This window comes from Brachypodium distachyon, chromosome 3, assembly GCF_000005505.3.
Source record: "Brachypodium distachyon strain Bd21 chromosome 3, Brachypodium_distachyon_v3.0, whole genome shotgun sequence".
NCBI lineage: Eukaryota > Viridiplantae > Streptophyta > Magnoliopsida > Poales > Poaceae > Brachypodium > Brachypodium distachyon.
Window position 1 is genome coordinate 27,505,201 of NC_016133.3, and position 68,990 is coordinate 27,574,190.

The window sequence follows — 68,990 nt, forward strand, 5'->3', positions numbered from 1 at the left end:
GGCGGAGCCTTGTTGGACAGAAGTTTGATATTCTTCCACGCGGCTTTGCCGTTGCCACTCAATGTCGCTTAACACATGGGTCGTAGGGTCATTGCCTCCCAACGATTGAAAAAAAACCATAACAACCACATCTGCACTATAAAATTCAACCACGGAAAACAGAGAGAGCAGAGTGGAGCTGTTACAGAGTTGCTAAACTCGGCAAGACAGTAGCTAGGATGGGCTTTACGTGTAATCTAGACCTGAGGAACTAGCCTTGGCCTGCCATTAGGCTGACACATTTTATGCATTGAATCATTCTTAATTTAGTTTAATGCCCTACATGAGCCCCCAATTAGAGTACTATACCACTAGACTAAGCATGAACATGTACTAGCACTTTTGCAGATTCTTTGACCTTGGTCAAAGTCTCCCAGCAGGAAAAGGAATGTTTTGGCTTTGTCTTGGGGAAGGGAGCAACGCAATTAAATTAGCCGTAGCCAAAGCTGTACTTTGTGGTTTAGTTAATCAACAACGACTCCTAACAACTTAGACCCTTTGGGGGTCTAATCCTAGATTGCGTGAGGCTTTAGAGAGACCTTAGTTAATGCTAATCTTTATCACCCACTCGTGGAGTTCCCCACACCGTTAAGCTCGTGAGTTTACTACTAGCTAGTATTAGAGCATGCCTGATGATCTATCATGAACTGATGAACGTTTGCTCCAACTAGAGGGTATATCTTTGTTATCATGAACCAGTTTGTGTTAGTTCGGGGTGATATTTGGCTATTCTATTAGCAACAGTTATTGCTTCCATTGTCCATTAGTTACACCTGCAGGTAACCGGACAAGTTTAGTCCAGAGCAAATTTTGCCAAAACAGCAGTAGGGTCAGTAATGACAGAGCGCGCGGGCGGCAAGGCTGCGCAGATCGGGCAGAACGGAATTTGACTGCACGACCGTTTCTGTTTCTCTATTAAGTGAGCCTTGATTGCAGCAGCATTGACCCTGACCGGCCCGTCGTATTATTGTCTTTTTTCGTAGTACAAGCTGGTGATGCTCTTGGTCGCTTTGGCCCCGTTTGAAATAGAGATGGGTAGGAATATTTTTCTGGGCAAAAGATAGAACGTAGTAGGAATTTTGTAGGATTTCCTACAATTGTGTTTTGACTTTGAGTGAGAACAAATACTAGAGTGCTCAAAACTTCCCCATTTTTGCCGAGATTATGGGAATCAAGAAACCACAGTTTCTATGATGCAACTTTTAAAATTCGTTCCGATCCGAACCCTGAAAGGTTTGTATATCGTGCAAAAGGGAAAGGAAAACAAGAAGAATACGCTACGCATGCACACGCACGCGTACTTGGGAGTGATTTCAGCTACAGAGACCCATTTCAACTTTGAACACACACACACTCGCTTTATACTCTTTCCCTCTTCTCTGTGAATACAGAGAGGGACCTACCCTTTAGGCCTTTACCTCCTAGAAGTAGCAGACAGTGGTAGCATCACAACTCACGTTCTGCTCATCCCCACCCCACTTTGCTTCCGAGGCCAGCCACAATCAAATTCTGATTCTTCCTCATCCCGACCCTGCCTCCAACTGCGGTCTTCTTCTTCCCCAAACAATTTCTCGGCTCAAACAAATCCCCCCTCCACCCCTTTCCGTCAAATCACAATCTCTGTGCGCGGAAAGACAAACACAGTGCCCTACTACTTGTACCTTAGCCTCACCTGGCACGCCGTCTTGCAGGGAAAGAGACTGCCCATTTTTCTTGCATATATGGACTCGCCTGCTGCATGAGCGTGCTCCTCCTACTCGGCCAGGAACGATGAGAGATGGCACCAAGAAGAGCAAGGTGAGTTAATCTGAGGGATTTGGTTCTAATCTAATCTTGTTCTTCCTACCGTTGAATGATGTGCTGTGGTTGATTGCATTGCAGCTGTCATGGTCCAAGAGCCTCGTGAGGAAGTGGTTCAACATCAGGGGCAAGTCCCACGACTTCCACGCAGACGACGCCGCCGCAACCATTGGCAGGAGAGGTGAGCTCCGTGCTGGTCAATGCCTCCAAATCGCCTTGACTCTTTTCTCTCATTCTTACTGCCAGTGAATAACTGACTGAGTGGGGTCCTCACACCCACACACTGCCACCCGTTGTGGGCCGGTGGGGAGATTACTGTCTGTCTCGTTTCTTGTACTGTTCACATTTCTTTCTCTGCTGCCGTTTCTAGTCAAAGCTCCCAGTCAGTAGCTGCTTTTCAGGTCCCCATTGGTTTCCAATCCGATGTTTCATTTTTATTTCCAATCTGAATTTGTGGAGACAGTGGTTGTGTTCAACATTCTGCTCTGCTGTGGTTGCAGGAGGAGCAGGGGACGACGACTGGTCCAGCGGCAGCTTTTCCAGGAGGGAATCCTGCACGGCAAAGAAGAGCAGGACAGGTATATAACAAAACAAATCGAAATTGTTAAAAGAAGAGAATGTCACATTCATGTTTTTTTTTACCTATGGTGTGGTGCCAATCAAATCTCAGACAAGGCGTCGAGAAGGAGCTCGCACGAGCGGTCGCGGCGGAGCAAGATCGACCTGGACGCCGCCGAGGCCACCGTCACCATGGACTACAGGTACACTATTTTGCTTGGCTGCATCCATTGCTTTCTTCCACGTACGGCGGCGGATTGCCATAGCCGTACGACAAGGGCGAGAAGACGGCCGTGAATGATGTCTTGTTTGGTGGTGTTGAGGTAGGATCTTTGTTGCGACGTGGAATGTAGGTGGCCGCGCGCCGCCGTGCTCCCTCAGCCTCGACGACTGGCTCCACACCTCGCCGCCCGCCGACATCTACGTCCTCGGGTACGCCCATCTCCCCCGCTTGCTTAATTACCATCTATTTCCATCCAATCCAATATAGAAGCCATTGGAATTGATCGGCATTATGAGTGACGCAGGTTCCAGGAGATCGTGCCGCTGAACGCGGGCAACGTGCTGGGCGCGGAGGACAACGGCCCAGCGAGGAAGTGGGTGTCGCTGGTGCGGCGGACGCTCAACGCCCCGCCAGAGAACGCCGGCAGCTGCAGCGGGGCCCTGCACCACCACACGGCCTCGTCCCCGGCGCCGGACCTGGTGGCGGAGGTGGACGACGACTTCGAGGGGTCGGCGTCGCGGCGGCGGCAATGGGACAACCCGTCGCTCTTCCACCGGCGGTCGTTCCAGTCCTCCGGGCTCAGCCGGAGCATGAGGATGGACGGCGACGTCCTCCTCGGCCAAGGGCAGCCCAGGCTGGAGCGCCGGTACAGCGTCAACGACCGCGTCATGTGCGGCGGCGGCAGCAGGCCCAGCGATTACGAGGCCAGCTACCACCGCTGGGGCTCTGACGATGAGAATAACGACGGCGGTGAGTCGCCGAGCAGCACCGTCTTCTCGCCCTTGTCGTACGGCTATGGCAATGCGCCGCCGTACGTGGAAGAAAGCAATGGATCGGCTGGTGGCCACACTAGGTATAACTCAGTTTCTTCCTTCCCCCCTTAATTAAACTACAGTATATTGATCCTCATTTTTTTATGAATTACATTTTTTTTACTTGTCTTCATGGAATTTAGAGAGTCTTATTTGTTGAAACAAAACAAAATCTGGTGATTAGGTACTGCCTTGTTGCAAGCAAGCAAATGGTTGGGTTGTTCCTGATGATTTGGGCGAGGAGAGAAATAAAAAGCGACATAAGAAACCTCAAGGTCTCTTGCGTTGGCAGAGGACTGATGGGGTACCTCGGAAATAAGGCAAGCTATTTTTGTTCCTGAATCACATGCTTGCATTTGAAGGGGAAACAAATTATTATTCCAGTATAATAGTTTGGAATCCAATGAGAAATTGAAGGGTTTGTTTTCCAGGGCTCAATTTCGATTAGCATGCTCTTGCACCAAACGAGCTTCTGCTTCGTCTGCAGTCACCTGACATCAGGGCAGAAGGATGGCGACGAGCACCGCCGGAACTCGGATGTGATGGAAATCCTGCGGAAAACCAGGTTCCCCTTGGTTTATGGGCAGTATGAGAGATCACCGGAAACCATCTTAGAGCATGAGTAAGCAGAGTGTACCTTATATTGGATCCATAATTCCTTCTTCTTATGCAATACTACTATCCATACCCATGCATTAATCTACGGTTCCATTCCATGGTGCAGTCGAGTCGTTTGGCTTGGAGACCTGAATTACCGGATAGCGCTTTCTTACCGGGCAGTGAAGGCCCTTGTGGAGATGCGCAACTGGAAAGCGCTGCTGGAGAAAGATCAGGTCAGATCTTAGCAACAGCTCCTGAGCAATTGGTGCTTACTGTCATCCTTTTGCTTTGGCCATGTCACAAGCCTTCAAATACTTTTGCAAAACCAAAGGCCAAATTAATAAACTTCTGATGAGACATTCTTGTGCCTTTTCAGCTGAGGAGTGAGCAAAGAGGCGGCCGCGTGTTCCTCGGCTGGAATGAGGGGAGGATATACTTCCCTCCCACATACAAATACTCGAATAACTCTGACAGATATGCGGGGGAAGACATGAACCAGAAGGAGAAGAAGAGAACTCCAGCATGGTAAGATAAAGTACATCGCCCGACTTTTTGCAAGCTTGCATGCAGTTCAGCAAAACCAGTGATGTTGTTTGAACAGGTGTGATCGCATTTTGTGGCACGGGAGGGGTCTTAGCCAACTGTCATATGTCCGAGGAGAGTCTCGCTTCTCGGATCACAGACCTGTGTACAGCATGTTCAGTGCAGAAGTAGAATCAATCAACCACAGCCGGATTCAGAAGATGAGTTCCTCAAGCTCGCAACTGGACATCGAGGAATTGCTGCCCTATTCATATGGGTACACCGACATCAACCCGTATGGATATACTGACCTCAATTTCTACTGAAATGGATTTCAGAGTAAGCACTTCTGCCTAGAAGCAAAGCCATGGGAGGCAGACTTCAGAGACAGTCCAGGCCTGAGCAGAAAAGCCTTCAGTTATTGCAGTGCCAGTTCTTTGCCAGCAACAGAGGTACCAGGACCAGGGATACACCAAGTTCATGTTGAACATCTGGGTTTGCCTTGAATCCCATGGATAATCTCTTTTGCAGGTTACCATCTAGTAGTAAACAATGTTAGAGATTCCACGTAGTAGGAAGAGAGATGTTTCATTGACTCCATTAAGAAAAATGAGAACAGACAATAACATACCTAACATCAACAGCAGTGCTCATATTATGAGCAGATAGTACTGGCCGTTCAATCTGAAGCCCAGGTGACTTCGGCCAAAGCAGAGATATGGATGTTAGAAAACAACGGCAAACGTTCGCCAGATTTTTTTTTTCTGTACATTGTAGAGAAACTTCATTCTCTTTGGTTGCTGTGAGAAAAAGACCAGTGCCGATTTGTAAAATCTTTGTTTTTCTTGGCCTTTTGAATGCAGTAAAAAGGGTCATCAATGCTTGCAATATCTATACTCATTTCCCTGCATGGAAAAAGAAGAGTGCAAGCCATCATCGCCATGCATGTGTTGCTGTAGCCTGTAGGAGCACTGCATGATCGGTACTGAGCTGACAGAAAGGATACTAGTCAAATTCAGCCTTCAGTCTGCAGCAAAATGTGTTCTGCTCTTGCTTCTCTTCCCTCCTTTTGCTGTTCTTTGCAGGTGGCAGGAATTGTGAACAGAAGCCTCAAAAGGGGCTCTATTGCTTGCAATATTCCTGTTTCCTGTATATGAGATAATTCTTTTCCAATCCTTCATGGAACCATTTGCTACCACTTCTGAATTCTGCAACTATTCATATCGAGTGCAACTTGAGAGGCAAATAGTCTAGCAGTTATGGAACCTTTTATCATGGGATCTTGATGTGTCTAGATCCAAACATCAATTAACCTCACCAGAAGATAAATATATAAATATAAATATGAAACTAAGTAGTAAACAGAAATCATGTATGTTGAAGTTGCTGACATTACACAGAGACAAGTAACACGTGCACACGAGTGACAGACTAATATCCAGATTTTTAAAACAGACACATAAATACCTTGGCATTGGAGCGAACAGTGATTAGTTGTGTGTTCCTCCTCTTGTTCCTTTTTTTTGACTCTTTTTGCACATGGAATGTTTGTTCCACGCATAGTTGAGCAAAAAATAAAACAGTGACACAAAAAATACATGAATCTTTTTAACTAAAAAAAGGCTGCTAAATCAAAGAAACATGAATTCCTAGTCACGGGAAGGCCAAAACTATCACATCAATGTTCCAACAAAGCTCCTAGAGCACTTTAACCATGCACAATGTCAGCCTTACAAACTCTACTTCTTTTCGCGAATAGTGTTTGGTAACTCTTAAGCTAAAGATGGCCCTTGCTGCTTGAAAAGAAGTGTATTGCTTGCTCTATAGCTGTAGGTATACATCACGCTTGTCACTGACATGGAAGATCCATGCACCTCAGGACACAAGCCATTTTCTAGCACATATAGCAGTCTTCTTTAACCTCTTCTGGGGAAAATGAAACTGAAAATTCTATTGAACCTACCAAACTTTAGTTTGTCTTTATGAACTTAAGATGCACACTCCACTAATGTCTTTTGCATGATACAATCACAAGTTCACAACAGTGATCTTATTGCAGTAATGATAGCATCAAGTTTTTTCCTCCCAGTCAAGTGGAGCATCCATCATCTCTCCAGAAAGAAAAAGAAAAGTGGAGCATCCATCACTCAATCGGCATGGGGGCAAACATGGCTGTGTTATGACATTGCATCGTTTGGGTATGGAAGTGACTGGAGCAAAGCAAAGGGAGGACATGACCCTTGATATGATAGAGAGGGGAGATGTATTCATGTAAACCTAGCTAGGGATTGTAGATCCCTAAAGCCATCCATGGCCGCAACAGCTACTAGCCGAAAGCAGCAGCAGTACACTTTGCATCTCATGGACAGTGTGTAGCAAGCAAATGATAGTAGGTTGGTGATCATGCATGGAGGCAAGAACTCAGAATCCATCAACCATATACCTAGCTACTCAGATTTAGCATGCATATCTGAGTTGATTGTGTCTTCCTGCTAATTGATTATTGTGGGGTGCCCCAAACTGTTATGACTCATCAGAAGGGGGCTGCTGCTCTTTCCACAGCATCCTGCCCTGCAGCTCTGTGATCATCTCTCCCAGGTCAGAAAATTCACTCATTCTGGTCTCTGACCATGCACGACGTAGGCTCGTATATCTGAAATAGCAACCAATGACACTATTACATTGTGTGCCATTTCAAAGTCCCGTGGTTGTTACTATTTTCAATGAAGAAATCAGTGACACGGGAAAAAGGAAAAGATAAGTCAGATCTTGCATGCATGCATGCCACCCTGGGTTTGTGACATGTGTACGTGCAAGAACACCATCAATTGGCTCACAAGTACGCATGCAGGAGAAGAAGAAAGAGTAAAGTGCCTATCATTCGACTTGGCCCGAATCTCGAGGCATGAAAAGTTGTGATATCAGCACCTTCACCTTCCAGGAAAAAGAATGCCATATGAGCATATCCCATGGTCACTGCCATCATAAGGAGGCCTGACAACTCCACTAATCCACATGCTACAACTCTGCATTTAGCAAATGATGACAATTAATAGAAATGATTAACATGAAGACTTGTATCTAAGTAGAAATGAAAGATAATTTCTCCATAATGGTTGGACACAGATTCCGTATCCTCGGCGGCAGGTTCAAATTATGTGAGCATGTTTTTCCAGACTTTAGAACTTGCAAATCCACAACTGTCAACTATCAATTAAGCAATACAAAATACCATTTGAAGTACACACAATAGGGAAACACAAAAACAAGCTTCAGTTGGTACCCGTAAGCAGCGGACATTTTGCAGAAACCCAGAAGAGGCAACAGGCACATCAACCTTTTGGATTGAAAGAACTCGGAATCAGAATCAGATATGATCTTCGGAAGTGAACTGAAGCCTACTTTTGTCTTTGCGAATGAGATTTTACTTAGGGGGAGAGAGAAGCAGCCAGCAGAAGCAACTGCAACTGTTGTGTCTTCTTTCATGTATGGAACTTGAAGCATGCACTCTGCTATTCATGAAATTAAGAAAATGGATATCACTGTTTATAATCCACTGACATGTATGATGTGTCCAAGATATTTGATTAACAGGCCTAACTCCCTTGCTTCTTGAAGTTGCAGCAACAATCTTTTCCAGGGTTTTACCGACAGTGAGTTCAGGCCAACTGATAGATTTATCACACAGGAGAGATGTTTATCCAGCAGTGAACATTTATCGGAGAGTAAACAAGCACACATTTGAAAATGAAACTGATTCGAGTGTTGCAGATGCTGTCAATGTTTACAGATTGGAACTTTAGCAGAGTTTTTTTATATGGGAATGAACTCTGATCTTGATCCATGCATTTGATACCTGATCTAAGCTACAGAACAGTTCCATGCCTTTTTACAGCTAAACTAGCTAACTGCATCAATTTAACTTAAACAAACATGATGGGCACCTTCTAGGCTTCTCACTAAACTTGTTAAGATATTGTTCCATGTAAAAGGTTAACATGGTGGTGTAATAAAGATTACTTGAGTTCCAGCATCATAACACGTCAAGCTTCGAGCAGCAGATTTGTGGGAATAATAAGAGTAGTCAGATCAACCAAAGGTGTGACTTTTGTCACCAAGGTGGTGTATAGAATCATGGCATGCAATGTGCTCATCGAGATCTCTCTAGGTCCTAGCTAGGGCATCCATCTCTGAACGGTCTAGTGGTTAAGTAACTTCGTTTTCAAGAGTTCCTTTTGTAACTTGACATTTCCTTGTTACTGTGCAAATATACTAAGGACATCTTTCTTTAGTGGGTCAAGATCTGTTTTGAAAAGAAGAAAAACCAGCTAAGGTCTCACAGTTGAGAACTTCTAAGACGCTACCAGATTGATATGAACCGTTAATCTGTTATGATCCAATGGCTAATATTGCTATTGCCTCATATACAAGCAAAAGGTACTGTCAATGATTGTCTAGCGCTTATATAGATTTTACACTCTACATTAAAGGAAATAAGTTATAACGGCACTAAAGCACAAAAGTAAATAAGGAAAGTTTCAACAATGTTAACTAATATTATCTCTATCATCCAGTTTTGAATTCTCGATTCGTTACAAACTGACAGCATGGAATTGTTTTTTATTGTTTCCTTTTGCAAGGCTATTTTAATTGTTTTTTATACCTACACGTATATATATACTAGTAGAACAGACATGCTAAAAATGTGCCATATAGAAAAATTATATTTATGCCGGATGTTTGATTAACATGCTAAGAATATGCATGTTTTAATTACATAAATACATTGATTATTAATTTATTATTTACTTAAACAATATAGACAAACTATATTTATGTCGGATGTAACACATACACATATAAGAAATCACGCATGCATTTGAAGTAGAAGAAACATAGTTTATGTTTGAACTGCCTTAATTTAAGATTAGTTGTGTGTGTTTTTTTTTACAAAGAACTTCGGATGTTTGTGTGATAGCAAGACATGAAAAAAAATCTTCTAAAAGTTGTGTCATGTGCTAAGAAGAAAAAGAAGCATATTTCATTATACAGCATGTAGAGTTTATATGGAAGCCAGTATTAGGAGATAACATCAAATCTGTCAAAAATATTTCCTTACCATCTTGCTATGCTTACTATGTTTACATAGCCCAATTTACCCTTCATCAAGTGATAGCTAGAATTGAATTCTCCTTGTCTTAAAAGAGCTCCTCGCAATTGTTATACTGTATATAAACATTGACAAGGGACTCATGCAAGGGGAGCTGCAGTGAGGCTGAGAGACAGAAATAGCTGTACCAATTTTTTTTTTTTGAGGTACCAACTAATTTCGCAGCGTCAGTAATAGATTTTTTTTAATTGTATTCAAACTGATAACACGTAGAGAAGGAAGTACTTTATCCACTATCCCTTTTCAACTTCTGGTTGGAAAGGACAGTAGGCTTCACCTATGTTCACAGTACTAATTTTGTTATTATTTTTCAAACTGTGCAGTTACAACTTACAAGGACTAATTATTCTCCTTGCTTTGTGTAAACAATGTTAGAAAATTAATATATTAATTAATTTTGCAAATAATGGAGTAAAATACATCAATGGAGTAATGAACTTCAGTAGCGGAATTCTAAGGAAGGACATAAGATCCAGTAGTTAATAAACACTATGTCACGCTCGTGGTATAGTCCCATGTGCATGCCACACTTGCAGTTGCATAAAAGAGAGCAAAGTGAGCAACAACATTGGAAGACAAGGCAACAGAAAGAAATTCAATTCAAAATTGTAATCACCATCTTGTGGGCATAGATCCCTATAACGCGCAGCCCTAGGTATCCAAATAAGGGATGATATCCCATTAATATCTTCTAAATTAGTTAGGCAAGATATTTGATAGGAATATTAAGATATGGTTTGTTAGAAAAGTAGAGATTAGTTTCTTCGTTGTCAAGTTGAGTCTTCCATATAAAAGGGCCCCCTATAATCGTTATGAGGTAGCCAAGAAAAAAATCAATTGAGGTGACACTACCTTCATGGAGCTGTCGCACCTCTCGAGTCCAGGGTTACCCCCACACAGGCCCTAGAGCCATTATCCCCCGTGTCGTGAACCTAGCTCATGACAATTTGGTATCATATGACAGGATTCAAGCTGTGTTGGACAAGTTGCAAGCAAACCTTACGCCAAGGTTGAAACTACACTCTGTGCAAACAACCTCCTGAGGGTGGAGCAATGAAAAGCAGCCATGCCAACAACCACGTACCAAAAGCTGCAGCGCTGCTAGTATAGCTGTCTCCTTTGCAATTGCCTTCATTTCTGCTGCTGCCCCTGGTTTCACAGTCGCTACCCCTATAGGTGACATCATTAAAGCCAGCCTCGGCACAACATCTGTTCTTTGATTGTGCGATGGCACGAGTTGCTTGGCGAGCTATTTACATAGCTTTTAAATTTTTCCCTCCAATCAGTGTTGACAGTGTAGCTCATGTTTTTAGTTCTTGTCTTCGAGGGGTTTATAAGTCCTTGGTTCTCTTATTCTGGTTGGGGCTGCAGCGGTGTTTTGGTCTATTTGGACTTTGGTTATGCCAGAATGATACTGTTTGATAAGAAAAAAGCTAACTCATGTATACAGGTGTTGCTCTAGTGTACCAGCTGGTTGCTATCATTGGCGTTGTTACAGCCGGTGCAGCACAAGGAGCCAAATGGAATTTGACGCAAAGAAGCTCGAGTGGATTACCAGTGAGTTTATGCCTCGGTTTGGGTGGTGTGCTAGTTAGCGGAGTAGAAGCTTTTATGACAAAACAAATGCTATGGCTTCCTCGAGAGCTAGAGAATCCCCAAAACAAATGCTATGGCTTCCTCGAGTACTAAACTTTAGGCTAGATTCATCATGTATCCAGAGGCCAGGAGCAATAAAGCTTCCATTTTCTTAAAAAAAAACACCTTTGCTAACTAGCAGCTCGAGGGTGAGGCAAGTCCAGCAGGCTGTGGGGTCAACTACGAGATGTGGTGTTGTTTGTGCTGGTCTTCAAGCTTGCAAGGAGCAGCAACAAGCGCCTTGGCCGCCCAGCAGCAGGGAAGAAGAGTCTTTCAGGGCCGGTGGCAGGAAGGCAATGTCTCTCAGCGCAGGCAAATGCTGTGAGATGTGCTGTGGCAGCATGGAGGTTCCTGCCCCCTGGCAGAATGGAGAAACCACTTCTTCCAAAAGCAGCAGGGGCATGGTTGCATCCTCCTCCAATGTCAGAGGTGCTGCACAACTATGACAGCCATCAGCTTGAGGCCTTCTTGGACTTCAGTCGTGGCCACCATCGCAACTAGTGGACAAGCTGCTCAAAATAGGGGGCAGGGGGAGAGAGGGGTTATGTTATGGGCGTACATCCCTAGGTATCCAAATAAGGGACGATAACCCATTAGTATCTTCTAAATTAATTAGGCAAGAGATTAAGAGAGAAATATTAAGTTGTGGTTTGTTAGGAAAGCAGAGATTAGTTTCTTGGATGTCAAGTTGAGTCTTCCCTATAAAAGGGTCCCCTGTTATTGTTATGGGGAAGTCAAGAATAAATCAATCTAGTTCTTCCGTCCACTTCCTCCTTGCCCTTGAAGTGTGGCTACCTTCGTAGAGCTACCACGCCTCTAGGGTCAGTTCATGGATAATGTGCAGAGGGAGGGAAGGGGGGATCACGATTCAAAGAACTACTGCTAAATAAGGAACTTCTAAGAGCACGTCTCGCTAAGAATTGCACATACAAATGCTAGCCAAAGCAACGAAGTTGCCACTTAAAGATAAACAATGCATGTAGTTGTCATTTAGAAGTTCATAGCACTATCATGTATAATAGGTGTAGAATGTCATTAAGCAAATAGATATATGTCAATCTTAATGTTTAGTAGGATCCAAGATATTAAGTAGTACCAGTTAGGATTGAAACCATTTGACTCTGTCAATATTAAGAAAAAGAGTAAAATACACCGGAAGTCCTATAAACTATGCGAGGTATGGCAAGTGAGTCCTAATTGTATCAAAGTGCATATTTTGACCTTAATTCTTTTAAAGTTGTACACGTGTGGTCCTAAACATGCCCAAACCGGTGCTGACCGCCTAGGTGGCAAGTTGACTGCCACGTTGGCTAACTGCTTAGTCGATGGTATATGCAAATACACCCAAATTCCTTCCGCCTCTCACTCCGTGGTCCTTCCCCCAAATTTTCCCACCCGCTCTGAGGAGAGAGGTGCCATGGCCGACGATTCACCACCCCCAAATTTGAAATCCTCATCAATTTGGTACAAATTGCAACCAAATTAGAAATCCGCAAAAACCCAAATAGCTGTGTACAAAGGCAAAATTACCTGGTGATTTGGTCACTTGTTGAAGACTGCCTAGATTCATCTCTGACTGACAGACGAGACGAATTGCGGTCTTGATTTCGCAGCATGGACACTTCACTGATGGCAGCGGCGGTGGTAGAGGAGCTTGTGTGGTCGGGGGTGCGGGCTGCGATGGTGGAGGAGACCCCCTTCTTCTTGACTCTCTTCCCCGCCACGACAGACAAAATTGAGGTCGAGGCGAGCCAGACATGGCGGTAGGGCAGTGGCAGAAGCTGAAGGCGACGGGGAGGAGACGAGATATGAAGCAGAGCATATATGAGAGAGAGTCCCCATTCTTTGTGAGGGAATTTTTGCAAATTTTCACACCACCTGAACGGCGGAAAAACTCCCGACCAACGACCTTTAGGCGACACGTGGCGGCAGTCAACTTGCCACCTAGCCGGTCAGCAGCAGTTCGGGCGCGTTTAGGACCGCACGTGTACAACTTTACAAGAATTAGGGTCCAAATATGCAATTTGATACAATTAGGACTCACTTGACATACATCGCATAGTTATAAGACTTGCGGTGCATTACAAACCCTGCTTGAAAGAAGGCAAACATCAAAAAATCAAAGAAGATTTTGCTAACTATTGCAAATGACTGGGTTGAGATTTTTTTTCTCAAACATCAAGAAGAAGGCGCAAGAAGCGCAAGTACAAAGGCAGCCCAAAGAGCAAAAGCTCAAAAAGCGAAAACAAAAGGAAAAAAGCGAAAAGAAAAGAAAAGCAGGCCTTCGGCCCCTATACAAGGAGTAGGCTAGACCCAGCATCGGGGGGGGGGGGGGGGGATGACTGGGGTTGAGATTGTATTACAGTTTGAATCCTCCGAACTTTATTGGTGTTCTCTGTCCTGAACTCCACGAGAGTCAAGATGTAATGAAAATATACAATATTTCATAAACTGGAAGGGACTCTTCTGAATTATGTACCGAACGGCGAACAACAACAAAAATCTCTACAATTATGATTTGTAGTGCAAACCTTGAAAGAGGTACCCTTTCCTAATACCATGGCACAATGCAATATGGAATCAAGATGAATTTTCTTGTAAAAAAAACAGAACAACCTTATATATATTACATCTAATTATGGTTTCCTATTATGAGCTTCACTAGCAGCAAGCTTGCAAATTATCTGTTTCTTAAGAATTCCACAAAATATTTGCCTGCATTTGTAAAGTGTCATCTATCTGTCATCAGTACTGTCTGTCGTACTCAATGTTGTGAACTATGCAGTGATATATTCTTCATGTAGAAGTAGGGAACTTAAGCAGCGGTGCAACGGAACAATGGAAGAAACACAAGAGAGGGCCATGTTTTAGAATGAGAGGTACTTCCAAAGCATATTATGCTAACATATAGCATGATGCAGCTTGCGAATAACGCATCATAATGAAACGTACAAATAGAATTGTCTGTACTGAGTAGTCAGAGCCAGAGAAAAAAAAGTGGGGAAATCTTTGAGCTAAAAGAGCATTGGTAACACAAATGATAAAAAAAATTAAGATGTTAAAAAGGGATATGACAGATATATAACTTGCACAATACATGACTTAGAGAAGAAATATATGCACCCTAGAAACACTAGCACTAAGTGGCAAACTGAGAAAGAAAATTAGTACCTTAGCAACACCAGCACTAAGTGGCAAATTGAGATGTTGAGTGTTTCACCTTCTAAAAATCACAAAACCCCCCTTGTTTAGATTTTAACAGTTCCGTTTATAATAAAACATACTTTCTGTGCTGGTAAACTAAAGCCATCTATAATAAACTAGTATCTGAAATCTACTGAAAGACATACTTCAACCACAAGAACAAAAAACATAACTACTGCAATGCCTATTAGCCTCCAGCCATCCTCCATATTCATTGTGAGGTCTTGAAAAACCACTATAGCAGCTATCATGGAAGCTATGACTTGCCATGTTTTAATATTAGAAAAATAATAATAAATATGCATATAAAGATTAGCCATATAATGCGAGTTTGGATAGAAAAATTCTAGTAGATGCCCAAATGATCATAACATACGAAACTTTCTTCACATCAAGTACTAGCATTTGGGCCTTGCAATAAATTAGAAAAACAGAAAGATCAAAGATGGGTCCTTTTATAGGTTTTCACATCGTTCAAGTTTATATTTGATGCATTTGGTTCTTCTAATAAATTTGGGTTTCAAAATGAGCATGTTGTTTTAGCATAAAGGTATCTATATGGGATAAAGAAGGAGCTACCGATAGCTATGAGCTAAGGGCAAACAATGGAGCTTTTTGGAGCTATAACACACACACATCGCTAATATAGCAGAACGTTGGCCCATCATTTAGCTGCTACTCCCTCCATTCCAAAACACAACTCATATAGATTTTTCTCATTTGTTCCACAACACAACTCATTTTTCTCTTGGTACCCGCACCCGGCCAATAACTACTCATATCCATTTACTATTAATCCAATATGAGTGGTTAGGCACTAGAAATGAGAGCTGCCTTGGTCCAAATGCACAAATCTATATGAGTTGTGTTTTGGAACGGAGGGAGTAGTGTTCAAAACAGAAATAATGTAGCTATAGTTGCTAGCTATTTAGAACATTTCCTGAATTCCTTGAAACATAGAGGCCAACTGCAACATATTTCATCCAGGGAGTTCATGCAAATTACAATAAGGCTGTTACGGGATCAAAGATTTGATTTACCAGAGGTGGGACATACAGTGGTATCCAACTATGCTGATCCCAGAACATCGCCAGACTGCACAGTGTAGTAACAGCTCAGACATCTCAGTTGTAGGGTTTCCTGCTTTCAAAAACCCACTTTCATGTCAATCCAATCCATCTCTTGAATTGCAGTGCTGCTTCTCTCCTTATCAGTTGAGCTTCTGTTTGAACCTTAGGAGCCTTACCTTTGTACATTGTTCTATGGTATTTAAGCCACAAGGACTTGTACTTGTATTTATCTATGAACATCTTGCATTTTTCCATCATTTCTATAACCTCCATTGCTCGAAGGAAGAAACCACCTCTCACAAAGCAATACAATAGAGAGTCCAAAAGCTCCTGATCAAATTTCATTGAGTTAGAGTTGGCCAGAACTTTCATTTCACCCCACAAATCTGTCACCTCCACATATTTGCCACCAATGGCAGCGTAAGCGGTTACTAAAGAATGAAAAGTTTGTGCATTTGGTGTGTGTCCTAAAACTCGCATCTTGCTCAGTGCTTTGTGAGCATCATGCATTAATCTCTTCTTACAGAAGAAATGTATAACATTGTTCCAGTCATGAATAGCATGATTAACTGTATGACCACTCTTCACTTCTTCGACTAGCTTAGTCGTCAAAGCAGCTTCACTGTTATCACAGCTTTGTACTAGCATCTCAAACTCCCTGTGACCAGATTTTACAACTTTTGAGTTCCTCATCTCTTTAAAAAGATGCAAAGCACCTGCGGTGTTCTTGTGATGTACCCTGGATTGTATCAAATCCTCATAGCAGCTTGAATCAAGTTGAATTCCTGCTTGCTGAGCATCCTTCAAAAGTGCAGTTATATCATCTTCATGATGGCCCTCTTTACAATAGGCTTTTAGGAGTGATGAATAAATAGAAGAACCAACTTTAATTCCAGAAAATCTCATCTCGTCAAGAAGGTCATGTGCTTGCTCTAGTAACCCAACAGAAATGCATGCGTTTATCACTTGGACGACAAAGGAGCTCTCAACAGAGACAGGAGAATCCTCCTTGCTTGCTTTCACAAGAAATGACGCTAAGGCACTGATCTTGTCTGCTTCCAAGAAAGCTTTGACAAGTTTGGCATACATCGTTTCTGTTGGATGGAGGATACCATGTTCAGATTTTACTAATCCAACCTGATCCTGCAACTTATCTGATAATAGATTGAGTAATCCTCTCGCATCTAATTCAAGCCTTGCAAAGCTCTTATCCTTGAAGAACGAAACATAACTTCGCATTTGACCATTAGCAGATACAGATTTGTTGGGCGAACCTGAATTTTCAGGATCAGATTTCTCAAAAGGAAGATAAATCTTGCTACTTTCAACTGCTTCAAGGACTGCTTTAGCTGCTTCTAGTGATCGCTTTGCATTCTTACCCTTTCTAAGCATATCCAATACCATATCCACTGCAGAATCCAAATCCCCAAATTTCAAATGACAGGAGAGAAGGCAATCATAAAATTGCTGAAACTCCAATTCACTAAGACCACAGGCTTCATCAACATGCCTCTTCAACTTAACAATCTCATCTTTGTGCCCATTCTTTTCATATATACGGGCCATGACAATCAATAAGCTGACATCAGGTTTCACCCCTATCCTAGGCATTAATTCAAGAAGCTGCTCTGCCTTTTTAGTCGTACCAAACAGGAGGGATGCAGTCAGAACTATGTTGAATGTAAATGAATTGGGCTTCATTGATAGCAATGGACGGTTGCTCTTCTTCCGCGGATCAACTCTATTATTCTGGAAAAGGTAGCCAATCTCCATTACCATGTCAGCAGCAAGAAATGCACCATTTGCAGTTTGACACATGTGTGCTATAATTCCCGACCATGCTGCAACAGGTGGGTATGCTTCCATCTTTACCAACTTCCTCACAACATTTACAGCAAGATTAGGAAGAGCACACTGTGCTAGAGTAAGAGATAGGTAAATTAGGGGTTCCTTCTCCAACAATTCGTGCTTTTCTTCGAATGCATGATCGACCACATTATATGACTGGTTCAGCCTGTGAACATCACGTGTCACTGCGAAGCCAGTGATAAGTTTACTCAGAACAGACTTTCTTGGAAGTCCATCCATGTGAACATGTTTCTCATACGCCCTCCATGCATCATCAAACCTCTGCTGATCGATTGCATTCTCTATCTCCAATGCTAGCTGAGATGAGTCACGGGCTTGGACCAGAACAGTTTGGGCAGTAGTGGAAAAGCAAGCACCACAACTACGAATATGCAGTTTATGGTTCAAGAATCCGATATTTTTATCTGCAGTGCGCTTAGTCCGATTTCGCACATAGTCCAAGAAGTGTACACTGTCATGACCAACCAAAGGTAGTGGGCTCACAAAGAATGAAATTAAAGCACGGCATGGATTCGATCTTGTACAGACTCTTCCAACACGAAGCATTTGCCTGCCATGGATAAGGAAATGAGAACTACTGCAACAATAACACTAAAGACTGGAAGAATCTTTTACATATTTGCAAATGCACGACCAAGAATACACATCCAAAGAGATCCCGGCTGTAGGTTGGAGAGGCCGATATGTGAACAAGATCGATATGTGAACACAAGGGAAGAAAGAGGAGGCGGAGCTTTACCGGTGGCAGGGCTGCTTCCAAGTCGCCGCTGTGCACCGCTACCGAACGGCGGAGCCAGAAGTTGCTTACACCCCCAGGCCAAAAAAGTTTAGGCAAATGTTTCTTTTCATTTTTCTCTAATTCATCTTGTCTCTCTGTAAAGTTAAATTTGAACAACAAATTATTAAAGGGAAATCATCAATCCATCACATATTATTGAAGGGGAATCATCAATTCATCACATTTGTATACTAATCAACTAGCTCTAAATTAAAGAACATAATTTTTGGAGAGGACAGTGGACATAAGAGCAAGCAATGAAGCAAAGTTGCAGTCACTGAGTCACAGAGGAGATTTACCAATTGGCTACTGGTCTACTGGGATTGGAGTTGCCGAGTCAGGGAGCCGGGTAGGCGGGACTGCGAGCCCGGTGACCAAGCGCCGCTTGCGGGGCTAGGGGGAGTTGCTGGAGCGGCGGACTGCGGTTGCCGGCGGCGGCGACCAGACGCAGTCAGGACTCAGTAACGAGCCGCGCCATGACCTGGGCCAGGAGGTTCGACTGGGCTTACCGGCTGAGGCGGTCGAGGCCCAGATCTTTGCTGTTCCAGTTTGGAAAAACAAATCCACGACTTTGTCGGCCTGGGTAGCCTGGGGCTCTGCTCCGCCCCGCTACCTGCGTTGCGCGCGTCAGACTGGGCGTTCGGGTTAACCCGAAATTACGGGTCGGGTAGCGGGGCACCGGCCCCCGAGGGGTTGGCGGGGCGCTGGGGCTGGAGGAGAGAGGTGCGGGTGGTGGCAGGCGCGGCAGCGCGGGCAAAGCGAGGTCGGCGGCTCGGACGACGTGCCGGGAGGCTCACGCTCGTGAGGAAGATGAGGAGCCGGATAGAGAGCCGTTGAGTTGGGTTGGGCTGTTAGTGGGCAGTTGGGCTTGGGCCAAGATCCTATGTGCTATGTTTTCTATTAAATCGGGATATTCAGTTTATTCTTTTTTAACCATAAAGTAACACCTTTCGCTACGAAAAACAGAAAGTAATACCCGAATTACCCAAAATAATTTCACGTTTTCTGACTCTATTTGACACCCTAAAATTCTGGTTGATTTTTTGCTTCGGGTTGTTCGGGATCGGGTTCAGGTTTTTCAGGTTCGAGCTTCGGATAACGGGTTTCAGCAACCGCCGCACGAGGCTTACTCCTAGTCTGACGGGGATTGGGAGGGATCGACGAGATTTTAGATCAATTGACTTTAATCACTGCGGGGAATGTGACAACTGAACGAGGCTTGAGTGTGCCACGACAGCTGTTGCCATTCCCATGCGAGAGATGGGGGCCGTTCATGAATTCTTATTTTATTTTTATTCAGTTTAGGAGTTTTCCCTACACATTTTTCTTTTTAGAGTAATTTTGGCTTTGTTGAGATGGACACTACATTCTAGATTCGTAGTTATCCATGCAAAGTAATATTTAACAAATAATAATTAAGGTCATGTATGTATGTGTTTTTTCAGACAAATACAATGATGTTTTCTATGTGTGGCAAGATCTGCCAGGGCAGCAAAAGGACAAGCTTTTTCATGAACGTAAAACATGTCATTGTAAGTCGGGTTTCAAAAAGTCACCAGTAACACGTAACATATACATTTCTATGCCTAACAACCATGTTTATTAAATAAAACAAAGCTGAGATGGACGAAAAGCCCATAAAACCTACATTAAATTATGAAAGCAGTACTGCGATCAAGGCTGAACCAGAGGTTTTATTGAAGAGTATAGTGAAATCTCGTTTTCTTCAGCATGTGGGGGCGGCGCTCGAGCCCTCTCGATCCAATGCCAGGGACCTTGTTGCAGAATTGCAAAGAGAACATAAGAGAATTTTGAGCTGCGGAATCTTGTCGAACAACGAACAGACGCCAGAGCCGAGAAGGTCAATGGAGGAATACCTACACTGTAGGCCAGGTTTAAGGCTCGATTCCCGGCAACAACCAAGAATGGTAACATGGTACACTGATGGTGCGATGAGTAAACTGTTATTTTTGCTCGCTAGTGATGGGATTGTGCACATTTTAACTGTTATTTTGCTTGCCTGATCATGCAATGGTGAACGTTAAGCTATGATCGTATGTCATTTGTATGCCCGCCGCTGCTGAAGGAGATGGAAGAGATGTGTTTTTCTTTGTTTGGAGTGCAAATCTCAACGCGAAAAGATGTGGCGGGAGATACAAGGTCCTCGGTTCAGCAAATCTCCTCTCCAAAATTAAGATGCTTTTGAACCGGTACGAGAGAAACATAGAGTTATCTCCATGCGACTCTAGGCGGCGGCAAGGGTTTCCAACCCTCTACCGGCCGGCGTCGGGACGTCTCACCTCCGGCAGCCTTCCTGGCCTCGGAGGTGTGGCGGATCCCGGCTGCTCGATCTCCTGTTTTTTGTTTTAGGTTTTTTCAGTGTCTTCTTTAAGATAGAGAGGCGGTGGTGACATCTTGCAGCTAGAACAATCTTCCTCGCCGCGTCTTCACTTCGGTGGTGCACCTAGCGTCGGCGGTGGGCACGTGTCGTTGTGTGTCCAGCGAATCCTTTGGGATCCTGCCGGCTTTTCAAGTTTCCGGCTAATCATTTGGGTTTCGGTCGGCTTTTGTGTTAATTTGTTGGTGTGGTTTTAGATCTTGCTCTTTCAATCTATTGTTCTCATCTTTGATGATGGTTGCTGCTCTAGTGCGCTGGTCTTTTGAGTTCTTAGCACGACGACTAGCACATAGTCTCCTACAACCAGCTCTCATTTGACAAGCTTTGTCCGATTTCGGTGATGGAGGGGCAAGGACGGTGGTCTGCTTTCTGCTCGTTCCATTACTTGTTGCTGTCACTAGGTGGTCCAAGTGTGTATTTGTAATTTTTATTACTTATAGGGTGCACTGCCATTGATGATTATTATTAATAGACCGGTGTTCCTCTTCGCAATAACATAAATAAATTATGATGCTTCCCCTATGCTGTTTTTTTTTCAACATTGCACTGTTTTTTTACTATCCCTGCTTCTCTGTTCATTTCATACCACTTACAGTTTTTGTATTACACCCTCCATTAGATTAAAATACTTGCATGGAGGACTAGTGCATGTGGTGTTCATGTGGAGGGAGGAAAATACCAATCAATGTTAGCTAGAACCTGGCCTAGCTTCTACGGAGGTGGGCCAGCAAGAACACTCCGGTGGGGAATAATTGAGGTGGTTGCTCGTGGTCTATGGACAAACTCATAATTAGGATGGATTAAACGAGGCATTGTTAATCATTCGGTAGGGGTTTTCAGGGGCAATGGAGCCTTCAACCTGGCAGCTCTTTCCCTCTTTCCTTTTTTTCCCCTTTCCTTACTCACCTGTTTGTTTCTTTGTGCTTCAGTTAATCTTGTGAACAATGAATTCCTCATCAGTTGAATGTCATTTGGATCATCTGTCGTCCAACTTACCAGCTGCAGGTCGAAGAATATCTGAAAGTGCCTCAGCAATGTAACTACCATCTCTATTCAGCTTCTTAAATATCATGTTTAACCTCCGTCATGTGCGCACAAAGTTGTGCACTTGTTCTTGTTCGTCATTATAGAGACTGGCGGAATTCGGTTGATCAATCTAGCAAAAGGTGTCTGGGTCGTCTGAATTCTTTTTGTCGCATGGTACTTGACTACTTGTTCTTCACGGTGCAATCATAGCACGATGCAGGAGTATGTTTTTAGTATATGCAGGGATCATTGGACAGCCAATGAACCATCTTTCCAATCAGCACAATTTATCCGATCCACCTAACAAGTGTACATTTGACACTTCAAAAATGGTTCTGCCTACGTGGAAGAGTTCAGAATGGCAAACTGGCTAGCTAGCATCCACAGCAACTACCAACAACTTTTGAGGCTGGATAGGAGGCAACTGCCCCCGAGATTTATGTATTGCAGCTAGTAGCACTTAGCACGGGTGGTAGGGTCCAATACAAATATGGGGAATTTGAACTGCTAATGAGCAACTAATTAATATATTAATCACACAAGATGGCCCCTTACTCTGACCTGTCTGTTAGCAGGATTAGACTACAGGAGACGGTGCTGCCAGAGCATGATCAAGGGGTTTATGTCCACCTAAAAGCGTACGTTCAGGAGTGGCGCCGCGGGGTTAGCTCATGGCCTTTATATTCAAATTTCAAACTAATCTTGCTTGCCATCCGCCCACTAGCTACTAGCTAGATGGATCATGGAACACAGCGTCCGAAAGGAGATTAAAGTGAAGGAAAATAGGGTCCATGGCTATCTATCTAAATTCGCCCTAAAGACTTTTGTTCAGGCTTTATGGGACATTGAGGAGCAATAACCGTAAAATACAGGCACGATGATGATGACGACGGCTTAGTGCAAATTCCACTTGCATTTTGAGAAGCAGGGCTTCAAATTTCGAATCCAACATGCTTGCACTGTCAGCGACTGACACCGAACGCATACATTTTTGCTGATAGGATTCATGCTTCAAAGTTCAAATAACTTGTTGGAATTTTTGCAGGTATGAACCAGCAAGCAGGATGTGTTATTAGGATAAAAATTTGTTGGAGCAACAACATTTGACAGTTCAAAACAGGGCTCAGTTGCAGGTAAAACTATGCCAAGACAAGGTTAGGTAAAGAGTTGAGACTATAATTAGCGGCGGCACCAGTCCAGACTCCAGAGTCAACTAATATAACGCTCCCATCAGCTAATCGATCCCAACGCATGATTAGCGAAAAAACGCAGTGCTGCAACCGCAACGCTAACTAACTCCGGTATATAAATCCCATATCGTCCTTGGAGACAGACAGACAGACAGGCAGACGCAGAGGGAGGAAGAAATAGCTCCAAAATTTGTTGAGTAGTGGGCAATGGAGATCGAGTCAGCCAAGTGCGAGTGCTGCGGGCTGAGGGAGGATTGCACGGCGGAGTACATCGCCGGCGTGAAGGCTGACTTCGGCGGGCGCTGGCTGTGCGGGCTGTGCTCGGAGTCGGTGAGGGACGAGGTGGCCAAGAAGAAGAAGAAGAAAGGGGGCAGTTCTTCTTCCATGGACCTGGAAGAGGCCGTCAGGGATCACATGTCCTTCTGCGGCAAGTTCAGCCGGAGGAAGCCGGCGTTCCGCGTCGCCGATGGCATGAGGCAGATGCTGCGCCGCCGGGCCAGCGACATCGTCTCCACCTCCTCCGCCGCCTCCTAATTAATTCACAACACAAGCAGCTGGCCTGGAGAAGAAAGGTATGACTGTCTCATGAGAGCCTGAGGAACAATGGCGGCGGCAGCAGCAATCCGAGCTTTGCTGCGCCGGCGATCCTTGAGAGGTTCTTGGAGCAACGCTAGCTGAACTGCCGAGCTAGCGCCATTTGCAACCTCGAATTAATCCTGTCAGCCTCTTACGTGGAGAAGATCGATCTCTACTTGTCGAGTGAAGGGAAGCCGTCTTTGGCCTAGAAGGTGGCTTCTTCATCGTTCAAGTTTTGGTTGCAGCTATGTAGAATTGTCGCAAGCTGATTAGTACAAATTGAGCCACTGTTGCAAATTGCAATGTAGTAGGCATTAGGCATTATGTCCCCTTCGTTTTCATCAACTAAATTTATTTATTTTTGCTTGCCATTCATACATACAGCATTTGTAATGATCCATTCTAGTAGTAGTATCAGTCATCACATTCTCTAATTCGTTCCACTTCACACCACATAAAGATCTCCGTATTTCGAGCAACCCAAAGATCACCATTATATATACCTGTGGTTTAGCTTCATGTTTCTGAATTTTGTGTTTGACACATGTGAGGCAAGTATGACATGAACATGACGATAACGCTGACACCTACTGATTTACTTTATGAGCTCTTTTATGGTGATTGACACGTGCTTCTTAGTACTTTTCAGTACTCCCGTCAGAATTAATTCTGTCCGTTGATCTGTATTTGAGCGCTGTTTATTTCTCTGGCCCGCAACTGACCCGCCCCGCTCCAACGGCCTCGCCGGCCCTGCCCCGCCCCGCTCTGGCATCTCCGCACGGCTCTGCTCTCCTGCGACCCCTCCTCGACCCATGCCCTCGTAGCAGTGGCCATCGACTTTCAGGCCACCCCTGCCATCGTACTCCAGGATCAAATTTCAGGCCGCTCCCTGCCGTTGGTGTTCAGCTTTTGCTTGTGATTCTTGCAGAGGAGAAACAATGTATTGATTGCATCGTGGCTATTAGTTAATGGGTTGCAGTCTGCTGGATTCAGAATAGAAGTTCTTGCTAATCTTAGTACAAGTATGTATCTTGCTAATCTTAGTACAAGTATGTGAATTCACAATAGAAGATCTTGTTAATCTTAGTACAAGTATTCGCATTAGGTGATATTACATCTACACCACGATTTAATCAATTATTGAACTAAATTGCAGTCCATTTCTCCAACTGAACTAGCTACTACGACAACAGCTTTAAGAGCTCGTAACAATACTGATTGTCTCTATTCTGATCTCGAAGCCTGTAATTTTCTCCTTAGTTAAATGTTAACTGAATCGCCTATAGTTCTGTATCGTTAATAGCTAACTGAATTCAGTCTGTATTGCTCTCTGTTCTGATCTCCAACGCCATAAATAGTTAACTGAATGAGCATCCAAGTTTTCTCCCGTCAAGGAGCCTTCGGGTGGCAACTTTGGGGGCAGCAGAAGGTGATCGAGGGGGAGAGAAGCGAGCTGGCGGCGTGGCGTCGGAGCAGAGGCGTTGGGTGGATGAGATTGTCGTAGTGGGGCAGAGGGGCCTGGAGACGGCCGGCGCCCTTTCCTGCGGCGGCAGCGGTGACCGGCAAAGCAACAGTCCTCCGCTGAGCGCCCCTATTTCTTTCTGTTTCCCTGTCTATTCCCGTGCGTGCGCTCGTTCTGGGGCCACGAAGAGCCTGCTGTCGGATTAGAACGGAGGACGGATACTAGCACTGGATCTATTTTTAACTAAATCGATAATTTGGTACTTTTCAGTACTTTTGTTTTAGTACGTTTCAGTACTTCCTATTTCTCTATCGTTTGATCAACTAGGTTGTACGGTTTCTAAAATCGCCAACCATCGTAAAACTTGTATTACTTTATAGATATAGTCAATGTGTCGATGCTCTCTTTTTTCCCGGTAAATGAATCGCCCCAAGAAACATGAGAGCTGAAACTGAGCAGCAAAATGCAATGATCTGGACTTCTGGAGTTTCCACACAATTACACGGATGCATATAAGGTGTACTAGTGCTGTAGTGCAATGGTCGCCACAACACACATCACGCCGTGCAAAATTCTAAAAAATAGATATCCGTATCTATCGTGCCACAAAATGTCAATACCAAATTCGACCTAGATAGAAAAATGCCAAACCATACTAAAAATGGCACTACCAAATTCAAATCTCGAATAAACAATATCATATTGGTACCATTCACATTGCAATTTGTTTATGTTTGCGTTCAGGACAGATTCGTGACTGAAATTTGAGAGAAATGGTAGATGCATGTTCTATAAATTTTGTTGTTCAGAAAAAAACTTTTATTTGACCAGTTAGACTTTAATTCACCAGTGCTCGCCAAGTTCTATTGCAGCCAATATGCCCCCTGGTTATACCCGTACCGCCTTAGATTACTTTGCCAGATGAACTCGCAGTCATGTCAGGAAACTGCAGCTGTTTCAGATTTGGATCGAAGGTTCTAGATGCTTACCATTGCGTGAGCAGCTAGCTACTGGGCAGCATCTTTCCTGTCACAGCTCTACTGACCATAATTATGTCCGCTCTTTTATGTTGCCACTAAGCATGCACAGCCAAATGACAATCATGAAAGGAAGATGCTTTGCTCCAAATAAGCAAAAAGAAGAGGATTAAAAGAAAAATAATTGGGCCAAAGAGAGCAGACGCTGAGTAGGACTCAGGTGTTTTAGTTTAGCACCACTAATTTATTCAGGAGAAGGATAATGTATCAGTTGCCCTTAAAGGAACAGTTTGCATGATTGTTGCAGCTCGCTTGAGCATGATTCTCCCTCAGATGCCAAGCAGGAGGATGGAGCCAAAAGGCTGAGTCAGTCTCCGCATCTCAATTTTCCTATATTTACTTTCAAGGTTGTCAATGCTTTGTTGGCTGCAATGATAAGGATAACTCATCCCCTAGAGAACAGTTACGGGGAGTACTAATTGTACTCCCTCCTCTCTATGTTATAATAAGCATATGGCTTTTATCCAAAATGAAAAATATATATGTTTGACCGGGTTAATATGGAAATGGAAAAATATCAATGTCCACTGCACCAAACCAATACAAATAGATCGACCGTAAATTATATTTTCACTAAGTGTATTTTTTTTCCTCAGCTGTTGGCAAAATGTGAGTTTTGTCCCTCGATTTATTTATGCAAACTTCATTGCTCAACTGTTAATACCATATTGTTTCGTCAAACCTGGTTTCCAACAGGATGGTTCGTTTCATGTCACATCAGCTCGTGGGAGCACACGAGTGACAGGAGAAAAATAGAGATGTATCTTGATGGGGTTCATGAAATCACCGCCTCATGAATTAACATGGCAATGCAACCACCATTGCACCATCTAGCTTCGACGTCAGGTCAAAACCAGGTTTTACCAAACCATCTTCACCAGATGCTGAATTTACCTAGTATTAGAAGTTCGCACCTAAAAATAATTGAGGGATGAAAAGTACACTTATCTCTTTCATTTATTTACTGTAAATGTTGATTATTTTATCAATGAATATGGTCAATTTTTTTTTACTTACCATGTGTTAATATGGAAAGAACAGTTCACTGGCAATACTAATATAGGTGTGATTCTTGGAAGCAGGTGTTAAGATTAATTAGTATATGATCAATAGGATTAATTATTAGTTAATTAATATTCCCTCCGTTGCATAATTCTTATGCTTTTTAAAAATAGATACATCCATTTTTAGACAAATTTGAGACAAGAATTATGAAACGGAGAGAGTAGTTAATATGGCAGTCGTTAACATGTAACCACTCGCGTCCCAAAATTCCTAAAACTGGGACGCCAATGATGTCAAATATTTGGGACACCAATACATGTATTGGTGTGTCTTCGCACAATCAATGGAAAACACACAGATTCATTATCATTCATTCATTTCACAACACGTTATCGGCACGTACTTCTAGCATCACAGAGCAAATCAAGAAGGAAAATAGGCAAGAACAAAGTATGAACAGAGAAGAATGTAAGAAGATGGCGATCTAAGATCTGCCCGATCTCTTCGAGTGCCTACACCACGGACCACTTCGCCACCGACGAACTCACCTCGGTCGACTCCATTGGATCCCGAGACGCCGCTGGAACCCTCGACCTCCGTTGGATCCCTCGACGCCGCTGGACTCCTTGCCGTCGCCGGACCCGCACGGGTGGAGCCCGTGCACACCACGGCCACCGTACCGCTGCCATGGAGCCTCACAGCCGCCAAGGAATGGCGTCGACATCGGAACCGCCGGCTTCGCCCATAACTTCGACGCCGACGTCATGGCTCCTCGATTTTCCCCACCCCACGCAAACGGTGACCTACGATTTAGACGCCATCATCGCCGATCCACTCCCTCCATCTCCGGCCGAAGCACCCTCAAGCGCAGCCCCTCCTCCAACACCGGCCATGGGAGCCCCCCCAGCCGAACCTGCCGAAGGCGGCTGGGACCCAGAGGCCGGCCCACGGCCTCCCCTTCTCTCTCTAGACGCGGTGCATGGGTGGAGATGTTGTGGCGTCAATGGAGATCGGCGGCAGCAGAAGGGATAGGGGGAGAAGAAGCAGAAGCAGAAGTGGGGAGGGCGCCGTCGGGCATGGGGATCGGTAGGGAAACCCTAGCCGTCCACCCCTCTCGATCTCCCCTGTTTCCCCCGACCTAGGCCGGCCGAAAGGCCAGGAAGGCCCAGGCCCAGGATGCCCCCCCCCCCCAAGGCACAAAGACTAAATTGCATAAATGCCCAGAATTCCCAGTTAATTGCGATTTGGTCCTACTTTATGTTTTAACAGCAGCTATTTTTACGTCTATAGGTCCTGGGCTTATATTTAATTAGATTCCAGTAATTTTCTGTTGGATACCTATTCAAAGACATGTTCCTATGTAATGTCTAAGTAAATATTATCATGTTCAATGTGTTTGTATGATATATATTCCCTATTACATGTGATATTTATGCCTTTGCAATTGAGATCCTTATTTCTTGCAAATTTGAGAGTTTTGTTTCATCGATTAAGTCCCAAATGGCATCAATATGCACAAATTATTCAAGAAAAAGCTCCATTCGTAATAAGCAAAAATCATCACTACGTGACTACCTCAATTTAGTATAGGTGAATCACAAGGTATTATAGACTTCCAATAACGGTAAAATGCTAAATGGTGTTGAATGTTCCGTGGAAACATACACCTTATTGAAAGCGGCGAATTATTTCACGTAGTGCTGAGAGGTCTACATTGTGTTGGATGTACACAATGACTACTTTCAACGTGCTCTTCCAATATTAAATTAAAAACCTTTCAATAATGGTAAAATGCTAAATGGCGTTGAGTGTTCCGTGGGAATATACACCTTATTGAAAGCGGCGAATTTTTCGCGTAGAGCTGAGAAATTTACACCACTAATTGATGATTATCTTCAAAGTGTTATTTGAGGTCTACACCATGTGAATTTAACGTCGCTTAAATTTCATACATTTTTGCAATTTTATTTACAACAATTACCACAACGGTTTTGCTTTACCCACTAGTAATTAACAAAATCCATGGTTTTTCAACCCCATGTAGAACAAAATGACCGGGAAAGAGTTCGATGAACTCGCCCTCGACGGCCATAACTACCCAACCTGGGCAATGGACGTAAAAGTGAGCCTTGCAACCCGCAATCTTTCAGCGGCCATCAAACCCCCTCCGGAGGGACAAGCGCCCATTGCAGATCTATACAAATATAATGCCTTATACATTATAAGGAACCACATCCATTCTGATATCAAATTAGAGTATCTTATGGAAGAAGATCCGTATACATTATGGCTCGCCCTTCAAACTAGATATGAACAACAGAAGGCTGTGATAATGCCTGAAGCCACACATGAATGGACTCAATTACGCCTACAAGATTTTAAATCCATTGGAGAGTTCAATCATGCCGTTCATAAAATTTGTTCGAAGGTGCAATTTTGCGAGAAGGAACCCTCTAAAGCGGACAAGATTGAAAAAACCTTATCCACCATGCTTCCGGCGATAGGATCCTCCAGCAACAATATCGTGCACGCCAATTCACAACATATTCTGATCTTATCCATGTTCTACTTCAAGCCGAAAAGCATGATGAACTCCTCATGAGGAATCATCATCAGCGCTCTGTTGGCGCTGCACCTTTGCCTGAAGTGCATGCCAATTTTCAGAAAAATAACAAGTTTGATGAGTCATCTCGACGACCCACAAACTTCAAAGGCAAGCAAAAGAGCAAAAGAATTTTCAGCCACGTGTATCAGAAAAGGGAAAAGGTACTTTCAAGCCACACTATGATAAATCTAATGTCTGTCAGAAATGTGGGTGCTACAAGTATATCACAAAGAAATGACGTACACCCCGTCATTTGGTAGATCTGTACCTCCAATCCGTGGGATGCAAGCGACATGCTCAACAAGGACGAAGATTTGAATCACACTTCAATCTCCAATCTGACAATTCCAAGGAAGCTGGTTGTTCGCATGACATTATGGAGGAACCAAGTAACAACCTGCCACTCCAAACGTCCAAGGACCTAATGAGCACGGAGAACATGATCGTTGAATTTACTTCAAATGACATGTATGGAGACCTAAGCTAGTTTACCTATCTCCAAAATAGATATTATCTATGTTTATGTCCAAATGTTGTTATAAATAATTATAGTAAATGTTGTCATCTATATTGTAATATTACATTATTGTATCAACATATTGGTACCTACATATTTGACATATGTATTGTAAATTGCGATATTGTATCATCACATTGTGTCGCACCAGTGGCACTCGGGGTACCACCGCTACACGACGCGCGGGTCGCCTCGCCTGCTTCCCGGGAGGGTCACACCCCGGGCGGCAGTATACAAGCCGCCCGGCAAGCTACCAGCCCGGCAGGGCTAGCGGGGCTTCGAGGGAGAATTCCCGCCTGGGCCTTGCCGGGAGGGGCGCTCCCGGGCGCAGGTTTCCGCTGCGATGGCGGGGCCGAGTAAGCAGGACTGCGGTGCCACGTGGGCGCGCGGCGGGCGCCCAGCGCGTAGGGTTCGTCAGGACAAGGAGTGAGGCGCACGTCGCATTTAATGAACCGACAGGGAGGGGGTTCCCCATCAAGTCAGGCAAACAGTGGCTGTCCAAGAGTTGTTTTTAGGCCTTAGACCCCTAGCTACAAGGCTAGTATACCTACATGTATGCCAGCGCACCGAGGAGGAGCTGCCTGAGCTCCTCGCTCGCCACTTGTAAACCATGCACCGTGACACCTGTGGTATCCCCTTGGCTATAAGAGGAGGACCCCCGCAAGCGGTCAAAAGGGTTGGATAGTTGGATAGTTGCATGGTTGACTAGTTGGTTCGGTGACCAACTGGTAGTGCTTCACTAGGAGTAGCCCCAAAGTAGTAAGGGACACTTAGCCAAAAAAGAGAGCACCCGGAGGTTTCCCCCGGCACCTTGTAAGCACTTGTTCTTCCGTCAATACGAGCTCAGACAAGCAGGACGTAGGGTTTACACCTCCGGGTGGCCCGAACCAGGGTAAAACGCGTGTCCGTGCTCATTGCATGCTATAGCGCTTCGCATTGGCCCCGCCGGCGTCCGCCGTAGCGATCCCCGTCGCCCACTGCTGAACCAAAAAGGGGGTGCTCGCGCATCCCCGGTGTCAAAGCCCCGTGCTACGACATCTGGCGCGCCAGGTAGGGGGCAAGTGAGGAGAGCTCGCCGGTGACCGCCGGCGGTGACATCTACACCAACATAGGCCTTGTCTTCTTCGACGATAGAGCCAACCACCATGCCTCCCAAGTGGGCTGGTGAACCCCGGATCGATCCGCGTGAAGCCCTAGCGGCACACACGTGATCACACGATACGCAGCCCGCTTCGTGGGTTCAGGAAAATCCTGAACCCTCACGAGCGCAGCAATCGCAGCTGCCACCCCCACCTCCTCGGCCATCGGTAGACAACCGGCTGAGGGGGCCGCCGGCTCCCAGTGCCGGGGCCAGTTGCGCGAGCGGCCACGGTGCCGCCCGCGCCGGCCAGCGAGTTGAATCGCGGGCTGAAGACGCGCAGCGTCCGCCGCGCCACGAGCATACCGCGTCGCGAGCGACGCCGACGGGGTCGCATCCCACGCACCCGGGTGCGCCCGGGGATGGGGCGGAGGGGAGCCGGTCGGAGAATCGGTTGCCCCCAACCCAAACCCTGGCGGAAGCTATCATCGCCGCGCGGGTCATGGTGCGGTACAATCCGCAGCAGGGCATGCCGGTAGACGAGGCATGGAGCACGGAGCTGGATGCGCTCCTCGCGCTCGCCGCCCAACAGCCGCAGGGCGAGGGCGGCCTGGCAGGCTCGGGCCGCGGGCAGAACCCATGGCGTGGAGACCCGGGGGGAGGCCCGGGAGGCAGGCCCCGCGCCTCGCAACAAGGGGTCCTCGGACTCGTCACCCACCGTCACGCGAGGTGACGCGCGCGGCATCTTGAATGCCCGCCACCAGGAGGATCTGCGTCAGTGCCTGGAGCGCCGGCGCCGGCGCGAGGTAGAGCGCCACCACCCGCAGGGGCAGGAGGATGCTCCTATGGGCCCCGAGGACGGCTGCACCGCGTTCACGCACGAGCTGCGGTGGGTGACATGGCCCCGCAAGTTCCGGGCGCCTGCGCGCAGTACGTAAGATGGGACCATGAATCCCAAGGATTTCCTTCTGACCTACACGTTGGGGATACATGCCATCGGCGCCGACGACAAGGTCAGAGCTAACTGGTTCCCGATGGCCCTTAAGGGATCAGCGAGAACCTGCCTGCTCAACCTGCCTGCTGGGTCCATCACCACTTGGGCGGACCTGCGCGAGCAGTTTGTGAGCGCGTTCCAGGGTGGCTACAAGTGCCCGGGAAACATGGCGGAGCTACACACCGTGGTGCAGAAGCCGCGGGAGACGTTGCGGAGCTTCGTCAACCGCTTCTCAAACCTCTCCTACTCCATCCCGGAGGCGGAGGCTTCCGCCATCATCAACACCTTCGCCATCAACGTCCGCGACCCCAAGATGCGCGAGAAGCTGAGCACGCGTCGGATCCAGACCACGCAGGATCTGTACGCCCTGGTGTGCCATGGCCGAGGAAGGGCGCTTAGCGCCCGAACTTGCAGCTAAAGCTGCCGCGAGCCCAGGCGAGGGTTTGCAGAAGAAGAGCTCCCGCAAGCGGAGCGGGAAGCAAGTCCTCGCTGCGGAGTCGGGGGCTACCACGAGGCCCACAAAGAAGGCCTCGCCCGGTGGCGGGTTTGGCGGCAAGCAGGGCGACGCGTCTCGCTGCCCCATCCACGCCAACTCTACCCGTGATGCGTAGGACTGCCGTATCCTGCTGGGTATCAAGCAGCGGCGTGAGCAGCGCCACGAGGAGCGCCGAGCAGCCGGTGCCTGCGTCAACTGCGGCGACATCAGGCAGCTCTCGCGAGATTGCCCGAATGACCCCAGAGCGGGGCCGAAGCCTGCCGACGGTGGCACCGGCAGGGAGGAAGCCCGGGGGGACGTGGCCTGGTTCGCGCTGGTAGGGAGCGCCCTCACAGGGGTCGAGACAGGGCTCACGCGGAGGAGCAGCGCGAGTCTGACTGCACCGGGGGCGATGAGCTGGGCTTTCAGGAGCCCCGCAGCGTCGCCTGCATCCATGGGGGAGCTTACGCTCTCTCATCCCACACTGTGGTAAAGAGCCTCACCCGGGAGGTGTGTGTGCTTTTGTCGGATGCGGAGCCGCAGCAGCCGCTAAAGTGGTCGCACGTCCCGATCACCTTCAGCTCCGACGATCACCCAGTGCGGCAGTTGGGTTCAGGGGTCATACCCTTCGTGGTTTGACCGATCATCAATAACATGACGGTGACCAGGTGCTGGTGGACAACGGAGCGGGGCTGAACCTCCTGTCCGCCAGGTTGGTGGAGAAACTCCAGTTGCCGGTGGAGCAGCTGAAGCCCACTGACCCGTTCCGGGGAGTAAACCCCGGGATCGTGCGCCCCCTGGGGCGCATCACGCTGCCGGTGACCTTCGGGTCCCTTGAAGCGTTTAGGACCGAGCACATAGTGTTCGACGTTGTGCACACCCCATTGCCCTACAACGGGATCCTTGGTCGGCCGGCGCGGATCAAGTTCATGGCGGCGACCCATTGCGCCTACGGCGTGATGAACATGCCGTCCGTGTATGGAGTCCTGTCCATCAGGTGCGACCTCAAGGACGCGGCCTAGTGCGTTGGTGAGGTCGTTAGGGCGGCCACCGCAGCCGATGCCGGTGACGACGACGTTGCCCGCGGTGAAGGGTCGCCGGGCGATGGCCTGGCCACTAAGAAGACCCCCGCTGCCCCGCAAGAGTTTGCCAGCGGAAGCGCAGGCTCGAGCTCGTGCCCCGGCAAGGGCCAAAAGCTCAGGGAGGAGGTCACCAAGGTGAAGAAGCTGCCCCTCCAAGTCGGCAACAAGGAGCGCACTGTCACCGTCGGTGCGAACCTTACTGCCGAATACGAAAGCGTCCTCATCACTTTCCTCCGTGAGAATGCCGACGTGTTCGCTTGGGAGCCGTCAGACCTTCCCGGAGTCCCTAGGGAGGTGATTGAGCATCGACTCGTGGTGCGCCCGAACACCCGCCCCATCAAGCAGAAGATCCGTCGGCAAACGCAGGAGCGCAAGGATTTCATCAAGCAAGAGGTGGATAAGCTCAAAACTGCGGGGGCTATCAGGGAAGTACTGTACCCCACTTGGTTAGGCAATCCTGTTTAGTGCCCAAGGGGGAAAATAAATTACGCATGTGTGTGGATTTTACTGATCTCAACCGTGCATGTCCGAAAGATCTCTTCCCTGTACCTCGCATTGACCAAATAGTAGATTTCACCACTGGTTGCGACTCGCTGAGCTTCTTAGATGCATTTTCTGGCTACCATCAAATTAAGATGGTGGTCGAAGACGAGGAGAAAACAGCATTCATCACCCCGGTCGGTTGCTACTGCTACACGTGCATGCCTTTCGGGTTGAAGAATGTGGGCTCAACATTCCAGCAGGCGTTGCGCGAGTGTTTGGGACCCCATCTAGGCCGGAACATAGAGGCCTACATGGAAGATATCGTCATCAAGTCGAAGCGTGGGGACTCGCTGATTGATGTCTTGCGGGAGACGTTTGATAACCTCCGCAGGATCAAACTCAAGCGGAACCCTGAGAAGTGCACCTTTGGTGTAGACTCGGGCCAGCTTCTGGGTTTCTTGGTTTCGCACAGGGGAGTTGAAGCCAATCCAAGGAAGATAGAAGCTATCAAGAAGATGGAGGCTCCCTGCAAGGTGAAGGACGTCCAGCGCCTCAATGGTTGCGTTGCCGCGCTGGGCCGCTTCATCTCAAGGTTGGGCGAACGCGCCCTACCTTTCTTCAAGGTGATGGAGAAGAAGGGCCCGATAGATTGGACCCCCGAGGCCGAGGTGGCGTTCCAGGATCTCAAGCAGTACCTGAAATCGCCACCCATCCTCGTCACCCCCAGGCCGGGCGAGCCGCTGCTACTCTACCTAGCGGCGACTGACCAAGTGGTCAGCTCGGTACTGGTTGCCGAGAGAGAGGAGGGCATCCCGGGGACTAAGGTTGTGGGGCAGGGGGCTGAGCTGCCCCCGGCAACCGCCTCGGACCCGGGAACCGCCCTCAAGCCGGCAACATCCGCACCACGCAGGTGGCTCGTGCAGCACCTGGTGTACTTCGTCAGCACGGTGCTGCGCGATGCCTGCATGAGGTACCCGCAGGTACAAAAGCTCTTGCTGGGATTTCTGCTTGCGTCACGTAAGCTGCGCCACTACTTCTAGGCACACCGCGTCACGGTGGTGTCGGGGTTCTGCCTTGAGCGAGCCCTCACCAACCGTGAAGCCACTGGGAGGGTGGCCGAGTGGAGGATGGAGCTGTCGGAGTTGGACCTACACTTCGCCAACACCAAGAGCATCAAGAGTACGGCCCTGGTGGACTTCGTCGCAGAATGGACTTCGACGGGCATAGAGGAGGATGAGCCGGAGACCAGCTTGCCGGGCAAGTTGGACGAGAACCACTGGATCCTGTACTTCGACGGCGCGTTCAGCCTCCAGGGAGCCGGCGCCGGGGTCGTCATCGAGTCGCCGACGGGAGATCATTTGAGGTTCGCCATTCAACTCGATTTCCCAAAATCCACTAACAACACTGCAGAGTATGAAGGGCTGCTCGTCGGGTTGCGGGTGGCAATCGCTCTGGATATCAAGCGCTTGGTCGTTCACGGGGGCTCCCAACTCGTGATCAACCAAGTCAATAAGGACTACGACTGCCCACAGATGACAGCGTACGTGGATTTGAGCACGCCAAGCGGAAGGACAGCTTTGCGGTTGACGAGCTGTCCAAATTGGCAGTGGAGCGCCGGAGGGTTCCGGCGGGGGTGTTCTGGCACAGGCACAGTCGCCCCCAAACCGGCTGCCGAGGAAGCCCCCCCGGCAACCGAAGGAAACCCCGCAGCGGCAGAGGTCCATGCCGCCGACACAGCGGCATGCGTTGGCAGGGAGACCCCGCCTTGGGTGGTGGATATCGCCCGCTACCTGAAGGGAGAAGCCCTCCCGAAAGATGACGTTGCCGCAGAGCGCGTGGCCCGGCAAGCCAAGATGTACGCTGTGGTGGACGGCAACCTATACCGAAGGCGTGCAAATGGAGTCAAGCTGCTTTGCGTGCCCCCGGACGAGGGGTGCGCGCTACTGGAAGAGATACACCGGGGCACGTGCTCCCATCATGTGGCCTCCCGGGCCCTTGCCGGCAAGGCTTCTACTGGCCCACGGCCCTAGCCGACAGAGCAGCTGGTGAAGACGTGTGAGGCATGCTAGTTTCATGCGAAGAAGAGCAACCAGCCGGTGCAGGCCCTGCAAGTCATTCCGTCCTCCTAGCCGTTCGCGGTCTGGGGGCTGGATATCGTCGGCAAGTTGCCGAGAGCGGTTGGCGGCTACCAGTACCTGCTCGTGGCCATCGACAAGTTCTCCAAGTGGGTGGAAGTGGAACCAGTGCGGAAGGTGATCGCCCAGGCGGCCATCAAATTCTTCAAGAGCATTGTGTGCCGGTTTGGTGTGCCTAACAACATCATCACCGACAACGGCACGCAGTTCACGAGCGCGGTGTTCCAGGCTTACTGCGAGGGCATGGGCACCAAGATACACTTCGCGTCTGTTGCTCACCCAAGGAGTAACGGGCAGGCAGACCAAGCCAATGCGGAAGTGCTGCGGGGGCTCAAGACACGAACCTTTGACAAGCTCAAAGGCCACGGGAAGCACTGGGTCGAAGAACTCCAGCCCGTGCTGTGGTCAATCAGGACCACAGCTAGCCGGGCAACGGGCGAAGCTCCTTTCGCCCTCGAGCTCAAGCACGGATTTCCCCGGGTACACGCGTACGGCGACTCCAGCCAACATGAGCAAAGTGTTGACGATCTGAACTTCATCAAAGAACTTCGATGCCGGGCTGCTGTGCGAGCTGCGTGTTACCAGCAGGGACTCCGCCGTTATCACGACAGGCGGGTCCGTCCCCGTGAGCTCGAGACCGGATACAAGGAACGAAGGCCGGGAACAAGTTGGCTCCGAAATGGGAGGGCCCCTTCTGGGTAGTGCAGGTGACCAGGCCGGGGGCTGTCCGACTGGAAACCGAAGAAGGCTTGCCGGTGCAAAATAGCTGGAACCTTGAGCACTTGCACAAGTTCTACCCGTGAAGCGGCGGTGCCCGACCCACATGTGATGCCGCCGATGCATGCCTCTCGAACTAGTGTAGCCGCGCAACCCCCGATTGTAAACCGCTAGTAGTTGTGAATGAAGATAAGTGTCGTTTCCTGAATTTCTAGTTGCCTCGGTTATTTGTGTGTTTCTCCTCCTTCTATCTCCTGCTATAGGTGCACAGAAGTCTCTTTCCATACTTGGTTGTGAGCAAGGGGCTGCTGGAGCCTCGAAAACGATAACCCGTTGCCGAATCACTCCGGAACGGGGCATGCAGTTGCCGGGCTCACCGCAACGTGCATCACGCAGACGCTGCGTCCTGGAATGTAAGAAGTGCTCACACCCAAGTTTGGCATCGACCCTTCTGTGCCTGGGGGCTGGGAAGCAGGAGAGCTATCCATGTTGCTACGTGTTTTCGTGATTTTCTCGTGAATTTCGAATTTTTTTTGCAGCATCTCGGGCTTGATAGGAACCTGACGTGAAGGGTAAAGGTGAAATCCAGCACTGTAACGCTCATGGACCGTCCACGGGCTGTGGTGTTTAGTGGCGCCCTGTGGTGTGGAGGGACCGCACTACGAGGGTCGCGCCGCACTCCGAGGCCTCTGCTTCAGGAGGGGCCCGCCACGGGTGCTAGGGTAAGTTGGCATGCATGGTGGCGAAAACCGGGCCTCACTTCAAGGGGGTGCGGCGCCACGTGTGCTGCGGTGACCCGGCGCGCGTGGTGGCAAGCCCCTCCCCCGCGCCTATAAAAGGGCGTGCCGACCATGGAGCAGTTCAGAGAGGAGCCAGGGAAGGTGAACCAAGGGCGAGAGGTGCCGCGGAGGCGCGGTGGTGGTGCATGCCATCAGTGCTCTGTGCTGATGGGTGCACTGCCACCGCGCCCTTGTCACGTCTCTTCGCTGGGCTACCCAGAGGCGAGGGTTGCCGCGGAAACGCTATGGTGGTGCCGACACCGGTGCTTGGCGCAGGCGTCGGCCCCGCCACAGCGTTCTTGCCGTACCCCTCCACCAGGCCACTCTGAGGCGAGGGTTGCCGTGGAGACGCTGTGGCACCACTGGTGCCCGGTGCCGGCGGTGGCCCCGCCACAACGTTCCTGCCATACCCCTCCAAAGAGTGTCACCTAAAGGCGAGGGTTGCCGCGGGGGCGCTGTGGTGGCGCAGCCCCCGGCACTTGGCGACCGGCGGCTGCCCCACCACAACATCCTCGCCGCATCCCTCAAACAGGCGGATCCAAAGGCGAGGGCGGCCGCGGCGATGCTGTGGGGGTGCATGCCATTAGTGCCCAGCGCCGATGGGTGCACGGCCACAACGTCCCTGCTGCATCCCTCCGGCAAGCATTCCAAGCACGGGATCGAACGAAAAGCTAAGTGCATGAACTTGAATGATAAACTCTTTGAAACTGAACGTTGCCTCGCTAGCGTGGCCCAGACCCTGCGTGTAGCCAGGGTGTTGAAAGGACGCTTGCGGGGGGAGTGCGCTCCTCGTGCGGCTACTTCTCCTCGTCCCAAACCGCATGCTTGGGAGTAGCTACCCCGCAAGCAGAGTGGCTCGTCACCGCTACTTGGCCCCGGGTCGGCACCGCGGGTCCGTCCTGGGTCCCTGGTCCGGTTGGGTACATGGCGCGCGAGTCCCCGGCAACACAAGGCATAACGCATGAAGGCAAAGGGATCCACCCCGCGAGACAACCCCGGGAACAAGAGACAAGAATTAAGCAGAACCAGAGAACTAAATTAACGAACATAGTAAACAATTGCATGGACCAATAAGGCATTAATTGTTTAAACGGCGCCAGGCGCCACACTTGCAGGGAACAGAAGTAAAAGAAAACAACACTAAGGAACAATGAGGGCCGGCAGGGGGCCCCAGCGACTGGTTGCGGCGGCTTCCGCTAGAGGCTGCGGCAACTAGTTTCCGACGCCCTCCGCCGGGGGCTCCGGCTACGGCTCGGAGTCCGGATTCTGCTGCATCCATTCGACAACTTCATCGATGAACCCGCTCACTGCCTGGCAGTGGGTGGGGCGTCCTCGCTGTCCGACCAAGCGTCCAGCAGCGTCTCGAAGGGGAACTCCAGGTGCCGGAGGTGCACCCTCGGAAGGATCGTCCCGGCAACCTCCCGGGCGCAGTTGGAGATCTCCTTGGTGTAGAACTTGGCTCGAGTGTCGAAAGCTTCCCCACCAGGTCAGAGAAGAACAGGATTAGCGTGGTAACGTCCGTCCCGTCCACCCGCGTGGCTCGTAGCTCGAACCGCGGCAGGAGGTCGCGCAGCGATTGGGCGATTCCAAGCAGCTTCTTGGTCTCCAGCTCCCGCTGCCTGATCAGCGTGCCGTGGTTGGTTCGGGCTAAGGGCAGGGTGTGCTTGGCCTTGCGGAGGGAGCTCACCTGCGCTGAGAGTTGTGCGGCCTTGGCCGCATTGTCCTCGCCCGCCTTGACGAGCTCTTCCTGGACGGTGGCCAGCTCGGTCTCGAGTCGGGCCCTTCTACCCTTGGCGGAGTTGAGCTCTACCTCCTGCCGCGTAGCCGGTGTTATCGCGTCTACGGTAGCCTTGGTCTGCACCTCTAGCTTGACGCGCAGGCCTTGGATCTCACCGAGGTACTTGCTGATCAGGTCGCTCTTCTCATCGATCCGAGCCTGAGCCGCGGCGAGCACCTCCGCGTGCTCCTTCTTGGCTTCCGCCTGAGCCGCCACCAGCGAATCCAGGGTTTCCAGAAGCTCGGCGCACTGAGCCTCCAGTTGCCGGTAGAGCTCCTCTTCGGGGACGACCGGTGTGGCGGCCTCCTCCAAGGCTTCCCGGGCAAGGCGTGCCTCCTCCCTGGCGACGCGCGTCTCCTCCCGCAGCCGGAAGAGTTCCTGCCGCTCCTTCTCCGCGGCCAGTCGCACCTCGCCGAGCTGGCCCTTGGCGATCTCGTGGTGCTCCCTCACCTGGTTGAAGGAGGCGACGAAGGCCAGCTGCTGATCCTTGATGGCGTCAAGGAACTGATGCCCCCTGCCGAAGATGCTCGGGTCCCAGGTGATGGGATTCCAAGCCACCCCGGCGAGGGTGCCGAGGCTCGTGCTGGAGGTAGCGGCCAACGACGACGAAGCGCTCGCCGCCACTGTCTGGCTGGACAGGGGGTCGTTCGCCTGCGGCGGAGCGTTCTGCTGCTCCTCCGCCACAGCCTCCCCCACGGCTGCGCCGAAGGGCTGCGGGGGTGATGGGGTTGCTGCGCCCCCGGCAGGAGCCGCCTCCTGCTGGCTGGCCGGGGAGCCCGCCCTGGTAGCCTCTGTGGCTGCTGGCGCTTTGCCGAGCGCCTCTTCGGGGAAGGCAGTGGTTGCCGCCGCCGCTGCGGTCGACGTGGTGGGGCTTGGCGCGGGAGCTACCTCCGGTTCCTTCGCCATCCCAGCGACCCCGGCGACGGGGTCCAGGTCAATCACCACATCGCCCACTCCCGGCACGGGCACGGTCGGGCCTGCAGCAGATAGAAGGGTTAGAATCCGGAGTGTGAGCTAGGTTGCCCGGAGGCAGACGCGGGAGGTTCTGAACGAGTACCTTGCGGGACCGCCGGGCTTGCCGGAGGATCTTCCTCCTCCTCCGTTCCGGCCGCCGTTGCTGGGACGCCTGCCGCGGGCTGGACGTCGCCTGCGTGAAGGAGGACGGTATGGTGGCGGATCAGCTAGCGAAGGGGATGAAAGCAAAGGAGCAGGGCATGATGCGGTACCTGTTGCCCGCGCCACCTCCATTGCGGCCGGGTCGGCACCACGCGCATCAGCGGCATCGCTGGCCCCCGCGTCAGCCGGGTCGGTGCTGCTGCCGGCCTGCGTGCGCACCCTCTTGCCCAGCGCGGTGGGAGGTGAGTCAGCCCTCCCCCTCTTTCCGGCGCCAGGCGGCGAGCCGTCCTTCGGGGGGTTGGGCTGGAGCTTGAAGCCCCGGAAGAGCCCCCGTGCAGGCGGCGCCGTGGGCACCCGTGGGGTCGCCGCAGCTCGGGGCGCCGTAGGAGCCGTCGAGGGAGCCGCCGCCACGGCTGCCACGACGCCGGTGACCGCTGCAGAAGAGGCCCCCGCTGTGGTGCGGGCTGCCGCTGCGGAGGTGGTCGCTGCCGCTGCGGGCGCCCTCAATTTGTGCACGATCAGGGGCGCGTCGTCCTCCTCATCCTCCCCTCGTCGTCCACGGGGACGACTTCTTGGGTCGCGGCAGGCTGGCCCACCTCGTCATCCGAGGATGGAAGGGAGGGCCAGCTGACCTCCGACTCGCTCCCGCTCTCATCAAGCACCTGCTTCCCGCGAGGTGCAGGCAGAGGAGCGCGCGGGGTCCTAGTGGGGGAATCGTCCATCAGCCCCCACTTGTTGCAGGGCGGGAAGGAGGCGATGATGTCGGTCAGCCCCGGCGGAAACCCCGTGGCGGGGACGCCCTCGCCGGAGATCCCCTTCACCCACACCTGGAGAGATTCCCAGTCCACGCCTTCGTGATGGAGGCGTGTCCTGTCCCCGGACCCCGTATACATCCACGCGGGGCGGGAGCGCAGTTGGAGCGGCGCGACGCGCCGGCTGATGAAGGTGCGTGCCACATGAATGTCGGTGAGCCCCGCTAGCCACAAGGCCTTGATCTTCTCCACAATGGGGAGAAGATCAGCATCGCGGTGGTACCGGTCCCGCCAGCCGCCGTTGGGTTGCGGCAGCTCGGTGGGCGAGTAGATGAATTCCTCGGGGTCTTCCACCCGAACCCAGCACCAGTCGCCCCGCCATTCCTTCTTGATCTTCTTTTCTGACCGGACGATGAACTCGGACTTCATCCCGTCGTGGGCGCGTAACACCACCCCCGACGACATCGCATTCGCGTTATTGATGCGGGGGTAGAAGTAGTGCCGGAACAGCGCCACCGACGGCATTACCCAGACAAATGCTTCACAGAGGAACTGGAAGGTGGCGAGGAGATAGAGGGAGGAGGGGTGGAGCTGCGCCACCCGCAATTGGTACGACTCCATGAGCGCATGGAGGAAAAGTTAGAATGGCGGCACCAATCCTACGAGGATGAAGCGCCCGAACAGCCGGAAGTCGTTTTCCTGGTGGTCGGCACCGGCGGGGAAGATCAGGGTCTCCCTGTGCTCGTAGAACCCGGAGGCAACGGCGTGCCGGATCTTGGCCAGCGCCTCGCCGTTGTAGCCAGGCCGGTAGAAGGCGAGCGTGGCCCTCATCGCCCGCTTCTTCTGCTCTTTGTCCGCGGCGGCCTTGGGGGCCGCCTCGCTCTTGCTGGCCGCCGCTTTCTTTGGGGCCTTCCCTTCCTTTTCCTTCCTAGTGGTGGGGGGTGCCATGGGAAGCGTGGGTGGAAGCTAGGAAGGCTCGTGGGCGCAGGGAGTCGGAAGATAGAGGAGAAAGGCTGGGGGGCTAAGTGTTCACCCCTCGGCGCAGCAATGGGGCCTTATAGAACCCCGCTGCTCGGTAACGGTCGCATCCAAACCCAACGGGTGCGCTGGGATAATTACTAATCAAAGGGATAATGTGAAGAGTGGCCTTATGTAACATCCCAATTTTTCTAATTTGGATGTTATCACCTTTTTCATGTCACATGCATATCATTTTGACCATATTTGAGTTTGGAGATGATCTTACAATTTAATTGGGAGTTTATTTGGACCTTAAGAGTGATTATATGCATTTGTTAGAATTTATTTGAGCTGCATATGCATTAAAAATAGTTTTATAAATTATATTTCATGAGGAAACTATTTTTCCTAGCTTCCAAACAGGTATTTGGAATTTCAGGAAATTTCTGGAATTTTTCCGATGCCGTTTGGTATTTTATTTGCCTTATTTGATTTTCTGGCAATTTAGAGACCCAGAAAAAGCTATTTCTTTATTTGTTTTTCTTTTATTCCGCGGAGTACGTTTTCTCTACATGGAGGCGTATTTCCGTGAAACCCGTTTTCACTTTAGTGTACCGAAGGGGTATCTTTTAATCTCATCCATCCATTTCCCATCCAACGGCCATCCTTCTTTTTTTCTTTTCCTTTTCTTTTTTTTTTCTTTCTTTTCTCTTTTCTTCCTTCTTCTTCCTCGCACAAGCACAGGCTGTGCCTGTTCTGGCTGCGTCCATAGCCAAGCCCAGCCCGGCCGCCGCCGCTGCTCGCCGGCCCCGCCCCGCCGCCCTGGCTCCGCCACTCGCCGCCGCAGTGTCGCAGCCCCGCAGCCCCGCCGCCCGCCCGCGCTGCCCCTGCCATGGCCGAGCCCGAGCTCGAGGTCGAGTCGCCGGCGTCCATCGCCGTCCACCTTGAACACCATCCTCCGAACCGTTTTTCTCCGTGATTTCTTCACCAATTCGTGACCCACACGGCAAGGAACCTATCCCAACAAGATTGAAACCATCTCGGACTCTATCTCGTCCGAATTTTAAGCGAAACCGAATCCCGTTCAAATCTCACCCGCCGCCGGCCTTATCCCGAGCGCCCCGAGCCCTATAAATATCCCAAGCTGACGCCCTGGAGAGTCCCGACCAATCCCTCGAAACCTAGCCCGAAGCCGCAGTCAATCTTGGCACCAATTTCAAGTTTCGTCACCGTTTCCACGCAAACTCCGGCGAGCAATTCCTACCGCCTCGCCCCAAATTAGCCCGAGCCACCACCACCTTTAGATCCCTATCGACGCCTAGAACACCATACACCACAGCCTTGCCACCGGAAACCTCTGTTTCGCCGACTCCCATCAACTCCGGCGAACTTCATCTTCTCCGGTGAGCTTTCTTGCTCTGTTTTCGAGCTGCAGTCTGTTTTGATTAGCCTACTTTTATACTCCGTATCTTTTGTTCCGTAGATCCTATTTAGGAAATTCTTTTTGCATCGGGTAGCTTACATTTTTCTCTATAAATTAGACCTCATTAGAAGCCCCGTCTCTATCATCTTGAGCATTGCATCGTCGTTCCAAATCGGTATTCCCAGTAGTCTGTTTTAGATTAGATACCTTTCGACGTTCTTGTTGAGTAGATTGTAGACCCGTTTAGGTTGGAAGCTTCTGTAGTTTGACGAGTAGGTCTTGTGTTACACCCTGTTAATTTTGTGCATCTTTTTTTAGATTTAGATAATGAACTAAAAGTTTGTCAAAACTAGCTACCTGTTAAAAAGAACTTTTAAGACACCGGTTTAGTCTAGCCAGCATCGTTATTGATTAGACACTTTGTAGAGCTTAATGTTTAAAATCTATAAATTTCTTTTGGTTTATTATTTCTGTAATGTAAACATTGGTTAAAACTCTACACCTCAGAACACTTTTCACGTAACATGTAATTAGATTACACTACTAGATTAATAATTGAAAACTGTATTCACAGAACCCTGTTTTTGATTAGCTACTTTCGTAGGCTTGTATCTTTTGTTTCGTAGCTCCGTTTTAGATGACAGTTTATGTGTTATAAGCCTTAAATTACGTTATTAGTTTCAGTACCTTCCGTACCGTTAGTTCCGACGTGTTTCGACAGTCCCCTTCCCGTTAGATTCGCTATCTGCTATCAGCTTGTAGGTTATCATTTGTCTCCACTTGGTTCCAAATCTTGTCCCTAGCCTTAGATCTGTGCTTGCGGTTGGATTAGTATTAGTTGTGCCTTGTTAGCTGCTTTTCTAAATTTAAGTTTTTGTAATTCTTATCCGGCTCTTATTGGAGTTATAATTTGGAGTTGTTGAACAAGTTATTCATTGTTGCTTTCGTTCTTCGCGATAGATTATCCCGAGTGTGAGTGCGAAGAGTGCCAGGGAAATTCTGATCGTTACAGCAACTCAGGCTCAGGCAAGTGGATACCTTTGATCATCTAGAATCCTATAATTTTTGCATATGCTACTTTGTTTACAAGTTGTAGGCATGCATGTGTAGGTTTATATTGTTATGAAGTATTTATAAAATGCGTTTGCAATTTATTAGCTATGTCCTAAGTAGTATGCCTATAGGTTATAGTCATGCCACCAATTACCCTAAGTTATTACTTGTATGATTTTACAAAGTGCTTGCTACATTATTGTACCGGGAGGGACCCAAAACTATTTTCAAAGTATTAAGTGCTTAGAATCGAGTCGTATGTGTTTGGAAAAATGTTTTCAAAACAAAACCTCAAAATGTTTTCAACTGGGCGGAGTGGTATGTTTGAGACCATTATTGGTTGTCGACAAGGGCAGCATCCAATTCGGCTCTGTAGATGCTCAGGATTTTCAGTGGGGACCGCCGTCCAGAATCTAAAAGTTTAATTCTTTCCAATGGAACCCAAAAGCTTACCTGTACAACCACCTGCTATTATGGCTCTGGCTTAGTCGAGTAACTAGCGGAAAACCCTTACTTGGGTATCGTCATCCGGAGAGGGGCCAATGTGCTCATATGGGACGGGCGGTGCCAGGATTAAGTATAGGGGGCTTCTAGTGAAAGACTTCGTCACAATCTTTACCTGTTGCGCACGCTTGTCATTAGGCAACACTTTGGACTGATTGTGTCTGGTGGGTAAAGTGTACAAACCTCTCGAGAGTGTCAATCTAATCGATTAGCCATGCCCTTGGTTACGGGCGACCTTTGAGCTACTAAGTTTGGTTAAGAGGAGATCTTCTAGTTTTGTTTTCAAAAACCAAAAACTGTTTTGTCTCGATGGAAGCATCCACAGAATGAGTATCTACTCGATGGATCCCAAAGAATGGGTCAGGGAAATCAAGGGTTGCTATGTGAGTGTCAGTTTGACCAAGAATACATAGTTAGGCCGTGGAGATTCCATAGAAAGGCCATATCTACTTTTCAAAACTATTTTCTATGAAATTCTAGATTTAGAGTTTTGCAAAGAAAAGCTATTATGAGTATTTCAAAATGAAACTTGCTGTTTTGGCAAAAGAACCATAGAAGCCACTTAGGAACTATCCAACAAGCATGTACTTGCATTTCTCCTAACCTCACAGGTATTTACTTGCGAGTACATTCAATGTACTTATCTGCACCTATCATGTGCAGAGAGTGATAATTAAAGAAAGGAGGTACGCACGGTCGCGAGTCTACATTCAACTTGCCTGTGGCATGGATGGAAGCTCATTTATATTCATTTGATATTTTAGACTTTTGTTGTGTAATAATACTCTGGATTGTTATCTTTTATACGTTGTAATAAAGACATGAATTATGATATTTCATCGTGAACTGTGTGTACTAGCATTGATCCAGGGACTAGTACTATAAACAGAGTGATTCCATGACCTTAATGGTCTGGGTCGCCACGCCTTAACTTCCCATGATTAAGGGGAGGTTATGGCGGAAATCTCGCATCTACTACTCAACCCGTAACGGTGGGGTCCTTGGGACGGCAGGGAGACGCGGGCCCGAGGCGGCTTAGGACCCACGCGTCGATTAAGGGCGTAGCCCGGCAACTGACCTAGGAGGAGTCCGCTCGGAAACAGGCGTTGCTTGCCAACGCCCGGGGGCTACTATCGCACCCGTGGCACCCAGGGTACCACCCCTGCACGACGCAGTATACGAGCCGCTTCCCGGGACAGCCACTATTACCTAACTTGACAGGGAACCCCCTCCCCGTCGGTTCATTAAATGCGCCGTGCGCTTCACTCCTTGTCCTGACGAACCCTGCGCGCTGGGCGCCCGCCGCGCGCCCACGTGGCGCCGCAGTCCTGCTTACTCGGCCCCGCCCTCGCAGCGGAAACCTGCGCCCAAGAGCGCCCCTCCCGGCAAGTCCCTTCCCGGGAGGTGCCCAGGCGGGAATTCTCCCCCGAAGCCCCGCTAGCCCTGCCGGGCTGGTAGCTTGCCCGGCGGCTTGTATACTGCCGCTTGGGGCGTGACCCTCCCGGGAAGGAGGCCTGTATACTGCGTCGTGCAGCGGTGGCACCCCGGGTGCCACTGGTGCGACAGTAGCCCCCGGGCGTGGGCCGGCAACACCTGTTCCCCGGCGAACCCTTCCCTGGCCGGTTGCCGGGCTACGCCCCAACTGACGCGTGGGTCCCGACTTGTCTCGGGCCCGTGTCTCTTGGTCTTCCAGTGACCCCGCCGTTACGGGCGAAGAGGTGGGTGCGAGATTTCCGCCGTAACCTCCCCCTTAAACAGGGAAGTTAAGGCCATTTACCGCATTATCCCCACGATCTGTAGTTATCCCAGCGCACCTGCTGGGTGCGGAAATGGCCGTTACCGAACGGCGGAGTGTTATAAAGCATCACTGCTGCGCTGAGGGGTAAACAGTTAGCCCCCCAGCCTTCTTCCTCCATCTTTTCGCATCTTGCGTCCGAGAACCGTGCCAATCTCCCACCCACGCTCCCATGGGTCCCCCCACAACCAGGATTGGGAAGGAGGCGAAGCCCTCGAAGAGCAAGAGCGCGGCGGCTGCCAAGGCCGCCGAAGAGAAAGAGCTAAAGAAGCAGGAGATGCGGGCCACGCTTTCCTTCTTCCGGCCCGGCTACAACGGCATGGCGCTAGGCAAGCTCCAGTACGCCGTCGCCTCGGACTTCAACGAGCACGGGAGGACCCGGATCTTCCCCGCCGGCGCCGACGTCCCGTCCACCGACTTCCGGATGTTCGCGCGCTTCATACTCACCGGGTTGGTGCCGCCGTTCTTCCTGTTCCTCCATGCGCTCATGGAGTTGTACCAGCCACGGGTGGCACAGCTCCACCCCATGTCCCTCTACCTCCTTGCCATCTTCTCCTTCCTCTGCGAGGGATTCGTCGGAGTGATGCCATCGGTGGCATTGTTCCGGCACTACTTCTACCCCCGCATCAAGAACAAGAAAGCGATGTTGTCGGGGGTGGTGTTCCGTGCCCGCGACCGGATGAAGTCAGAGTTCATCGTCCGGTCGGAGAAGAAGATCGAGAAGGAGTGGTGCGCGGACTGGTGCTGGGTCCGTGTGGACGAGCCTGACAAGTTCATCTTCCCGCCCACCGAGTTGCCGGTGGAGGCCCCCGGCTGGCGGGACCGGTACCACCGTGACGCCGACCTCCTCCCCATCGTGGAGAAGATCAAGGCCCTTCGGCTATCCGGGCTCTCTGATCTTGACGTGGCGCGGGTCTACATGACCCGGCGCACCGCGCCGCTTCAGCGGCGTTCCCTCCCGGCGTGGGCTTACACGAAGGCCGGAGATAGGATGCGCCTCCGCGAGGAGGGCATGGACAAGGAGTCGCTCCAGGTGTGGGTGAGGGGGATTTCCAGCGAGGATGCCCCCTTCGCGAAGTTGCCGCCGGGGGTCTTCGCCCTCCACGCCGGCGTCCCCGACTTGAGCAGCATCATCGGCTCCTTCCCACCCTGCAACGAGTGGGGGCTGATGGACGATTCCCCCACTCTGTCCCTACGCTCCCCTCTGCCCGCACCCCGCAGGAAGCAGGCACAAGAGGGGAGCGGGAGCGAGTCGGAGGCCGGCCAGTCCCACGACTCGTCCTCCGACGACGAGGCGGCGTCCGCCGGCACCTCAGGGTCGACCACCCCCGCAGCCGTCACCGGAGCCACGACAACTCCTTCGATGGTTCCCGCGGCACCCCGAGCCGCGGCACCCCCACGGGCACCCACGGCCCCACCCGCGCGGGGGATCTTCCGGTGCTTCGCGCTCCGGCGCAACCCCCCGAAGGCCGATTCGTTGGCAAGCGCTGGCAAGAAGGGGAGGGACGATTCTCCGCCTGCCGCGCCGAGCAAGAAGGCGCTCACGGATGCCGGCAGCGGCTCCGACCCGGCCGACACAGGGGCCAGCGGCGCCGCCCCCACATCTGTCGGCGACCCAGCCCTGATGGAGGTGGCGCCGGCAACAGGTACAACACCCTCCCGCTTCCTTACCTGCATTTTCATTTGCCAGTTAATCCTGCTACTGTACCTTCTTTTTCCACAGGCGACGCTCCGCTTGCAACAGACCCCCCGGCGACACCTGCCGAGATGGAGGAGGAGGGGGAGACTCCTCCTGCAAGCCCAGTGGCCCACAAGGCACTCATCCAGAGCCCCCGCGTCTGCCTCCGGGCAACTCATTTAGCTTTCCGATTCTCACCCTTCCCGCTGTGCTGCGGTGATTGACCTCAACTCCGACGACGAGGTCACGGGGATGGCGGAGGAGCCGAAGGCAGCCCCCGCACCAAGCCTTGCAGCACCGGCCGCGGCGGCCGCGGCGACCACCGCCGCCACCAGAACGACGTCCCTCGACGTGCCAGTGGCCGCAGACTACGCCGGCGCGAATTCTTCTGCTACCCAGCAGGAGGCGGTCCCGGCCCGGGGCGCGGCAACCCCACCAGCCCCGCAGCCCCCAGGCGCGGGTGAGGAGGAGGTTGTGGAGGAGGAGCAGCCGCATGCTCCACCGCAAGCAGACGACCCCCCGCCCAGCCATACGGTGGCAGCGGGGGCTTCGTCGTCGTCGGCCGCCACCTTAATCACCGACCTCGGTACCTTTGCCGGGGTGGCTTGGAATCCCATCACCCGGGATCCGAGCGTCTTCGACCGGGGGCACCGGTTCCTTGACGCTGTCAAGGACCAGCAGCTGGCCTTCGTTACCTCCTTCAACGAGGTAAGGGAGCACCATGCAATCGCCAAGAGCCAGCTCGGCGAGGTGCGGCTGGCCGTGGAGAAGGAGCGGCAGGAGATCTCCCGGTTGCGGGAGGAGACGCGCCTAGCCAGGGAGGAGGAGCGCCTTGCCCGGGAAGCCTTGGAGGAGGCCGCCACACCGGTTGTCCCCGAAGAGGAGCTCTACCGGCGACTGGAGGCTCGGTGCGTCGAGCTCCAAGAAGCCCTGGATTCGCTGGTGGAGGCTCAGGTGGAAGCCAAGAAGGACCACGTGGAGGTGCTCGCCGCGGCTTAGGCTTGGATCGACGAGAAGTGCGAGCTGATCAGCAACTACCTCGGCGAGATCCAAGGCCTGCGCGTCAAGCTGGAGGTGCAGACCAAGGCCACCGAAAGTGCGCTGACCGCGGCAGCCCGGCACGAGATCCAGCTCAACGCCGCCAAGGACAAGGCGGCCCGGCTCGAAACCGAGCCGGCCGCTGTCCCAGAGGAGTTCACCAAGGCCGGTGAGGACAAATGCCGCACAGGCCGCGGAGCTTGCGTCGCTGGCGGGCCACCTCTGCAAGGCCAAGAAGGCCACGCTCGACGCCCGGCTCCACCACGCCACGCTGATCGGGCAGCAGCAGCTGGAGACTGAGAAGCTGCCTCAAGATCGCCCAAGCGCTGCGCGACCTGCTGCCTCGGTTCGAGCTGCGGGCCGCAGAGGGGGATGGCACGGACGTCTCCACGCTGATCCCGTTCTTCTTTGACTTGGTGGGGAAGTTCGCGATGCTCGACGTCTGGATCTCCAAGTTCGGCGCCGACGAGGTTGCCAACTGCGCCTGGGAGGTTGCCGAGACGATCCTTCCGAGGGTGCACCTCCGACACCTGGAGTTCCCCTTTGAGACGCGGCTGGACGCTTGGTCGGACAGCGAGGACGAACCCACTCACACACAGGCGGTGAGTGGGTTTGTCGACGAGGTGGTCGAGCGGATGCAGCGGAAGCCGGACCCCGAGCCGTCCCCGGAGCCCCCGGCGGAGGACGCCGGCACCTCGCTGCCGCCGCCCCCTGCCGGCCCTTGCCGTTTCCTTGTGTTATCTTCTTTTGTTTTCGTTCCCTGCAAGTGTGGCGCTTGGTGCCGTTTGAACAATTATTGTTTTATTAGTTCATGTACTCGTTTGCTACTTTCGTTAATCCAATTTTTTAGATCTGCTTGATCCTTGTTCCTTGTTCCCGGGGTTGCCTGGCAGGGTGGATCCCTTCACCCTTGTGTGCTATGCTTTGTGTTGCCGGGGACTCGCACGCCACACACTTAACCGGACCAAGGACCCAGGACGGACCCGCAGTGCCGACTTGGGGCCAAGTAGGAGCGGCAAGCCACTCCGCTTGCGGGATAACTACTCCCCTGCATGCCCTCCCGGGACGGACCCGGAAGCCGCACGGGGAGCGCACTCCCCCCGCAAGCACCCTTCTAACACCCCGGCCACACGCAGGTTTCGGGGCCACACCTAGCGAGGCAGCGTTCAGTTACGTTTAGTTTCAGAGAGTCTATCATTCAGGTTCAAGCACTTAGCTTTTCGTTTGGTCCCGTGCTCGATATGCTTGCCGGAGGGGTGTGCCTGGAACGCCGCCCTTGAGAGAGCCTGTTTGAGGGATGAGGCAGGAACGTTGCGGTAGGATCGCCGCCGGCGACAAGCGCCGATTACGATGCTACCGCCGCGTCTCCGCAGCAACCCTCGCTTTCGGAAGAGCCCTTGCCTTCGGAGGAACCTGTTCCGAGGGGTGCGGTAGGGATGCCGTGACTTCCTCGCCACCACGGGCGGACGCGGGTGGCGAAGACATCACGGCGTCCCCGCGGCAGCCCTCGCTGCTTGGGGAGATACCTTTTGGAGGGGTGCGGCAGGGACACTACGGCAGTGCACCCGTCGGCGCTGAGTGCTGATGGCATGCACCACCATAGTGTCTCCGCGGCAACCCTCGCTCCTTGCGGAGATACCCTCTGGAGGGATGCGGCAGGGGCATTGTGGCAGTGCACCCGTCGGTGCTGAGCGCTGATGGCATGCACCACCACAGTGTCTCCGCGGCAACCCTCGCCTCGGAGCGGCTCGCTAGAGGAGGTGTCGCAAGGACACGGCGGCAGTGCACCCGCCGGCGTCGAGCGCGGGTGGGATGCACCACCCCCGTCTCTCTGCGGCACCCCTCGGAGTGGGCTCGGTAGAGCGATGCGACAAGGGCGGGATGGCAGTGCACCCGTCGGCGCTGGGCGCGGATGGCATGCAACACCATCGCACCTCTGCGGCACTGCTTGCCTTCGCAGCCTCTACCTTGGCTTCGCTCTGAGCCGTTACATGGCCGGGACGCCCCTTTTATAGGCGCGGGGGAGGGGCTTGCCACCAGGCGTGCCGGGTCACCCCAGCACCCGTGGCGCCCTGCCCCTTGAAGTGCGGTACGGTTTTTGCCACTCTGCATGCCAGGTCGCTGCGGCACACGTGGCGGCTTCCTCCTGAATCAGGGGCCTCGAAGTGCGGCGAGTCCCACGTGATGAGGTCACTCCACACCACAAGGCGCCGCTACACGCCACGGCCCGTGGGCGCTCCACGAGCATTACAGTGCGCAAGATTCCACCTTTTTACCCTGCACATTAGATTCTTACCAAGCCCGACATGCTGCAATTTTTTTTTCTAAATTCACGAAAACATAGAGCAGTATGGATAACTCTCCTGCCACCCAGCCCCCGGGTACAGAAGGGTCGATGCCAAACTTGGATGTGAGCACTTTTATTTCCCAGACGCAGCGACTGCGTGATGCACGTTGCGGGAGGCCCGGCAACTCCATGCCCCATCTCGGAGTGATCCGGCAACGGGTTTACGTTTTCGAGGCTCCGGCAGCCCCCTGCTCACAACCAAGTATGGAAAGAGACTTCTGTGCACCTAGAGCAGGAGACAGAAGGAGGAGGAACATGCAAATAAACGAGTCAATCTTGAAATTCAGGAAACAACACTTATCTTTATTAGCAGTAACTAGTGGTTTACAAATGGGGGTTACCTGGCTACACTAGTTCGAGAGGTATGCATCGGCGGCATCACCTGAGGGTCGGGCTCCGCTGCTTCACGGGTAGAACTTGCGCAAGTGCTCAATATTGCAGCTATTTTGCACCGGCAAGCCTTCTTTGGTTTCCAGCCGGACAGCCCCCAGCCCGGTCACCTGCACTACCCAGAAGGGGCCCTCCCATTTCGGAGTCAACTTGTTCCCGGCCTTCGTTCCTTGTATCCGGCGCAGGACAAGGTCTCCGTTCTTGAGCCCCCGGGGATGGACTCGCCTGTCGTGATAACAACGGAGTCCCTGCTGGTAGCGCGCGGCTCGCACAGCAGCCCGGCATCGAAGCTCTTCGATTAAGTTCAGATCGTCAACCCTTTGCTCATGTTGGCTGGACTCGCCGTATGCATGTACCCGGGGAAATCCGTGCTTGAGCTCGACGGGCAGCACCGCTTCTGCCCCGTAGACAAGGAGTTTCGCCCGTTGCCCGGCTAGGTGTGGTCCTGATTGACCACAGCACGGGCTGGAGTTCTTCGACCCAGTGCTTCTCGTGGCCTTTGAGCTTGTCAAAGGTTCGTGTCTTGAGCCCCCGCAGCACTTCCGCATTGGCTCGGTCTGCCTGCCCGTTACTCCTTGGGTGAGCAACAGACGCGAAGTGTATCTTGGTGCCCATGCCCTCGCAGTAGGCCTGGAACACTGCACTCGTGAATTGCGTGCCGTTGTCGGTGATGATGCCGTTAGGCACACCTAACCGGCACACAATGCTCTTGAAGAACTTGATGGCCGCTTGGGCGGTCACCTTCCGCACTGGTTCCACTTCCACCCACTTGGAGAACTTGTCGATGGCCACGAGCAGGTACTCGTAGCCGCCAACCGCTCTCGGCAGCTTGCCGACGATATCCAGCTCCCAGACCGCGAACGGCCAGGAGGATGGAATGACTTGCAGGGCCTGCGCCGGCTGGTTGCTCTTCTTCGCGTGGAACTGGCACGCCTCACACGTCTTTACCAGCTGCTCCGCGTCGGCCAGGGCCATGGGCTAGTAGAAACCGTGCCGAAACGCCTTGCCGGCCAGCGCCCGGGAGGCCACATGGTGGGAGCATGTGCCTCGATGTATCTCCTCCAACAGTGCGCGCCCTTCGTCTTGGGGCACGCAGAGGAGCTTGACTCCATTTGCACGCCTGCGGTAGAGATTCCCGTCTACCTCGGCGTACATTTTGGCTTGCCGGGCCACTCGTTCTGCGGCGACGTCGTCTTCCGGGAGGGCCTCTCCCTTCAGGTAACGGGCGATTTCCACCGCCCAGGGAGGGGTCTCCCTGCCAACGCATGCCGCTACGTCAGCAGCATGGACCTCCGCTGTTGCGGGGTTTCCTTCGGTTGCCGGAGGGGCTTCCCCGGCGACTGGCTTTGGGGCGACCGAAGGTGCCGCCTGCTTGTGGCAGACTAACCCCGTCGGAGGCTTCCGACGTTCTGCTGCCATCTTGGACAGCTCGTCAGCCGCGAAGTTGTCCTTCCGCTTGACGTGCTCGAATCACAAACTCTTGAACTTGCGTTCTAGCTTGCGGAGTTCCTCCACGTACGGTGCCATCTGCGGGCAGTCGTAGTCCTTGTTGACCTGGTTGATCACGAGCTGAGAGTCCCCGCGAACGACCAGGCGCTTGATGTCCAGGGCGATTGCTGCCCGCAACCCGGCGAGCAAACCCTCGTAGTCTGCCGTGTTGTTAGTGGAGTTCAGGAAATCGAGTTGGATAGCAAACCTCAACTGATCCCCCGTAGGTGACTCGATGACGACCCCAGCACCGGCTCCCTGAAGGATGAACGCGTCGTCGAAGTACAGGACCCAGTGGCCTTCGTCCAGCTTGCCTGGCAGGCTGGTTTCCGGCTCCTCCTCTTCTACACCCGTCGACGTCCACTCCGCGACGAAGTCCGCCAGGGCCGCACTCTTGATGCTCTTGGAGTTGGTGAAGTGCAGATCGAACTCTGACAGCTCCATCCTCCACTCGGCCACCCTCCCAGTGGCTTCACAGTTGGTGAGGGCTCGCTCAAGGCAGAACCCCGACACCACCGTGACGCGGTGCGCCTGGAAGTAGTGGCGCAGCTTATGGGACGCGAGCAGAATCCCCAGCAGGAGCTTCTGCACCTGCGGGTACCTCGCATGGGCGTCGCGGAGCACGGTGCTGACGAAGTACACCGGGTGCTGCACGAGCCGCTTGCGCGGTGCCGACGCTGCCGGCTCGGGGGTGGTCCCTGGGTCTGCGGCGGTTGCCGGGGGCCGTTCATCCACCTGCCCCGCATGCTCAGTCCCTGGAACGTCTTCATCCCTCTCGGCAACTAGCACCGAGCAGACCACCTGGTCAGTCGCCGCTAGGTAGAGTAGCAGCGGCTCGCCCGGCTTGGGGGCGACGAGGACGGGCGATGACTTCAGGTATTGCTTGAGATCCGGGAACGCCGTCTCGGCCTCGGGGGTCCAATCAATCGGACCCTTCTTCTTCATCACCTTGAAGAAAGGTAGGGCGTGTTCGCTCAACCTTGAGATGAAGTGTCGTCGCGCGGGGCTCCAACACCGGGGATGCGCGGGCACCCCCTTTTTAGGTTCGGCAGTGGGCTACGGAGATCGCTCCGGCGATCGCCGGCGGGACCGATGCAAAGCGTAAAAACCTACCAAGAACGCATGCACAAACTTTTTACCTAGGTTCGGGCCACCTTACGGTGTAAAACCCTACGTCCTGCTTGTCTGAGCTTGTATTACTGTGAAATCGGCTGTTTACAGGTTGCCGGGCATGGGTTCCTGGGTAGTCTCCTTTTTTTGGCTAAGTGCTCCTTGCCACTCTGGGTCACTACCGGTGGTGAACTGCTTGTTGGTTGAACGAGCGAACTGACGAACCGAAGGAAGAACCGCTCAGTCCGTCCGTGTGTGCGCGTGTGTGTGTACTGGACCAACCCTTTGACCGTTGGCGGGGGGTCCTCCTTTTATAGCCAAGGGGATAGCACAGGTGCCACGGTGCATGGTTTACAAGTGGCGAGCAAGGAGCTTGGGCAGCTCCTCCTCGGTGCGCTGGCATGCATGCATGAGCTCTAAACCCGCATCTAGGGGTCTAAGGCCTAAGAACTAGCCCTGGGCAGCCACTGTTTGCCCGACTAGACGAATAACGCCCCTCCTGTCGGCTCATTAAATGCGTCATGCGCCTCACTCCTTGTTCTGACAAAACTGCACCCTGGGCGCCCGCCGTGTGCCCACGTGGCGCTGCTGCTCGGCCCCGCCCTCGCGACGGAAACCTGCGCCCGGGAACTCCTCCTCCCAGCAATTGACTTCCCGGGAGGTGCCCAGGCGGGATTACTCCCCGAAGCCCCGCTAGCTCTGCCGGGCTGGTAGCTTGCCGGGCAGCTTACACGTTGCCGCCCGTGATGAGATCCTTCTGGGAATCCGGTGAGGCGACCCACGCGTCGTGCGCTGGTGGCACCCGGGGTGCCACTGGTGCGACAGTAGCCCCCGGGCGTGGGCCGGCAACATCTGTTCCGGGACGAACCATTCCCTGGTCGGTTGCTGGGCTACGCCCCAACCGACGCGTGGGTCCCGACTCGCGTCGGGCCCGCATCCCTTCGCCGCCCCAAGGGCTCCGCCGTTACGGACGGAGTAGTGGGTGCGAGATTTCCGCTGTAACCTCCCCCTTAAACAGGGAAGTTAAGGGCACTCTTCGCATTATCCGTTTGATTGGTAATTATCCCAGCGCACCCATAGCGTGCGGAACCTGCCATTACCAAATGGCAAAGTGCTATAAAGCTTTTCTTTGCTGTGCTGAGGGGTAAACACTTAGCCCCCCAGCCTTCTTCCTCCAGCTTTCGCATCTTGCGCCCAAGATCCTTGCTAGCTTCCGCCCACGCTCCCATGGGTCCCCCTACCACCAGGAAAGGAAAGGAGGCGAAGCCCTCGAAGGGCAAGAGCACGGCAGCCTCCAAGGCCGCCGGAGAGAAGGAGTTGAAGAAGCAAGAGATGCGGGCCACGCTCGCCTTCTTCCGGCCCGGCTACAATGGCGAGGCGGTGGGCAAGCTTCAGCACGCCGTCGCCTCGGATTTCAATGAGCACGGGAGGACCCTGCTCTTTCCTGCCGGAGCCAACGTCGGGTCCACCGACTTCCGGGTGTTCGTGCGCTTCATACTCGCTGGGATGGTGCCACCGTTCTCTCGCTTCCTCCATGCGCTCATGGAGTCGTACCAGCTGCCGGTGGCACAGCTTCACCCCATGTCCCTCTACCTCCTCGCCATCTTCTCCTTCTTCTGCGAGGGATTCGTCGGGGTGATGCCGTTGGTGGCATTGTTCCGGCACTACTTCTATCCCCGCATCGACAACAAGAACGCGATGTCGTCGGGGGTGGTATTTCGTGCCCGCGACCTGATGAAGTCAGAGTTCATTGTCTGGTCGGAGAAGAAGATTGAGAAGGAGTGGCGCTCGGATTGGTGCTGGGTCCGAGTGGATGAGCCAGAGGAGTTCATCTTCTCGCCCACCGAGTTGCCGGTGGAGGCCCCCGGCTGGCGGGACCGGTATCACCACGACGCCGACCTCCTCCCTATCGTGGAGAAGATCAAGGCCCTTCGGGTTGCCGGGCTCTCAGATCTTGACGTGGCACGGGTCTTGATCACCCGGCGCACCGTGCCGCTTCAGCGCCGTTCCCTCCCCGCGTGGGCGTACACGGGGGCCGGAGACAGGACGCGCCTCCGGGAGGAGGGCATGGATAGGGAGTCGCTCCAGGTGTGGGTGAGGGGGGATCTCCAGCGAGGACGTTCCCATCACAAAGTTTCCGCCGGGGATTTTCGCCCTCAACGCCAACGTCCCCAGACTGAGCAGCATCATCGGCTCCTTCCCACCCTGCAACGAGTGGGGGCTGATGGACGACTCCCCCACCCGGACCCCGAGTGCTCCCCCACCCGCACCTCGCGAGAAGCAGGTGTTCAAGGGGAGTGGGGGCGAGTCGGAAGTCAGCTGGCCCTCCCTTCCGTCCTCAGACGACGAGGCGGGTCAGCCGGCAGCGACCCGGGTAGTCGTCTCCGTCGACGACGAAGAGGAGGACAGCGACAACGCGCGCCTAATAGTGCGCAAATCAAGGGCGCACGCAGCGGCCGCGGCGGCATCTGCCCCTCGTCGGCGGCCGCTCCGGCAGCGGCCGCCGGCACCTTAGCGGTGACTGCTCCCGTAGCGGTTGATGGAGCCACGGCGGTGACCGCCCTGGCAGCGACCGCCAACGACCCAGTGGGGACCCCCCCAGCAGCAGCCACCGGAACCGCGGCGGCAACCACACCCGCGACGGCCGCCGGAGCCGAGGCGACCCCTTCGACGGCTCCTGCGGTGTCCCAGGGCGTGGCGCCCCATGGGCACCCACGGTCCTGCCCGCTCCGGCGCAACCCCCCGAAGACCGATTCGTCGGCGAGCCCCGGCAAGAGGGGAAGAAACGATCCCCCGCCTGCCATGCCGAGCAAGAAGGCACGCACGGATGCCGGCGGCGGTGCCGACCCGGCCGACTCGGGGGTCTGTGGCGCCGCTATCGCTCCCGTCGGCGACCCCACCCCGATGGAGATGGCGCCGGCAACATGTACTGCTCTTTCTTGCCTCCTTACGTGCATTTTCATTTGTCAATTAACCCCGCAACTGTACCTTCGCTTTTCGCAGGCGACGCCCCGCCCGCAGCCAGCCTTTCGGAGATTCTTACCAGGACGACGGAGGAGGGGGAGGCTTCCCCCGCAAGCCCAGTGGCCCCGCAACGTAACCATTCTGAGCCCCCGCGTCTGCCTCAGAGTAACTCGTTTTCCTTCCAGCTTCTCATCCTTCTCACTGTTGCAGGCTCAAGTGCGCCCGCTCCAGATGCGGGCGCGACGGCGGTTGATCTTGGCTCCAACGCCGAGATCACGGGGATGGCAGAGGAGCCGGAGGCAGTCCCCACGCCAGGCCCTGATGTGCCGGCCGCCGCGGCAACGGCAACCCCCGCCGCCACCGGGACGGCGTCCGGCGACGCACCAGCGGCAACGGGCACCGCTGGCGCGGACTCTTCTGCCGCCTAGCAGAGAGCGGTCCCTGCCGGGGGCGCGGCATCCTCACCGGCCCTGCAGTCGCGGGGCGCGGGTCAGGAGGAGGTTGTGGAGAGGAGGCAACCAGATGCTCCGTCGCAAGTGGACGATCCCCCGCCCAGCGATATGGTGGCGGCGGGGGCTTCGTCGTCATCAGCCGCCTCCTTCAACACTGACCTCGGCACGCTTGCCGGGATGGCTTGGAACTCCATCACCTGGGATCTGAGTGTCTTCGACCGGGGGCACCGGTTCCTTGATGCCCTCAAGGACTAGCAGCTGGCCTTCGTCACCTCTTTCAACGAGGTGAGAGAGCACCACGTGACCGCCAAGAGCCAACTTGGCGAGCTGCGGCTGGCCGTGGAGAAGGAGCGGCAGGAGCTCTCCCGGCTGCGGGAGGAGACGCACCTTGCCAGGAAGGAGGCGCGCCTTGCCCGGGAAGCCTTGGACGACGCCGACGCGCCGGTCGTCCCCAAGGAGGAGCTCTACCGGCGACTGGAGGCTCAGTGCGCCGAGCTCCAGGGAGCTCTGGGCCCACTGGTGGCGGCCCAGGCGGAAGCCAAGAAGGAGAACGCTGGGCTGCTCGCTGCTGCCCAGGCTTGGATCGACGAGAAGAGCGATCTGATCGCAAACTGTCTCGGCGAGATCCAAGGCCTGCGCGTCAAGATGGAGGTGCGGATCAAGGCCACCGACAGCGCGGTGGACGCGTCAGCCCGGCACGAGGTCCAGCTCAACGCTGCCAAGGACAAAGCGGCCCGGCTCGAGACCGAGCCGGCCAACGTCCGGAGGGAGCTTGCCAAGGCCGGCGAGGAGATGGAAACCAAGGCAGCGGAGCTCGCGACGCTGGCGAGCTGCGTCTGTAAGGCCAAGAAGGCCGCGCAGGACGCCCGGCTGAACCACGGCACGCTGATCGGGCAGCGGCAGCTGGAGACCGGGAAGCTGCTCAAGATCGCCTAGGCGCTGCGCGATCTTCTGCCTAGGTTCGAGCTGCAGGCCGCAGCGGTGGACGGCACAGACGTCTCCACGCTGATCCCGTTCTTCTCTGACTTGGTGGGGAAGCTCGCGGCACTCGACGTCTGGATCTCCAAGTTCGGCGCTGACAAGGTTGCCAACTGCACCCGGGAAGTTGCCGGGACGATCCTTCCAAGGGTGCATCTCCGGGATCCGAAGTTCCCCTTCGAGACGCTGCTGGACGCCTGGTCGGACAGCAAAGACGAACGTACCCACACTCAGGCGGAGAGTGGGTTTGTCGACGAGGTGGTCGAGCGGATGCAGCGGAAGCCGGACCCCGAGCCGTCCCCGAAGCCCCCGGCGAAGGATGCCGGCCACTAGCTGCTGCAGCCCCTTGCTGGCCCCCGATGCTTCCTTGTTTATCTTCTTTCGTTTCCGTCCTGCAAGTGTGGCGCTTTGCGCCGTTTGAAAAATTACATTTTCATTAGTTCTTGTAATCGTTCGCTACTTAATAAATCCAGCTCTTTAGTTCAGTTAATCCTTGCTCCTTGTTCCTGGGGCTGCCTCGCAGGGTGGATCCCTTTGCCTTTGTGTGTGTTGCGCTTTGTGTTGCCGGGCACTCGCGCGCCTCACCCTTGACTAGACCAGGGACCCACGACGGACCCGCGGTGCCGACCTGGGGTCAAGCAGCAGCGGCGAGCCACTCCGCTTGCAGGGTAACTACTCCAAGCCATGCCCTCCCGGGATGGACTTGGAAGCTACACGGGGAGCGCACTCCCCCAGCAAGCGTCCTTCCAACACCCCAGCCGCACGCAGGTTTTGGGTCCACACTTAGCGAGGCAGCGTTCAGTTACGTTTAGTTCTCAGAGAGTCTATTGTTCAGGTTCAAGCACTTAGCTTTTCGTTTGGTCTCGTGCTCGGTAAGCTTTCCGGAGGCGTGCACCTGGTACGTCACCCTTGAGAGATCCTGCTTGAGGGATGCGGCGGTCACGCCACGGCAGGATCGCCGCCGGCGATAAGCACCGACGACGATGCTACCGCCGCGTCTCCGCAGCAACCCTCGCCTTTAGGAAAGCCCTTGTCATTGGAGGAACTTGTTCCCAGGGGTGCGGTAGGGATGCCGTGACATCCTCGCCACCACCGGCAAACGTGGGTGGCGAAGACATCACGGCGTCCCCGCAGCAGCCCTCGCTGCTGGGGGAAAAACCCACCTGAGGGATGCAGCAGGGACGCTGTGGTGGGCTAGGGCAAACGGCGAACGCCGGCACAAGCGCCATCACAGCGTCCTCATGGCGGCCCTCACCCCTGGGGGCACCCTCGGGAGGGGTGCGGCAGGGTCACTACGGCCGTGCACCCGTCGGCGCTGAGCGCAGATGGAATGCACCACCACAGTGTCTCCGCGGCAACCCTCACCCCGGAGCCGCTCGCTAGAGGAGGTGTTGAGAGGACACGGCGGCAGTGCACCCGCCGATGCCAAGCGCGGGTGGGATGCACCACCATCATGTCTCCGCGGCACCCCTCGGAGTGGGCTCGATTGAGGGATGCGACAAGGGCGCGATGGCAGTGCGCCCGTCGGCTCTGCAGCTCCACTCGCCTTCGTAGCCTTTTCCCTGGCTCCGCTCTGAGCCGTTCCATGGCCGGGACACCCCTCTTATAGGCGCGGGAGGGGCTTGTCACCGCGCGCGCCGGGCCAGCACAGCACACGTGGCACCCCGTCCTTGTAGTGCAGTACGGTCTTCGCCACCCCGCATGCCAAGTTGCTGTGGCACACGTGGTGGCTTCCTCCTGAGTTAGGGGCCTCAGAGTGCGGCGAGTCCCTCGTGACGCGGTCGCCCCAACACACGTGGCGCCCTGCCCCTTGAAGTGCGGTACGGTCTTCGCCACTCTGCATGCCAGGTCGCTGCGGCACACGTGGCGGCTTCCTCCTGAATCAGGGGCCTCGAAGTGCGGCGAGTCCCTCGTGATGAGGTCACTCCACACCACAAGGCGCCGCTACACGCCACGGCCCGTGGGCGCTCCACGAGCATTACAGTGCGCAAGATTCCACCTTTTTACCCTGCACATTAGATTCTTACCAAGCCCGACATGCTGCAATTTTTTTTTCTAAATTCACGAAAACATAGAGCAGTATGGATAACTCTCCTGCCTCCCAGCCCTCGGGTACAGAAGGGTCGATGCCAAACTTGGATGTGAGCACTTTTATTTCCCAGACCCAGCGACCGCGTGATGCACGTTGCGGGAGGCCCGGCAACTCCATGCCTTGTGTCGGAGTGATCCGGCAACGTGTTTACGTTTTCGAGGCTCCGGCAGCCCCCTGCTCACAACCAAGTATGGAAAGAGACTTCTGTGCACCTAGAGCAGGAGACAGAAGGAGGAGGAACATGCAAATAAACGAGTCAATCTTGAAATTCAGGAAACAACACTTATCTTTATTAGCAGTAACTAGTGGTTTACAAACGGGGGTTGCCCGGCTACACTAGTTCGAGAGGTATGCATCGGCGGCATCACCTGAGGGTCGGGCTCCGCCGCTTCACGGGTAGAACTTGAGCAAGTGCTCAATATTGCAGCTATTTTGCACCGGCAAGCCTTCTTCGGTTTCCAGCCGGACAGTCCCCAGCCTAGTCACCTGCATTACCCGGAAGGGGCCCTCCCATTTCGGAGTCAACTTGTTCCCGGCCTTCGTTCCTTGTATCCGGTGCAGGACAAGGTCTCTGTTCTCGAGCCCCCGGGAGCGGACTCGCCTGTCGTGATAACGACGGAGTCTTTGTTGGTAGCGAGCAGCTCGCACAGCAGCCCGGCATCGAAGCTCTTGGATGAAGTTCAGATCGTAAACCATTTGCTCGTGTTGGCTGGTGTTGTCGTACGCGCGTACTCGGGGAGATCCGTTTTTGAGTTCGAGGGGCAGCACCACTTCTGCCCCGTAGACAAGGGCAAAAGGGGTTTCGCAAGTTGCCCGACTAGGTGTGGTCCTGATTGACCACAGCACGGGCTAGAGTTCCTCGACCCAATGCTTCCCGTGGCCTTTGAGCTTGTCAAAGGTTCCCGTTGTAGGGCAACGGGGTGTGCGCCACGTCGAACACTATGTGCTCGGTCCTGAACGCTTCCCAGGACCCGAAGGTCACCGGCAGCGTGATGCGCCCTAGGGGGCAGACGATCCCGGCGTTACCTCCCGGAATGGGTCAGTGGGCTTCAGCTGCTCCACCGGCAATTGGAGTTTCTCCACCAACCTGGCGGACAGGAGGTTCAGCCCCACTCTGTTGCCCACTAGCACCTTGGTCACCGTCATGTAGTTGATGATCGGTGAGACCACGAAGGGTATGACCTATGAACCCAGCTGCCGCGCTGGGTGATCGTCGACGCTGAAGGTGATCCGTACGTGCGACCGCCTCAGCGGCTGCTGCGGCTCCGCGTCAGGCAACCGCGCGCACACGTCGTGGGCGAGGCGCTTTACCGCGGCATGGGATGGGAGAGCATAGGCTCCCCCATGGATGCAGGTGACGCCGCGGGGCTCCTGCAAGCCCGGCTTGTCACCGCCAGTGCAGTCGGACTCGCGCTGCTCCTTAGCACGAGCCCTGTCCCGTCCCCGGGGAGGGCGCTCCCTGCCGGCGCGGGATTGGCCGTGTCCCCTCGGGGCTTCCTCCCTGCCCGCGTTGCCGCCGGCAGGCTTCGACCCCGCCCGGGGTCGTTCGGGCAATCTCGGGAGAGATGCCCGATGTCGCCGCAGTTGAAGCAAGCGCCGGCTGCTCGGCGCTTCTCGTGGCGCTGGTCGCGCCGCTGCTTGATACCTTGCAGGATACGGCAGACCTGCGCATCGTGGGTGGAATTGGCGTGGATGGGGCAGCGGGGCGCATCGCCCTGCCTGTCGCCCATCCCGCCGCCGAGTGAGGCCTTCTTTGCAGGCCTTGCGGCAGCCCCCGACTCCGTGGTGAGGACCTGCTTCCCGCTGCGCTTGCGAAATCTCTTCTTCTGCGAACCCTCCCCTGGGCTCGCCACAGCCTTAGCTGCAAGCTTGGGCACTAGGCGCCCTTCCTCGGCACTGGCACACTTGTGCGCCAAGGTGTACAGATTCTGCGTCGTCCGGATCCGATGCGTGCTTAGCTTCTCGCGCATCTTGGGGTCACAGATGTTGATGGCGAAGGTGTTGACGATGGCGGCAGCCTCCGCCTCCGGGATGGAGTAGGAGAGATTGGAGAAGCGGTTGACGAAGCTCCACAGCATCTCCCCCGGCTTCTGCACTACGGTGTGCCGCTCCGCCATGGTTCCCGGGCGCTTGTAGCCGCCCTAGAACGCGCTCACAAACTGCTCGCGCAGGTCCGCTCAAGTGGCGATGGACCCAGCAGGCAGGTTGAGCAACCAGGTTCTCGCTGATCCTTTCAGGACCATCGGGAACCAGTTGGCTCTGACCTTGTCGTCGGTGCCGATGGCGTGCATCCCCAACGTGTAGGTCAGGAGAAAATCCTTGGGATTCACGGTCCCATCGTATGTACCGAGCGCGGGCGCTCGGAACTTGCGGGGCCATGTCACCCGCCGCAGCTCGCGCGTGAATGTGCAGCCGTCCTCGGGGCCCATAGGAGCATCCTCCTGCTCATGCGGGCGTTGGCGCTCTACCTCGCGCCCGCACCGGCGCTCATGGCGCTGACGCAGATCCTCCTGCTGGCGGGCATTCAAGATGCCGCGTGCGTCGCCTCGGGCGACGGTGGGTGACGAGTTCGAGGACCCCTCCGGGTCCCCGCCTCGCAGACCTCCCTGCGGGGGAGGGTTTTCCTCTTGTCGCGAGGTGCGGGGCGTGTCTCCGCGCTCCGGGTTCTGCCCGCGGCCGGAACCTACCAGGGCACCATCGCCCTGTGGCTGTTGGGCGGCGAGCGCGAGGAGCGCGTCCAGCTCCTCCCCCCATGCCTCGTTCGTCGGCCTGCCCTGCTGCGGTTCGTACCGCACCATGACCCACGCGGCGATGATGGCCTCGCCGGGGTTCGCGCGGGAGGCGGCCAGTTTCCTGAGCGACTGCCCTCCGGTCTATCCTCGGACGCACCCGGACGCGCGGGGTGCGACCCCGTCGGTGTGGCTCACGACGCGGTGTGCTCGTGGCGCTGCTGACGCTGCACGTCTTCGGCCCGCGATTCGACTCGCTGGCCGGCACGGGCGGCACCATGCCCGCTCACACGGCTGGCCTCGGCGCTAAGGGCCGCCGGGCCCCTTAGCCGGTTATCTGCCGACGGCCGAGGAGGTGGGGGTGGCAGCTGCGGTTGCTGCGCTCGTGAGGGTTTAGGATTTTCCTGAACCCGCGACGCGGGCTGCGCGTCATGTGATCGCGTGTGGGCCGCTGGGGCTTCATGCGGATCGATTCGGGGGTCACCAGCCCGCTTGGGAGGCATGGTGGTTGGCTCTGTCGTCGAGGAAGACGAGGCCGACGTTGGTGTAGACGCCGCCGCCGGCGGTCACTGGCGAGCTCTCCTCACGCGCCCCCTACCTGGCGAGCCAGATGTCGTAGCACGGGGCTCTGACACCGGGGATGCGCGGGCATTGCCTTTTAGGTTCGGCAGTGGGCGACGGGGATCGCTCCGACGATCGCCGGCGAGGCCAATGTAAAGCGTAAGAGCACAATGAACACGAGAACGTTTTTACCCAGGTTCGGGCCACCCTACGGTGTAGAACCCTACGTCCTGCTTGTCTAAGCTCGTCTTATCGAAAGATTGAGTGTTTACAAGTTGCCGGGGGAGGGTCCCCGGGTGCTCTCTTTTTGGCTAAGTGCTACTTGCTTTTTCTGGGCTAAGACTAGTAGGAACCGAACGAACCCTTTGACCGTTGGCTGGGGTCCTCCTTTTATAGCCAAGGGGATACCACAGGTGCCACGGTGCATGGATTACAAGTGGCGAGCAGGGAGCTTGGGCTGCTCCTCTTCGGTGCGCTGGCAGACATACAGGAGCGCCAGCCCCGCGACTAGGGGTCTAAGGCCTAAAACACTAGCTCTGGGCGGCCACTGTTGGCCTGACTAGACAGATAAACCCCTCTTGTCGGCTCATTAAATGCGTCGTGCACCTCACTCCTCGTCCTGGCGACCCTGCACACTGGGCGCCTGCCGCGCGCCCACGTGGCCCTTCTGCTCTGTTTGCTCGGCCCTGCCCTCGCGGTGGAAACCTGCGTTCGGGAGCGCCCCTCCCGGCAAGCGCCTTCCCGGGAGGTCCCCAGGCGGGATTATTCCCCGAAGCCCCGCTAGCCCTGCCAGGCTGGTAGCTTGCCAGGCAGCCTGCACGTTGCCGCCCGCGGTGCGATCCTCCCAGGGACCAAGCGATGCGACCCACGCGTCGTGCAGCGGTGGCACCCCGGGTGCCACCGGTGCGACAATCAGCCATACTCATTTACTGGCCACAACGGTATTATAAAAAATCCTCTAAATCATACAACTAATGTGCCTGAAAGAGTGGAGGTACCAATCAAAAACCACTCAACTCCCCATTCAATACATAAGGGGGAGAAGTATGGCCACACCACATGATTCAGCTCCTCGCAAGCAACGAAGAAAACTTCTGAGTACTCTCTCAAAAGAATCAATAAATGCAATTCAACTTCATGTTGATAAATACCAAATGGGTAGTGTACGCCTAGTGGAAGGGAAACCTCCACAAACCCGGCTCAATAGTGCACACAATGACTGGGACATCGCAATACCTAGACTTGACCGCATTGGGAAACTGCGAGTAGTCATCATGGGTACATAATCATCTATACGATGATCTCACGTGTGTCTGATCTACACACGGAACCATGCACAAATATCTAGATTTTGGAGAATCATCAAAAGACTACAAAATTGTCGACATACATTCAAACACTCGGACTGGATTCAATCGAAGGATGCAATGCAAGCAGAATTAGCTTTCCTCAATAAAAAAGGAAGGTATCAGCGAAAATAATGCCTACACAAATTTTTCTTCCGTAACAAGAATGAAAATAATGAGGTGGTGAAACTCAAAAGCAAGGTGTCGCACCGGTGACACTCGGGATACCACCGCTGCATGACGCGTGGGCCACCTCGCTTGCTCCCCGGGAGGATCGTACAACGGGCGCACCCCGTAAGCTGCCCGGCAAGTCACCAGCTCGGCAGGGCTACGCCGGCTGCGGGGGTCGTCTTGGAGGGTAGCAAGAGAATCCTGCCGGGGCGCTTCCCGGGAAGGCTACTTGCCGGGAAGGGCGTTCCTGGGCACAGGCGCCCGTTGCAGGAGCAGGACCGAGTGGGCAGGACAGCGACGCCACGTGGCTGCTCGGCGAGCTCTCTATGCGCAGGGTTCGTCAGGACAACAAGTGAAGCACACTCAAGCATTAAATGCACCGACAGAAAGGGGATCCCCGTCTAGTCAGCCTACAGTGACTGGCCCGGAGTAATTTTTAGCCGCCTAGGCCCCTAGTTGCAAGGCTACTCAACCTGCATGCAAGCCAGCGCACCGAGGGGGAGCTGCCCTAACTCTTTGCTCGCCATTTGTCACCCATGCACCGTGGCACATGTGATATCCCCTTCGGTATAAAAGGAGGACCCCTGCCAACGGTCAAAGGGTTGGATCAGTTCCCAGTTCACTACTAGCAACAGCTCGAAGTAGCAAGTAGCCCTTAGCGAAAAAGAGAGAGCACCCGGGGACTCCCCCCGGCAACCTGTAAACCCTGGTTCACTGGCTAATAACAAACTCAGAATCAGGACGTAGGGTTTTACACCTCAGGGTGCCCCGAACCTGGGTAAAAACGTTCTCGTGTTCATTGTGCTCCTAGGCTTTATATTGGCCTCGCCGGCGATCGCCGGAGCGATCCCCGTCGCCCACTTCCGAACCTAAAAGGGGGTGCTCGCGCATCCCCGGTGTCTGAGCCCCGTGCTACGACATCTGGCGCGCCAGGTAGGGGGCGTGTGAGGAGAGCTTGCTGGTGATCACCGGTGCCGTCGTCTACAGCTGCATCGGCTCCATCTTCCCCGACAGCCGAACCAGCCGTCATGCCCCCCAAGCGGGATGGTGACTCGAGGATCGACCCGCGTGGCACCCCAGCGGCTCACACGCGGTCGCACGACGTACAGCGCACGTCGCAGGATCAGGGTGATCCTGTGCCTGCCCGGGCACTGCAGCCGCCATCGCAGCTGCCGCCGCCACCACCCCCTCGGCCGTCGGTGGATAACCGGCTGAGGGGGCCGGCGGCTCCCAGCACTGGAGCTAGTCGCGCGAGCGGCCACAATGCCGCACGTGCCGGCCAGCAGGCTTACTCGCGGGCCGACGACGCGCAGCCGGAGCTGCGCCAGGAGCACGGCGCGCCGCAGGCGACGTCGACTGACGCGCGCCCCGGGGGACAGGGCGGAGGGCAGCCGCTCCGAGAACCGGCAGCCTCCCGCCCAGACCCCGGCGGAGGCTATCATCGCCGCGCGTGTCATGGTGTGCAACGAGCCGCCGCAGGGCACGCCGGCGCACGAGGCATGGAGAGCGGAACTGGAGGCGCTCCTTGCACTCGCCGCCCAACAGCCGCAAGGCGAGGGCGCCCCGGCTGGCACAGGCCACGGGTAGAACCCGGGACGCCGAGACGCGCCCCGCGCCTCGGGGCAGGGAGAAAACCCTCCCCCGCAGGGAGGGCAAGGAGGCGGGGACCTTGAGGGGTCCTCGGATTCGTCACCAACCGTCACACGGGGTGACGGGCGCGGCATCCTGAACGCCCACCATCAGGAGGATCTCCGCCCGCGCCCGGAGGAGCAGGAGGATGCTCCCATGCGCGCCGAGGACGGCTGCACCGCGTTCACCCGCGAGCTGCGCCGGGTGACATGGCCCCGCAAGTTCCGAGCGCGGACGCTCGGGACCTACGACGGGTCCGTGAACCCCAAGGATTTTCTCTTGCCCTACACATTGGGGATGTACGCCATCGGCGCCCACAACAAGGTCAAAGCTAACTGGTTCCTGATGGTCCTCAAAGGGTCAGCGAGACAAGGGCTCGCTGAAGAAGAGCTCCCGCAATCGCAACGGGAAGCAAGTCCTCGCTGCGGAGTCGGGGCTGCCGCGGGGCCAGCGAAGAAGGCCTTGCTCGGTGGCGGGTCTGGCGGCAAGCAGGACGACGCGTCCCGCTGCCCCATCCATGCCAACGCCATCCATGATGCACAGGATTGCCGCATCCTGCAAGGCATCAAGCAGAGGCGCGAGCAATGCCACGAGGAGCGCCGAGCGGCCGGCGCCTGCTTCAACTACGGCGACATCAGGCATCTCTCACGGGATTGCCCGAACGACCCTAGAGCGGGGCCGAAGCCTGCCATCGGGGGCGCCGGCAAGGAGGAAGCCTAGGGGGGACGCGGCCAGGCCCGTGCCGGCAGGGAGCGCCCTCCCCAAGGACGAGACAAGGCTCGCGCTGAGGAGCAGCGT

General features: G+C 53.5%; 5 protein-coding genes and 1 long non-coding RNA gene across 11 annotated transcripts; 4 read left to right on the forward strand and 2 right to left on the reverse strand.

Annotated features, from left to right (window-relative positions):
* Positions 1-1,272: 1,272 nt before the first annotated feature.
* Positions 1,273-5,446, forward strand: LOC100829725 (type I inositol polyphosphate 5-phosphatase 4). The gene is made up of 11 exons (XM_003573892.4): positions 1,273-1,836; positions 1,921-2,020; positions 2,340-2,417; positions 2,510-2,600; positions 2,725-2,829; positions 2,925-3,473; positions 3,617-3,752; positions 3,864-4,054; positions 4,157-4,265; positions 4,409-4,557; positions 4,634-5,446. The coding sequence occupies exons 1-11, from the start codon at positions 1,810-1,812 to the stop codon at positions 4,878-4,880; spliced, it is 1,782 nt and encodes a 593-aa protein (XP_003573940.1). The 5' UTR covers positions 1,273-1,809; the 3' UTR covers positions 4,881-5,446.
* A 1,131-nt stretch (positions 5,447-6,577) lies between these two features.
* Positions 6,578-19,085, reverse strand: LOC100840932 (pentatricopeptide repeat-containing protein At1g03100, mitochondrial). 6 transcript variants are annotated; one of them, XR_002964977.1, is made up of 6 exons: positions 18,580-19,085; positions 18,242-18,375; positions 15,604-18,052; positions 14,531-14,582; positions 7,489-7,580; positions 6,578-7,207 (listed from the first exon to the last, which is right to left on the reverse strand). XR_002964977.1 is itself a non-coding variant. In XM_010236440.3 (3 exons), exon 3 carries the CDS (start codon positions 18,046-18,048, stop codon positions 15,724-15,726), a length of 2,325 nt encoding a protein of 774 aa, XP_010234742.1. In that variant the 5' UTR covers positions 18,049-18,052; positions 18,242-18,375; positions 18,580-19,085; the 3' UTR covers positions 15,467-15,723. The 6 variants fall into 6 exon arrangements, 1 of the variants encoding a protein (XP_010234742.1); XR_001407088.2 differs by lacking the exon at positions 14,531-14,582; XR_001407087.2 differs by lacking the exon at positions 14,531-14,582 and having other exon boundaries at positions 7,483-7,580.
* A 3,873-nt stretch (positions 19,086-22,958) lies between these two features.
* Positions 22,959-23,923, forward strand: LOC100841238. The gene has a single exon (XM_014900688.2). It carries the CDS (start codon positions 23,102-23,104, stop codon positions 23,426-23,428), a length of 327 nt encoding a protein of 108 aa, XP_014756174.1. The 5' UTR covers positions 22,959-23,101; the 3' UTR covers positions 23,429-23,923.
* Positions 23,924-25,533: 1,610 nt separating this feature from the next.
* Positions 25,534-27,443, forward strand: LOC112272040. Its single transcript, XR_002965719.1, has 2 exons — positions 25,534-26,275; positions 26,666-27,443. It is a non-coding gene; the product is annotated as an uncharacterized LOC112272040 (long non-coding RNA).
* Positions 27,444-38,854: 11,411 nt separating this feature from the next.
* Positions 38,855-40,864, reverse strand: LOC106866395 (dynein assembly factor 3, axonemal homolog). The gene is made up of 4 exons (XM_014900501.1): positions 40,843-40,864; positions 40,175-40,593; positions 39,323-39,820; positions 38,855-38,872 (listed from the first exon to the last, which is right to left on the reverse strand). The coding sequence occupies exons 1-4, from the start codon at positions 40,862-40,864 to the stop codon at positions 38,855-38,857; spliced, it is 957 nt and encodes a 318-aa protein (XP_014755987.1).
* An 8,285-nt stretch (positions 40,865-49,149) lies between these two features.
* Positions 49,150-58,662, forward strand: LOC112271666 (angiomotin-like). Its single transcript, XM_024461407.1, has 3 exons — positions 49,150-49,431; positions 49,897-50,104; positions 58,445-58,662. Exons 1-3 carry the CDS (start codon positions 49,150-49,152, stop codon positions 58,660-58,662), a joined length of 708 nt encoding a protein of 235 aa, XP_024317175.1.
* Positions 58,663-68,990: the final 10,328 nt, after the last annotated feature.

What these genes read in the sequence shown, in the direction of transcription:
- LOC100829725 (XM_003573892.4), top strand. Translation starts at nt 1,810, where the DNA reads ATGAGAGATGGCACCAAGAAGAGCAAG. An exon ending in CGCAACCATTGGCAGGAGAG is followed by an intron (nt 2,021 to 2,339) that starts GTGAGCTCCGTG and finishes CTGTGGTTGCAG; the next exon opens with GAGGAGCAGGGGACGACGAC. An exon ending in AAGAAGAGAACTCCAGCATG is followed by an intron (nt 4,558 to 4,633) that starts GTAAGATAAAGT and finishes TTGTTTGAACAG; the next exon opens with GTGTGATCGCATTTTGTGGC.
- LOC100840932 (XM_010236440.3), bottom strand. Translation starts at nt 18,048, where the DNA reads ATGCTTCGTGTTGGAAGAGTCTGTACAAGATCGAATCCATGCCGTGCT.
- LOC100841238 (XM_014900688.2), top strand. Translation starts at nt 23,102, where the DNA reads ATGGAGATCGAGTCAGCCAAGTGCGAGTGCTGCGGGCTGAGGGAGGAT.
- LOC106866395 (XM_014900501.1), bottom strand. Translation starts at nt 40,864, where the DNA reads ATGGAGGTGGCGCGGGCAACAG. An exon ending in GGAGGTGGCGCGGGCAACAG is followed by an intron (nt 40,594 to 40,842) that starts GTACCGCATCAT and finishes TATCTGCTGCAG; the next exon opens with GCCCGACCGTGCCCGTGCCG. An exon ending in GCCTCGGCACCCTCGCCGGG is followed by an intron (nt 39,821 to 40,174) that starts GTGGCTTGGAAT and finishes GTGGCGGCTCAG; the next exon opens with GCGGAAGCCAAGAAGGAGCA.
- LOC112271666 (XM_024461407.1), top strand. Translation starts at nt 49,150, where the DNA reads ATGGCGGAGGAGCCGAAGGCAGCCCCCGCACCAAGCCTTGCAGCACCG. An exon ending in ACCCCCCGCCCAGCCATACG is followed by an intron (nt 49,432 to 49,896) that starts GTGGCAGCGGGG and finishes GCCGCGGCTTAG; the next exon opens with GCTTGGATCGACGAGAAGTG. An exon ending in AGAGGAGTTCACCAAGGCCG is followed by an intron (nt 50,105 to 58,444) that starts GTGAGGACAAAT and finishes TCACTGTTGCAG; the next exon opens with GCTCAAGTGCGCCCGCTCCA.